The 72,089-nt window shown below is 38.4% G+C and overlaps 1 pseudogene; it reads right to left on the bottom strand.

Moving 5' to 3' along the window:
* Window positions 1-24,542: 24,542 nt before the first annotated feature.
* LOC149177711 (glutamine--fructose-6-phosphate aminotransferase [isomerizing] 1-like) lies at window positions 24,543-65,921 on the bottom strand (annotated as a pseudogene).
* Between the last annotated feature and the right edge of the window lie 6,168 nt (window positions 65,922-72,089).

The following is a 72,089-nucleotide window of genomic DNA, read 5'->3' as shown; positions in this document are numbered from 1 at the left end:
GTAGATATGAGTTTGTCTAGTTTTCATTTGTGTTTCTTGCCATAAAAAACACAAACTTCCTAGTTGTTTGCTGAAGTTTTGATTTGGAAAATCATTTTGCTTGTAAAATTTGTTTTGTTGGTTTATATTTCTGTATCCATAGAGTAAAACATTTAGATCATAATGGTTGTGTTGTGTTCTAAAAATTTTAGGAAGTACAAGTTACATTAATTCTATATTTACTTATGACTTCTATTACCACAAAATTTAGCAGGGCTTGGAGACAAAACCCTACAAGGTTAAAAGCTAAACCAAGTGTTAACAATGGGGTAATGACCCACTATCACCACACCCAAAACCCCCTTCTCTTTACAAACTTTCGTTGATGAGAGGAGTCCCAGTAGGAAAGAGACAACTTATGATGATAGGTATTCTAAGGTTAAAATATTAAATGATCTTTCTAGGAGGTCTTCCAGAAAGACATAATTTTGGTATAAGGCCTCACAAGAAAGCAATTCACTTTCCAAGAAGGTTCCTTGAAATGGAGTCACAAGACCTAAGATTTGATAAATTGCAGAGTATTGGAATTCCTGAGGTCAAGGCAAGGAAATAAGGTTCCTTAGGATTAAGTTCAACAAGGTCAAGTCTCATGAAACCTTCAAAGAAATCTTCAAGTTGAGAGAAGAAAACTAGGGTTTGCCCTGGCAAAATATTTTATGAATGAAATTGCAGTGGATACCCACCAAAATGAGAGATTTTGTAACCAAGACACTCTTCTTGATGTTTAAGCTCTCCAACCACCAAAAATCTACTTCCTATAATTTCGCACCAAGGCCTAGTTGACTAATCTAGCCTTAAAAGGACTAAATTTTAGGAGAGAAAAAATGGATGAAAATAGGATTTATCACCGGTGGCTTGGAATAGTGCCTTTTCCTTTGGGAGAATGGAGTCAAGGATGTTTAAAATAGTTAAACTTGTTCCTAGGGAGGCCCTAGAAAGCAAATTTTAAGCATTTACCTACTTTATGGAAAAATGGATTTTCATGGGAGAGCTTCAATTAGTTCACCACTAGGACCATTCATTACATATTATGTATGATTAATGCATGCCATATTCATCTAGGTAGCAACTCAAAATTTATCTACAACAAATTAGGACACAATTTAGCATGACGTAAAATCAATAATTCCATGCATTAAACATAGAAAATGATATTCAACAAATTAGGACACTTACAAGATAACACCCAAGAATTCCTTCCATCATTCCAAAGAATAGCTCGAAAGAATATCCAAGAGTAACTCGATATATCAAAATGCATCCAAGGATACTCCAATTCATCCACAAAAGAGAAGTGTGAGTTCCTCTAAGGGGCCGAAATTCCAATAATGGTCTTGAGAGATCAAATGAGGTCTCTCTAATATATATGAGGTCTAACATGTGTAATTTACCCTACAAACCCCTAAAGTTATAAAGTATTGTGCAACAAAGCCTCTAGGCCATAGGCCAACCTAGTAACCAATGTGAAATAAAGATAAATCTCCAACAAGAGGGTCAAAATGTCGATGTCATGCATGTGTAGGCCTCTAGAGGGTTGATGTTTAGGCCTTCTTGTGCCATGACAAGTGTATAGGGCCTTTAACATCCGATGAAATTTGGCCCCTTTTCCTCAATGCAAATCAACCTGTGGACCCCTAAATATGGTTTGGCACACAAAACTAGGTCTCATGGGTCTCCAAGCGGTGAAATCTTTTGTCTCTGCTCCAACGTTGGGGGAACTAAAGATGGTGCTAACCCTCTCATGTCTCAAGGTATGAGACAAACCTCACCTAGGCCCTACCTAGGCCCTGGATCAACTGCTTGACCCTTATGAAGTGTTAAGTTGGTTGGGGGCATGCTGGTCCAAGTGCATCATCCCATGGATAATATAGGGCAAATTGAAGAAGCTATGGATGCTAGAGGTGCCCATGGCTATGAATGATGCTCTAAAGTACTATGGAGGCCCATGTCTCTTAATGCATCACATGTGGGTGTCAATATGTCGCTTTGGAAGACCTAGATGCTAGTAACGCTGCCCAGACCTATAGGTGGAACCACCTTCCAATTACAGACAATATCCAGTTTTGCAACTTTTGTCATCAGGTACATTAATAATTAGTGCATCTAAGTTATCCAACTTGAAATAAATGGGCATAATGACACTTCATATGTGGCTTCTTTTTGAAAATTGGGGCCTTAGTCACATAATGGTGTTACCTCCCTAGGTAGGAGTGGCTAATAAACGACCCTATGAGGTGTTTCCAATCCCCAAAGGGAACTGACATGTCCTCAGTCCTCCCTTCAATAAATAAGTGCCATGTGAATAATGGTGGAACGAAAGGGGGAAAAGGACTCCATGGCCAAGTTCCATGGTCAAAGGGACCAGCTATGTTGTAATACCTCATCATGGGTGGGTGCATAGATTTGAGGAGGGAGCAGTCGTGGATGCATGATCTAATTCAACCCTTTTCTTTCCACACCTCTATATATTTCCTTTTAATTTTTCTTGATTTTTCCATGTATTGTTGCTCGTAGCTTGAGGAATGAGAGCTTGCTTTGTATGATGTATATCAGTTTTTGCCCCCTTTACGATGGGGTAGTTCATCATCCATCAAGTGTTGGGACATGCAAGGGTTGCTTGTCTTTTATGATATAGGGAAACATTGGCCAATGAATCGGGTGATGGCCATATGATAGAGGTAGAGCTCATGCTTGGATTTTGCCCACATGATAATTCATAAGTCCCAACCATATTTTGTATTTTAATTTTTCTTTGTTTTTCTTATGGCTATCAGATGCGTTTCATTTTCTTTTCGTTGCATCAACCTCCCCGGGTGCATTTCCAGGTGCTACCCAAGGTATGAGGATTTGTGGATACCAAATCCCAATAAACCAATGGATAGTTGACCTGAATAAGGGATGTGAAATAAGAGCTTGTAATGTACAGAGGGAGGTGATAAGTATGGAAAAGGGACATATGGGACACACTATCTCAACCATGGACTCCCAAGTAGTGTCCCTTCTCAACCGTGTACTCCCAAGTAGTGTCCCTTCTTGAAGTCATAGGCCATTAGGGTTGGTCTCACTAGACTATGATAGAGAATTAACCCCTAATTTAAGGTCAGGGAACAAGACTATGGCCAAGACCCTTCTTTCTTCCAATTCATCCCATAATCCATGTCAAGATGCCTAAATAATAGCAGGCATAAACACTCAATTTCATAATGAATAAAGTACCTTTTGATCAGAAGCCCACCTTCCAACATGTGCTCTTGACAAATGGGCAAGGAAGCATATGACTGATGCAAATGGTGGAGTTATGAATGGCATGTCAAATTGGCTACAAGGTGGCTCTCAGGGGTTGTTGGTTGCTGATTGGAAGAGATGAATAGGAGAAATATTTCTCCTAGGCATCACCCACTTTTTGGTGGGTAACACCTTCAACCCTAGAAATCACTCATAAAAATATTTTTATGTGGCTAAAACATGCTATTGTTTTAAACTTTTTTATTATTGTACTTTATTCTTTTGTAAGAAACTTTTACAATAGGATTTAGTAGATTTAAAATCATGACTTTTGAAATAGTTTCTCATTACATAATCATCTACTGAGCCATCTAAAATAGCTCTAAAAAGTATATTACTTAAATCCAGATTTAATTTTGAGTAACCACCATAATTCATAGCACACACATCATATAGATTGATGCTCATTTGAGTAGTAACATAGGTGACCGTAGATTTTGTTTGGCTTGCCCCTGGGATCCTACATTCCACCTTGTAAAACTCCTTTGTGTTGGACTTTTCCTTCATTAAAATGGGGAAAGTAGTTCCCTAGGTGAGAATGGTAACATTTCGGTATTCGACTTGTACTTGTACCTTTGTAAGGGTTGTGCATTTGGGTTTAAGATTGTGTGATAACAGTTCTTTTACAATGCCCATCTTACATTATGTTTCATACACTAGCTAGTATTATATCTCCATGCTACTTAGGCTTGTTGCTTCTTGTCCTATTTCTGTACTCACATATGATAGTTTAATTGATGTCTTAATATTGTAGTCTTCAAAGTTGTTTATCTCCTCTCACATCATTCACAACTTGACGAAAATATTTTCTTTTTCTTGTTTATTTTTCTTTTCCTCTATTTGTTATCTCATCGCTACAGATGCTTTAGTAGCTTCAACATATATCGATTAATAGGTGTGCAAGGTGTGTTGGTGTTACCACTTGTTACTTGTGTGGGATTTTCTTTAACATTGAGTCCCCCCTTACCCTTTCTAGCTCCATGCTAGCATTGCTACTTCTTTCCTTCGTTGGTGCTTCAACAAAGTAGTTGCTTCTTTTGCCTTTCTCTCTCACCGTTTTTGTTATGAAACCGGCTCACAAAAAGATAGAAAAGATAGATCAACGCCTTAGAAATAAGTTTGTTTGAGGGGGCAACCTCCTTTACATTACACAAATGAGCAATTCTTGGATGATACAAATGACAAGACTTCCTTTCTATATATAGGAGTCTAAGGGGTCATAATATAATCAGAGCCGACATAACAATACTAATGTAAGGGCACAATAATAACAACAGTGGGCTTCTATGGGGCACAATAATAACAATATGGGGACTACATGGGCACAACAATATAATAAGGGGGTTGTACTAATAACAATAAGGGGTTACACTAGTAGTATAGGGACTTAACATGCCCCTCTCTTTCAAAAAGTGTTGTCCTCAACGCTTGAGTAATCTTGATGCTTCTGTATAAAATTCTTGTCCTCCCATGTGGAATCTTCAGCGGGTAAGTTCTTCCACTTGATGAGATACTTTGAAATTGATCGATTTCGTAGCTGTCAGGTTCTTGTTTCAGTGACTGCTCCATGCTCCAATATGATTTTTCCTTCCTCGTCAAGTTCTGGCAATATTGTTTGAACTGGGATCTTTTGCAACTTTTGAATGAGTGGCCACACTTCTTCGTCCTTCTTCCATTCATCCCTTGCTTCGTTTATCCAATCTGGTTGAATAATAGAAATAGCACAAAACAATGCTTCCACACCCTCATCGTTTCTTGAGAGTGCATCTGCAACAACATTTTGCTTCCCTTTTTTGTAGATGATTTCAAAGTCATAACCCAACATATTTGCGACCCATTTTTCTGTTCTTCTAAAGATAATCTTTGTTCTAAAAAGTATCTAAGACTATCATGATCCAGCTTTACCTTAAAGCGTCTTCCCATTAGGTAAGGTCGCCATTTCTTAAGTGCATGTAGTATTGTCAACATTTCCTTTTCATAAATAGCTTGCTTGAGATGTAGCCATAAAAATACCCAATCGCCTACATAAAAATTTCTTTCATTGCGATGTTGATCTGCCCGTTGTTTCATTCGATTTTGCACCAAAGTGGCGTTATCCTTTAAAAGTTGGAGAACTTGTTGTTGATGTTCGATGTGATCTTTCACTGCTTGAATCCTTTTCTTCTTGATATGTCCTTCTATCTTAAGAGTTTGAGGAGTCGTAATTTCTTCCAATTGATTACAAGATATGGTTGGATTCATTTCTTGATGCTCGATGTGATCTTTCACTTCTTGAACATTTTTCTTCTTGATATGTCCTTTTATCTTGATAATTTGAGGAGTGGTAATTTCGGCCAATGCATTACAAGATATGGTCGGATTCATTTCTTCTTTCTCGATGTGATCTTTCACTTCTTCAACCTTTTTCTTCTTGATATGTCCTTCTATCTTGTGAGTTTGAGGAGTGGTAATTCTTGCCAATTCTTTACAAGATATGGTAGGATTCATTTCTTCTTTCTTTGGGGTTGGTTCCTGGTGTATATCCTCTTCTTTTGATGTTTCTCGATCCTTTTCTTCCTCCTCTTCAGAATTTATGTAAAATAATTTCTTCTCAGCACACTTATGACCTTTAGTGTATTTGCTATCACAATTGTAACAAAGCCTTTTTTCTCTTTTTTCTTCAAATTGTTGTCGTATAAACCTTGTAGGTTGTGGAAGGTTAGGAGAAAAGACACTTCCATAATTATAGTCGTGAGTGGTGGGATTCCTTGTTTTCATAATTTCGCTTTCAATTTTTCTTGCCAACCTGAATGCCTTTTCCAATGAATCAGGTTCCCAAAGACGAACCTAATGTTGAATGTTATCCTTTAAAGTCCCTATGAAGAAATCAATCCTTTGCTTCTCTGGAATATCATTTACCCTTATATTCAATTTTTGAGGACTATTGAACCATTTTGTTCGAGATTTATCAATTGGCTAAAGAAGGTGTTACTCTTTGTATCCTCATAATGTGCTATCATTTCTTTTGTGAAAATTGACCAAGTGACAAGTGCTTTACGAGAACAAAGCCCTTTATACCATAAAAATTGATTTGGTTCTAAATATAAAGATGCAATATGTACCTTTTGTAATAGTTGAACCTCATGTAGATCAAAATATTGCTCCATCTGTAGTATCCAATTTACTGGATCCTTGCCATTAAACTTCCTCATATCGTTTTTTCTTGATTTTAGGAGCTTGATCTTGAAACGATTGTAACTCGGTAATTTCAGATCTCCAAGTTCTGAAATTGCGTCTTGAAGTAGCCCTCTGAGTCCTCTTTCTAACCCCGCAAGTCTGATTAGAATTTGATTCTCTAAGAAAAAGTTATGCCCAATCTCCTAAGATGCCCTGATTATATAATGTTTCAGTAGATCGAACTTGTACGATGTGACACGTGTCACTGTTTCAACCTTTAGATTTGAAAAATATACACAGAAAACTATAGTTTGTCCTCTTTCTGTAACTTCTGACAAAATTTCAATTTGTTGCTCAGAGAAAAAGTTAGGACGATTCTCCCAAGGTCACCTGTTTAGAATGTAATTCAGAAGTCTGCAAAAACCCTAACTTCCTCAAATTATATCTCTAAAAATATAGTGAGAAAATATCTAAGATTCAGACCCGAGCTTTGCCAAGATTTCTGCTCAAATGGGTTTTAATTTCAGAGTTTAAACCTTTGTAGAAAAAATATTATAGCGAAAATTCCAAGATGCCCTGTTTGAGATGAAATTTTGGAGCTTGCAAAAACCCTAACTTCTTCAGATCATATCTCCGAAAATATAGCGAGACAAGATCTGAAATTCGGACCCGAGGTTCAGACCGATATCTTCTCAAATGTTTTTTTTTTAGATTTTGAAACTTCGTAGCAAAAACGTTATAGCGAAAATTCCACGATGACCTGTTTGGAGCAGCGAAACCCTAGAATCCAAAGCTCTGATACCAAATGTTATGAAGCCAACTCACAAAAAGATAGAAAAAATAGATCAATGCCTTAGAAATAAGCCTCTTCGAGGGGGCAACCTCTTTTATATTACACAAATGAACAATTCTTGGATGATACAAATGAAAAGACCTCCTTTCTATATGTAGGAGTCTAAGGGGTCAATATAATCAGAGCTGACATAACAATAATAATATAAGGGCACAATAATAACAATAGTGGGCTTCTATGGGGCACAATAATAACAATATGGGGATTGCATGGGCACAACAATATAATAAGGAGGTTGTACTAATAACAATAAGGAGTCTCACTAGTAGTATAGGGACCTAACAGTTTTTCACTTGTCCTTTCTATGAAGATAGTGTTGCCTTTGCCTCTACTTGAGCCAAGCCAAAAGTATTATCAGTGGAGGTATATAGCTTGCTTAGACAATGAGATTACCATGTTTGAACTTTTAGCATGCAATAGTAGTCTCCCACCTGTCATCACAGTGGAGGGAATTAGTATTTTCTATATATATATATATATATTCGTTTTGTCTCTTTTATTTTTAGTCACCTCACTAGTGATTGACTCAATTTAGGTAATTGTCTAGAGTAGGGCCCGACTTGAGATACATCTTCCTAGGTGGTTCTAGTCACCATGCTCCTTCCTCCTTGTCACTTCCTTGTAATGTTGAATTTGGTTGTTGCACCCTGTAGACTGCAGCTATGGGATTACTTAATCATTTATCCAACACATGCTTCCTCTAATCCTTTTCTCCTTCGCTTGGCTAGTACTATCCTACTATCATAGCCAGTTTTCTCTTTGTATATATCTATGTTTTTTTTCTTGTTTTCTTTCTTCCTTTCTTATTCTCTCAACATCTACATAGTCATTTGAATTTATTTTTTTTCACTAGTTTGTCACTAGCTCATCACAATCACACATTTGCATGTTTTGTTGTAGCATTGTCTCCTATAGCCTTTGCTTTTGACTCTCTAAATTCGCTTCTTCTCATGCTAGAGTTACCATGGTGATAGTATTTTTGGATCTTTCCTTCATTATTGCTTGACCAGGGTCTTGCACCCTTATACCTACATGTGGGCATAGCTAACTCTTAGCTTCGTAGCTATTTCATGAACACTACCACTTTAGATGCCCTTTATTTCTTTACATGGGCATTTCTACCTTTTGTTTTTGATGTTGCTCAAGTAGTGTCAATACCCATGTTACTTGGGAGCGGGAGCGAAAACGGGAGCGGGAGCGACCATTTTCAGAAGCTCCCGGTTTGGGAGCGAATCCGGGAGCGATTTTTTAAAAATATATATATATTTTATATTTTTTAATTTTTGATACATATATGTCAACAAAAACATGTAGAATGATGAATTAGACATAAAAAACATAAAAAAACATAGATTGATCATTGAACCATATCACATCAATCATCTAGAAATTATAATCGTCATCAACCATGTCCACAAGTTAGTAAAATACATATTACAACTGCAACATATTGAGTCTTATAAATCATGATTCATCAAATTCAATATTAAAGTTTCAACTTCAAGCTTTCAAAATTGAAAATTCAATAACATTTATCATCATTGATCACCAAAGTTGTACTTGTAAGCTAAGTTTAACCATTACAAGAAGTAATATCGAAGATATTTCTAAGTCCTAACTTCTAACTGTTAACATGATATGAAATGTTAAAAATTTATAAAATGAAACATGAATAATGAGATGAAATGAAACAACTTTAGTCTTTCACAAAGCATCATATTCATAATTCACAATCATTACCAATGAGTTATAATTGCCAAGGCCCAACTTCAAACTTCAAATTTTCATTGTCACAGTGATATAATGTTTACAAAAAATATCATTATGATATGAAAGAGTCAAGAGTCAAGAGTCAAGGACTCAAAACTCAACAGTTATGAAAACTAAAGTCTAATAGAAACTAAAAAAGACAAGTAAATTGTAAATCTACATGTGGCCCTTGCCACGAGAGTCTCCAGGAGTATAAGCAAGTCGTGGTGGTCTTCTAGGAGTCTCCCGCACAGACCGACGACCAGAACTAGAACCTCCACGCGAGGGTGTAGATGGAGGTGGCGACAGCAAAGGAACAAGACTCGGACCTCGAGCACTGCTACTAGATGGTGGAGGTGGAGGTGGAGGTGGCATGGCTGCTGCTTCATTTTCATCCCTTACAAGTTCCTCTTCTAGTTCTTCAATATGTACAATGCCATCCTCCAAATTGTCATCCTCTGGGTGATTGTCCCAAATTTTATATGTGGGATCCTCATTAGCCCGATCACAGTAATGACTCAACAACCTCAAGTTGTAGTGCACATAAACCAAGCTTTCTGCTCGGTTTTCATTGAGTCTGTTTCTTTTCACATTATGTATATAATTGTAGGTGCTCCAACACCTCTCTGCAAAAGAAGAATTTACAACCTGTGAAAGAACTTTTTTTGCCAATTTTGGCAAAAATCCGTGGCCGCCATATGTTTCCCACCATGTGAGAGATTCAAATTTATCTTTGTCGTCCATTGCATGGAAGTTACCATACAAACCAGTGCCACTGAAGTATCTGCCTATTTCAAGGCGCACAGCTGCACATTCCTCCCTGTCAGGTACCAACTTTTCTAATGCTTCCAAATATCCTTTAGTTACCTCTTGATCTAAATGGGGTTTGGTCCTAACCCCACCCCCTGCTGCAGGTTGGCCCAACCAAGATGTAGAGTAGTATTTTGGCGTAAGGATATACGCCAAGTAATGTAGTGGAAGGTTAAGCCTATTCCACTGTTCACACACACAATCATGAATCAGTTTGTACAAGTTGGGATCTCTATTATGAACAATGTCTTTTATTTCCCCCAACATGGTATCCATTTGCTCATACATCTCGCCAATCACTGGTTTGTCTGTATCTGCAAACCGAATCATGTGATAAATTGGCTTGGTGAAATCCAATACCTGCCTCACACTTGTCCAAAACTGACCATCAAGAGCGGCCTCCTCCACCATTTCAAAACCTGCCATGTCAGCTACATTTGTAGCCCTTTCCTTTAACACCTGCCAATGTGGACTTGATACCATGCTAGCTAATGCCTCTCTTACCTTCAAAAGGCGCCTGAAGGTGAGGTAATAGCTACCAAATCTAGTCCTCGCAATCTTCAGCAACTCCAATCTCGAGTGACTGCGGAAAAGGCCATGGGTATTGCTATGATTTGTAATAAATTTTATCATTTGTTTTCCTTTCTTGTACAAATTACCAATCCATTGGTATTGTTCATTTTTGTTTTTGACAATATCATGCAACAGAAGGTTCAATGTGTGAACCAAACATCCAGACCAAAATATGTTTGGGTATTTATCCTCAATAATTGCTCCCGCTGCCTTACAATTAGGAGCATTATCAGTGATGACTTGGATGACATTGTATGGGCCAATACGCTCAATTGTTTCAAGTAATGCTTCTGCAATGTTGATGGCGGTCTTGAACTTGTCTGAGTAATCATGTGCAGCTAGAAAGATGGGACCACTAACAGACACAGCAAGAACACTTATCAATGGCTTGCCTTTTACATTTGTCCATCCATCAGATACAATGGACACCCCATGGTCAGTCCAAGAACTTGTCATTTTATTCAAAGAATGTGATATTTTTGCTTTTTCATGATCAAGGCCAACGGTTCTGGCCTTGTCATACCCAGGGCTCTTGTATCCTTTAGGGGCATCATTTATGGCAGAAACCATTTCGTGCCAATAAGGTGAGCGTAGAACATTGAATGGTATCCCACATGCATAGAGAAACCTGTAAACTTTTGAATCCACATCATTCCTACACCCTTCATCAAGGAAATCTGATATGGTTCTACGCCTTAAAGATGATGACCCTGTGCCTCCATGTCCATATCCACTGCCTTGGGAGGATGCTGAAGGAGTTCTTTGTGATTGTGAGCTTGGTTCAAAGAAACCCCTTGATTTTTTTGTTCTATATTGGGCTTCCTCCTCTTCCCTTATGTATTTGGCTCTATCTGCTGTTGACACCGCTGTACAAGTTTTGATTCCTATTTGTTTCTCTCCATCCCATGCCCTTTTCCCGCAGAGGTGTCTTCTAGCACGGGTGTATGAACCTGTGTAATCAGTGTTGCAATGGGGGCAATGAAATTTAGTGGTTCCACCCCCTCTCCCTGTTTCAGCCCTGTGAACATATTTCCACAATGGAGTTTGGTCTTGTTTAGTTTTTTGAGGGTCATGTTCACCCTCCTCCAGCTCCTCCTCACTGGGGTTTTCACCCATTTGACTTTCTCCGGCTTCTTCATCCCCCTCTTCAGTTTGGGGCCCCCTCCGTTTCCTACTCTCCAGCACCATAATAACCATAAAAGGGACCAGGAAGAGGAAAATGCCAATAAATATAGCCAGGTCCATGGTGTTTGATGTTTGTAGGGTTTTGATTCTTGAATCTGCAAATTAATTTAATTTATTGGGATTAATTAATTTAATTTATTAATTTAATTTAAATACATGATCTTTAAACTCAAACAACTAAATTAAATTAACTAAATTAACTACCTAACCAGCTAAACTAACTAAATTACTAAGTTACTTACCTCTGCAGGCTTGCTCCAGCTCCAAACTCAAGCTCAATGAAGTTATAATGAATTTTTTTTGGCCCATTGGGCTTATAAAACTAAAAAAAAATTCTAAATTTTTTTTTATTTTCGGGTCCGGCGGATTTGTTTTCCGCCGAACCGCTCCCGGCCCGGCTCGAATCGCTCCCGGAGCGATTTTTAATGTCCGGGAGCGATCGCTCCCCGATCGCTCCCGGGCATTAAAAATCGCTCTGGGAGCGCCGGAGCGATTGCTCCCTGTGTCGCTCCCTAACAGACCAGGGAGTGCAAATTTTTTTAAGGGAGTGCGCTCCCGAAAATCGCTCCCGTCCGGGAGCGATTTTGGGAGCGCGCTCCCGAGCCGCTCCCGCCCGGAGCGCGATTCAGGAGCGGGTTAGAGGACGGGAGCGCGCTCCCGAGCCGCTCCCGCCCGGAGCGCGATTCGGGAGCGGGTTCGAGGGGGGGGCGGGGGGGCGGCGCTCCCCCGCAACACTGGTCAATACCACTCTTGTTTTATCCTCTTGATTTTGTACACCTCATGTCCTTGCTAGGGAGTTGGTGTCACCTTCTCCCCTCCGACAGGTAAAACTATAACATGACCATTGTAGGATCATAACCTATTTTGGTAGCGAGATTACCATTCTCACATCTTTTGTATTCTTCAACAAGCTCTAACATCAAGACATATTTTTCGTTGAGTTGAGTATAAACATAATATTTCCAACTATTCTTGGTTTATTTACATTTCACTTATGCGTGTATCTTAACACCATTCCTATCTATCTTGTTAAGCATGGATCCCCCTTTTTGTATTCGACATGTTTTGCCCAAGGATAGTTGAGGATGACTCTATGATTGTTCATGTGGTGTCACATTTAGTAAGGAAATTTCATGGTTCTTGTGGTAGTAAACATATGCCAAGTAATTTGTCACATTATTCGAGGCATATTTGGGAAACTTTTGCATGCATGGACATCCTCTTGACATGCCAGATTCTCAAATAATGTCAATACCTCCCTTATTTTACCTCTTGATTTTGTTCACCTCATGTCCTTGCTAAATAGTTGGTGTCACCTTCTCTGCTAGAGGTAAAATTATAACATGATCATTATAGGATTTTAACTTATTTTGATAATGATATTACTATGTTCACAACTTTCACATCCTTTAGTAAGCTCCAACATCAATACATCTCTTTTTTCCAATGAATTATAAGTATCGTAATTTTAACTATTCTTCCTTGGCTTTTTGCATTTCATTGATGATTCTGTCTTAACACTACTTTCATCTAGCTCGTTAGCTGTTTTGGAGGAGATTTCAACCTATTTGGCCCTTTTCACTTCACGCATGTGGACTTGCCTTATTTTGAGGCTAGAAATAGGTTTTCCTAATGCAAGTTATTTTTAGGAGGGCAGCATCACCATTTTTTGAGGCTTATACTAGACCTTCGGGAGGGACATTGAGCCTCTTGATCCTAAACAACTTCATCTTTTGGGGGATTGATCCTCTATCTTCAATGGCTTTGTGTACATTTGACATACCTCACATATTGTCTTAGTCTCCTTTACCTTGTGGATGACAAGTCACTTTCTTGTATTTTTTCTCTGCTAGATCTAGGAGGATAATGTTTTTAGATTGAGATAGAAGATAGATTCCTTCTCAATAAGAGGGGAAACACATCTCATTGTAATTTATTGCTAGATATTTTTGAAGAAAACTCGTGTACTTCATGGATATTTCTATGGATGGCTAGCTAGGGCACTCTCTTTGAACATGTCTTTTGGATGCTTGCAAATTGATGGATATGTTTGGATTAATGGTTTTGGATGAATCAACTTGATTAGATAGTGGTCCAAGTGAAAAACTTTCATATTTTATTTTGAATTCATGTAGCTCTACTTTCGCTTCTCTAGTATTTGGTTATGCTCACTCTTCCTTCTCTTCTTGATAGGTCCACCCTTCAAAGCTAGTGGAAGATTTCCATTGGAGGATCTTCTGCTTTAATCGTCTTGAACTTTGTATGTTACTAGGAGGATTTTCTCAAGTTTTTATTGTTGGAAATACTAGGGGGGGGTGAATTAGTATTTCTTTTTCCGACTATTGTTTTACCAGTTAAAACATTTATATTCAGAACACAAGATGAACAAGAAGAATAAATGCTTTTATTAATATAATCTTTGTAGTAAAATAGATACAATATATAGATGGTTGCAATCAGTTGCCAAGCACCAACTTGGACTTTGGTGAGGCTCCAACCTCCAGAGCTCCAACTCTATTTCGCCAAGGTACCAATCTTGGACTTAGGAGCACCAACTCCCAAGGACTTCAATCCTTCCATTTCCTGAGACACCAGTCCCAAGGACACCTATCCTTCCTACTTCTGAGGCACCAATCCCAAAGGACTCCTATCCTTCTTACTTTTAAGGCATCAGCCCCAAAGACTCCAATCCTTCTCACTTCTGAGGCACCAACCCCAAGGGTTCCAACCCAATCTTGTCAAGGCATGTTTGATAGTAATTTTCTACTCTCAGAACTCTTCTCTACTGAGTTTTGTTTGTTTATAGCTTCACTGTAGTCTCCATGCTACAACATTAATGACAACCAGTCTTCTTGTGAAGGAGTCTTTACAACTCTTCATACTGCCCACACAGAGTCTCCAATAGCCTTCATGACCTCTGATAATGTCTCCACACAGCTTTAGTTAGTCCACTGTTAGCTACACTAAACTCTACATAAGAACCAGCTTTATGTTCAAGCATATGTTCTTATTGTAACAGTGAAGGCTTCAACGTGATTGTTTCTCTGCTGGCTACTTATCCCCTTCGACTGTCTCCCGTCCTGTTGGTCCTCTGGTCCTTTTTTTGTTCTGCTGGACACTCTAGTTGCCTCTGTCTCCTCCAACGTATTTACACAATCTTCAACCACTTGTTCTCTATTTTTGTTGTTGTATACACTCCTGATACCTCTGACTATCGGTTTCCTCTTTTCACTGGCTCTTTGGCTTCCTCACCGCTCTCTTCAGCTCCCTCTGCGCTGGCTTACCCTTCGGCTTGTTGGCTTCTCGGTCACTGTTGCTTCCTTTGTCTCTGTTCAAGTTCATTGATACTCCAAGGACATGTAAATTCATAAGAGAGGACCAAATAACACATGGGGAGCACATATTCCAAGTTAAACTGTAACAATGCTCTTTTTTTTCAATCATCATGGATATACTCAGGACTTTACAGTGTAATGGACATGCCACGTCCCAATCGCAATCGCCATCGGCTTTAGTTCAGCCTCCTGAACTATCGGAACCGTTATCATATGCATTTTTTCCTTCACACCGCGCACAAGGCCAATATTCAAATACACAGAAAATATGAGAAAAACCACAAGTGAAGCGCTAAGGGCAGACTTCAAAAATATTATACCTGCATCTATACTATATCAGGTCCGCCTTGTAATAGCAATTGGCAGTCACCAATGGCCGATGGCCAATGGACGCGATATATATATTAACTATGTTACAATCGGACCATCGGGTCCGCGGCAAATATCGCAATCGGCACTTTCGAAAACGGCAAGGCTTTAAGCTCTTGCGATATGGCGAATGCGATATGTCATTAAACCAGAGCACAATGTTGCAGTGGGTCCGCGCATATATATATATATATATATGTTGCAATTTGCAAGTGTTTAACGTGGCGAGGCTTAAGGCCTATATACATAACAATATATATGAAACACTACCCGGACTTCACCTGTTTATATACCCAGACATATATGTCGTCAGGTCCGCATATATGTATCGCAATTGGGGGTTTGGGGTGATGGAAAATAGTTGAACTGCCGATTTCCATTGTCGCCAATATTTATGTATATGTCCGCTCTGATAGTGTATTCCGCGCACACATATATAAACTCTGCTTTCCACTCTGATAGTGTATTGCAAATATGTATGGTTTTTGACCGCCGATAGTGTTAAATGCATATATATATGGGTTTTGGCCTCCGATAGTGTTAAACGCATATATATATGGGTTTATGCCTCCGATAGTGCATTTGTATGCATTTACACTATATAGCTTCCAATAGCTCTCGATAGTGTATTCTGTGGCATACATGGCTCTCGATAGCTCATTTGCATGCATATAACCCTTTTGTGGCATACATTGCTCCTGATAGCTCTGTTTTGGTATATATATATGGCTCCTCTTGTAGCTCTGATAGCTCTGTTTTGGCATATATATATATATATATGGCTCCTCTTGTAGCTCCTCTTGGTTCTTCTTGGGCATGTATTAGTTATTACATGCAGTGCTCCTTCAATATGGCTCCTCTTGCTCCATTGTGGCTCCTCTAGCTTGGCAGTGTCTTTCAAAGACCTCCTCTTATACCTTCATACCTTGATGGTTTCTGCCTTTTTCTGATATGCCTCTCTTGCTCTGATATTCTGTAATATGCTTTGATATGCCTCCTTTGTTAACTCCTCTTGCTTATGACTTAGCTACCTTGATGGCCTTGCTCCTATCTCTTCATGGATCTGTTCTGCTTCCCCTTGGCTCCATATCATCATCTAGTATTTAGAATATTGCCATATTGACATCAATGGCAACCTAGGTCAACAATCTCCCCCTTTGTTATTGATGGCAATATTCTTCTTCTCTCCCCCTTTGACATCAATGGCAAAGGAGTGCTCTGGGACTCCCCCTATCAAACTGCTTCTGCTCTTCATGAACGGTAGATTTTCATGGGTCTGTGACTGCCCCTGTCATAGTGCTCTTCTTCTTTTTACTCAAGATAAAAGGATTGATGCTTTATCATCAATTAGCACATTATTCCCTCTTCATGTCTCAGAACTAGTTTATCATGGCTTCAACAATGCTTAAAGATGCTCTACTTCAATGCTTTCAATCAGATTGCAAATAGCCATACACCAAGTGTCCAAGTCCAAGCTTTTATGTTTCAATCCATATTGTTGTCTTCATAGGCAGAATTGGGAGACCTTCATAGTCTAAATTAAGAGAAACTGCCATTGAGATTGTCTTTCTTCAAATCTGAGTTCCTTTGTGTCTCTATGCTTCTCCTTAAGTCATTGCCATCCAGTATTCAACATCATTGCATTTGAATGAATGGTGAGGGGTTGTGTCTCATTGTTGCTATATTTTCTAAGTGGCCAGTATCAACGTAAGTTATTTTTGACTGCACAACATTCTTCTTTCTATGAGCCATCTTTTCCTTGTGTTCTTGTACATATCTCAGCAAGTTATTTCCTCTTAGCAAATTTAGATATCCAATCTGTGACTGTCTTTTAAATTCATTTTGTTGATTTGCATCTTCTTGCAATGCTTCAGTTTTGTTATATGCTGCCAGTTGTTCTTACTTCAAACTCCATTCCAGATGTTTCTGTTTGTTTGAAGATTGCCTCTATTAGTGTCCATAATTTATATGTTCTCACATTAAATCCCTGAGACAAGACATAAACTTCTGTGATAACAGCGCCATAGTTGTTTGCTCTATTTCTTTAGTATTAGATGACATTCTTTGTTGTTCCAAATACTACTTAGAGATTAAGTGGAAAGCATCTTTAACAACAGTCCAAAGAATGGTTACAGGATCATGTTCTTCAGTGGAGTACTCCTAAGGAATGATCTTCATCAAAGAATGATTGTTAATATAGCTCAACAAGGATTTCATAAGGATCCTTTCTCTAATAGCTTTTGCAATAATGATCAAGAATCACAGGCTCCCCCTAACTGTATGCATCATCTCTTTTGGCAGAGTCTTCCCATCTAGTGCTTAGATTGTCAAAATTCAGGCCAATGACATATGTTGTTGGCTGGAGAGCTCAAGGGAATTTCGGGTTGTATTTGCTTTCTTCTCCATACTTGTGTAACTTTCTTCTTTTGCATGGTTCTAGCTTGTGTAAGAACCCAAGTTAAGTTACAATGACGTGCCATATGACCAATGTTATGACACTTGAAGCATTCTACATTGTTCATGAATAAGAATTCATGATTTCTTCCTACAAAATTGTTTCTTGGAGATTGTTGGGGACTATAATATCTATCTCTATGAGATGGTTGGGGACCATAACATCTATCTTTATGATATGCTTTATAGTCTTTTGCCATGTGACCAAAGTTTGTACGAGAATAACAATAACCAAAAAATGAACTTTGGTACCTGGGAGATGGAGATTTCCTTGATGTGCTTCTGAAGCCTTTCTACCTTGAGATCCTTTGATGATAACCATTGCCTCTCGCATTTTTGACATCATCTACATTCCTTCTTGGAGTAGGATTTCTTTTTGGAGCAGGATTTCTTCCATTGTAGCGTTGATTTTTCTCCTTGCCTTTGTTGTAACTGGGAGCATCACCATTTCTTTCTGGCTTCCTCACATCCCTTTTGTTTAAAGCATTTTCATTCTTGTTTGAGGATTCACCTGCATCCCTGAGACCTGATTTATCAAATGGACATCTGTGATAGCTGAGCATGTCATCCCAGGCTTGAGAGCTCTTCAAGATTTTGTTCATCCCTTCAACCTTTGTTCTGAGGAAGACAACCTCTTCTTCCAATCTTTCACACTCATTATTCTTTTTAGCAAGTTGTTTCTCAGTTTCTTCCTTGATACGAGTAGCTTCATCTGCTTCTATTTTAAGTGAGAGGATATCTCACTTCATTTTGAAGATGTCTTCATTCTCTCCTAGATTGCTCTCCATTTCTTCCTTGATCCTTGTAGCTTTACATGTTTCAGCCTTGAGAAGCTTGATGTTAGATTTTAATTTGAAGATTTCTTCATCCTTTGCTTTTAGTTGACAGATCATGGTGTTTCTTTCCTTTCCTTCTTCATCAACTTGTCCTTCTATGACTTCCAATGCTTCCATTGTCTTCTCAGCTCCTTGTGCTTGTTTTCTAGCTTCTTGTAGTTGAGATTTGAGAGAGGAGACCTCTACCTTGTACTGACCAATCTCTTCTTCAAGTTTGTTCAAGCTCTTGTGCCTTTGTTCAAGTTGACTTGACAAGGTATCTTCCTGATTCTTTGCTTTATTCAATTGATTTTTCATGGATATGACTTCTTCATGATGCTTTCTTTTGCTTTGATGAAATTCCTTCTTAAGCTTGGCAAGCTCTTCATCCCTTTCTTGTACTTGAATCTTGATGAGGTCAACTTTCTTCCTTGTTTGATCTTGGTCACCAACTAGTGCTATCTTCTTAAGTTCCTCATTTTCCTTTTTCAAATTGTTAATCTCTTCCATGGCTGTCATAGGTTGAGCGAGGAGTTCTTCTACAAAATCTTTTTCATTCTCTTCATCTTCTAGCTCTGTTTTAGCCTTGATGTCATCATTCTCATGTTCAGCTTCTATGATGGGTTCTGGATTTCCTTCTAGATTTCCATCATCTTCTTGACTAATGGTCATGGTCAATGCTCCTTTTGAGTGAAGGTCATGAAGTTTGTCCCATATACCCTTTGCTGATGAATATTTCCTAGATTGTTCTTTACAGAATCAGGTAGTCCATTCAAGATTGCCTCTTCATTTCTTTTGCATTATACTCCTTGGATTCTTCATCCATCCTGCTATCAACAATCACTGATTTCCATTTTTCAATGCCTTGAGTCTGTAAGAAATTCCTCATTCTTGCTTCCCATTTATTAAAGTTCCCATTGAGCCTTGGAGCCTCCTCAAATTGATTGTCTTCTATTTTCGTAGTAGAGGGAGACATATCCTTAGGAGGATTGGAGACTTTCTTCGTTGACTTCACCATTTGTGTTTTAAAGATCAACCTTCAAGTTGTTAGGCTTTGAGTGAAGGTACTGGCTCTGATACCAATTGTTGGAAAGACTGAGAGGGGGGTGAATCAGTATTTCTTTTTCCGACTATTGTTTTACCAGCTAAAACATTTATATTCATAACACAAGATGAACAACAAGAATAAATGATTTTATTAATATAATCTTTACAGTAAAATAGATACAATATATAGATGGTTGCAATCAGTTGCCAAGTACCAATCTTGGACTTAGGAGCACCAACTCCCAAGGATTTCAATCCTTCCATTTCCTAAGACACCAGTCCCAAGGACACCTATCCTTCCTACTTTTGAGGCACCAATCCCAAAGGACTCCTATCCTTCTTACTTCTGAGGCATCAGCCCCAAGGACTCCAATCCTTCTCACTTCTGAGGCACCAACCCCAAGGGTTCCAACCCAATCTTGTCAAGGCATGTTTGATAGTAATTTTCTGCTCTCAGAACTCTTCTCTACTGAGTTCTGTCTGTTTATAGCTTCACTGTAGTCTCCATGCTACAGTATTAATGACAACCAGTGTTCTTATGAAGGAGTCTTTACAACTCTTCATACTGCCCACACAGAGTCTCCAATAGCCTTCATGACCTCTGATAATGTCTCCACACAACTTTATTTAGTCCACTATTAGCTGCACTAAACTTTGCATAAGAACTAACTTTCTCTTCAAGCCATTGTTTTACAACCAGGCCGAGTCAACTCGGAAACGGCCGGGTCATACCGAGCCATTAAAAAAATTTGCGACCAGGCCAGCAAACCGGCTCGGTTGACCGAGTCATAGTTGACTCGGTCAACCAGGCCGAGTCCGTATTGACCAGGCCGAGTCAATGAAAGACGGCTGGGCAGCGTAAATCATGAATTTTTTTCACTTTTTTTTGGATTTGTGGTAAAGTTAAAATCAGTTTATGGATTCCAAAGGGTTTAGGTAAATTGTTAAGTGCTTTTGGGGTCCATTTCCCCCTCCCAAACCCTATTTAAGACAGCCAAATGCTCTCATTCACTCACAGCAGTCTTATGCATTTGAGTGAGAGTCTTCTTTGAGAATTAGTGAGCAGTTCTTGAGCTTGTTTTGGAGCAGCAGTGAGGAGTCTTGGAGGAGCATTGTAGCTGGAGTGAGGAGCTTCTTGGGCAGCCATTTGGAGCAGCATTGAGGAGCTGATTTTTGGAGCAAGCTTGAGGAGGCAGTTTGTGCCTGGAGGCATTTTTTTCCACCCTTACAAATCTGTTTTTGCTTAGTAAATTTTAGGTGCATATCAAGAAAGCTTAGAGAGTGTTTTTTGTCAAATAAATGAACATTGAATCAATTTTTTTTTTTTTTTTTTCATTTTCAGATTGTTTTCCTAGTCAAAAAATGGCACCTAGAGCAAAAGATCCTGCTTGGGCATATGTTGAAATGGTTGATAGTCAGATGTGTTGCAAGTTTTGCCATAAGAAAATTAAGGCAGGTCCTGGGGAGATTCATAGGCTGAAACAACACTTGGCAGGGATTAAAGGCCAAATTACCGCATGTCCCTCTGATGAAATTGGGGAGATTAGAAAGAATTTGGTGGAAAGATTTGAAAAATTTAAAGAAGATAAGGCTAGGCAAAAAGAGATACAGGATGAAATTGGGAGGAAGAGGGAGATACAAAGAATGATGGCTACCAACCCCCACTATGATTTTGAGGGTTCTTCCTCTATCCCTCAAACTGAGGCATCCAACCCTTTCCGTTATGTTCCTCCCTCTTTTGGTTCTGTTCAAGATAAGGGAAAGGGTAGAATGAAGGGTGATGTGACTATCAAAAGTTATTTCACTCCCTCCTCTCCATCAGATGCACATGGTCCTGAAGTTAGTAAAGGTCAAATTCAGCCCACTTTAGATGACCATTGGAAGAAAGAATTGAGGGAGACTGCTTGTGACTACATAGCTAGATGGTGGTATGATGCTGATATCCCCTTTAATGCTGCTCGTTCACCATATTATGAGCCTATGTTTGATGCCATACATGCTGCTGGAAAAGGCTTCAAAGGCCCTACTATGCAAGAGCTAAGGGGGGTTCGTTTGCAGAAAGAAATTCAATCCTTTAATGAGTATTTGCAAGAGTTCAGAGACTCATGGGCAAGAACAGGGTGTACCATCATGTCAGATGGATGGACTGATAAAAGAAACCGTACCATCATAAACTTTCTTGTCTTCTGCCCACAGGGAACCATGTTTTTAAAATCAGTTGATGCATCTGATAAGGTAAAAGATGGCCACTTGTTGTTTCAGCTATTGGATGAGGTTATTGAGGATGTGGGGGTGGCTAATGTTGTTCAAATCATCACAGACAATGCCTCTAACTATGTTCTTGCTGGTAAACTGTTAGAGGAAAAACACAAGACCATCTTTTGGACCCCATGCGCTGCACATTGCATAGACCTCATGCTTGAGGATATTGGAAAATTAGATTGGGTCAGAAACACTGTAGATAATGCCAAAAGCATAACAAAATTTATCTACAATCATACACTGGTTTTGAGTCTCATGAGGAAACACACTGGAGGCAAGGATATTATTAGGCCTGCCATCACTAGATTTGCTACACATTTTTTGACATTGCAATCTATGCTTTCCCAACATAGAAACTTGCAAAAGATGTTTTCCAGTGATGAATGGAATCAAACCAATTGGTCTAACAAACCAGAAGGCAGAGAATTGAAAAGGAAAGTCCATGATGAAACTTTTTGGAGAAAGGCAGCAAAGATTGTGAAGCTTGCTGAGCCACTGGTTAAGGTGTTGCGGTTGGTGGATGGGGAAAGGTTGGCTATGGGCTTCATTTATGAGGCTATGGATCAAGCAAAGGAGCAAATAAAGACAGCATACAATGATAGAGTGGCAAAGTATGGGCCCATTTGGGCAATCATTGATGAAAGATGGAACAATCAACTCCATCGCCCTATACATGCAGCTGGGTATTTTTTGAACCCACGGTATCATTATAGAGCCAAGGAGTCAGGAGCTTTGAGGGGGGAGGTCAGAGATGGACTGGTTGATTGCATTGAACGCATGATCCCATCGGAGTCTGATCAGCTGCAGATACATCAACAGGTCACATCCTTCAGCAATGCAACAGGTACCTTTGGGAAGAACCTAGCAAAGATTGCAAGAGAAGCAGATGAGCCAGGTAAACAAAAATTTCAATTTTCAATTTCTTAATGGTTTTACAGTTTTACTTTTTTTATTAAAGACTAAAGTTTGTTAAATCATTTATAATTTGAAAGTTAGATATAATTTGTAATTTTGTTGAGCTTCAGCCTTCATCTAACTCATAATTCATTACACTCCTATGTTTTTTGCAGCACAATGGTGGGAGGCCTTTGGTGGCCAGTGCCCTCAATTGCAAAAGTTTGCAATTCGTATTTTGAGTCAAACTTGCAGTGCATCTGGGTGTGAGCGCAATTGGTCTGTCTTTGAGAGGATTCACACAAAGAAGAGAAACCGTTTGGAGCAAAAATGGTTGAATGATCTAGTTTTTGTCCAATACAACCTTCGGCTCAGACGGAACCAATTGCTGAACAAAAGACCTGATTCAGATCCCATTGTGTTGGAAGACATTGATCCAACATCAGATTGGGTAGTGGAGAGTCGTGCACCAGAGTTTGATCCTGATGAGGATCTTGATGAACTTGAACTGGAACATCCACTTCAGCCTGTTCAGTTGAATGCAGATCCCGATCCACCAGCCTCAGTCTCACAGCCAGCAAGGACTCCGAGGAGTAGGACTCCAGTTGTAGGTGCTTCCTCTGCTCAGCCACGACAGAAGCGCATCCGCATATCTACTCTATCTCAGCTTGCATCTGCTAGTGGTACTGGCACCACTTCTACAGTTGCAGTTTGAGACGATGATGATGAGGAGGAGGCATGGGGCCCCTTGTCTGACTCTGATGATGATGATGAGTCTGATCCAGAGATTGGTCGAGATGATCTTGGCTCCTCTGGCAGTAGCCAGTAGTACTAGTATTGGAGTCTGGTCAGCATCACAGTTTACTTTTGTTGTAGAGGCCATTTCTAGCCTCCTTGGTTATTTGTATTTTGTTTTGAGTCTTTCACTTTGATCATGTATGACAGTTGACTATGTATTGCCATTGGGTACCATTTTGATATAATGGATTGGTTCATGAGCCTACTTTGATCATATGTTGTCTTCCATCTATATTATAATGCTATGTGTTTGGAAACATGAATGAAAATCTTTAAAATTATGTTTAAAATATTTAAAATTATGTTTTTTTATAAAAAAAATAAATATTTAATGTATTTTTTACAACGACCGAGTCATTGAAATCGACTGGGCCGAGTCATTACCGAGTCGGAGTCGGAGTCGGAGTCGATCCTCGGCCGAGTCAGAGTCCGAGTCGGAGTCGTAAAACACTGCTTCAAGCATATGTTCTTATTGTTACAGTGAAGGCTTTAGCATGATTGTTTCTCTGTTGGCTACTTCTCCCCTTCGACTCTCTCCTGTCTTGTTGGTCCTTTGGCCCTTTTTCTGTTCTGCTGGACACTCTAGCTACCTCTGTCTCCTCCAGCTTATTTCCACAATCTTCAACCGCTTGTTCTCTATTTTTGTTGTTGTATACACTCCTGATACCTCCGACTATCCGTTTCCTCTTTTCGCTGGCTCTTTGGCTTCCTCACTGCTCACTTCAACTCCCTCTGCACTGGCTTACCCTTCAGCGTCCTAGCGTCTCGGTCATTGTAGCTTCCTCTGTCTCTGTTCAAGTTCACTGATATTCCAAGGGCACGTAAATTCATAAGAGAGGACCGAATAACACACGGGGAGCACATATTCCAAGTTAAACTGTAACAACGCTCCTTTTTTTTCAATCATCATGGACATACTCAGGACTTTATAGTGTAACGGACATTCCACGTCCCAATCGAAATCACCATTGGCTTTAGTTCAACCTCTTGAACTACCGGAACCATTATCATATGCATTTTTGCCTTCACACCGCCTGCAAGGCCAATATTCAAATACACAGAAAATATGAGAAAAACCACGAGCAAAGTGCTAAGGGCGGACTTCAAAAATATTATCCTGCATCTCTACTGTATCGGGTTTGCCTTGTAATCGCAATCGGTAGTCACCAATCGCCGATGGACGCAATATATATATATTAACTGTGTTACAATTGGACCATCGGGTCTGCTGCAAATATCGCAATCAGCACTTTCGAAAACGCCTAGGCTTTAAGCTCTTGTGATATGGTGGATGCAATATGTCATTAAACCAGAGCACAATGTTGCAGTGGGTCCACGTATATATATATATATATATATATATATATATATATATATATATATATATATATATGTTGCAATTTGCAAGTGTTTAACGTGGCAAGGCTTAAGGCCCGTATACATAACAATATATATGAAATACTACTCGGACTTCACCTGTTTATATACCCGGACATATATGTCGTCGGGTCCGCATATATGTATCGCAATCCGGGGTTTGGGGTGATGGCAAATAGCCAAACAGCCGATTTCCACTATCGCCAATATTTATGTATATGCCCGCTACAATAGTGTATTCCTTGCACACATATATAAACACTGCCTTTCCGCTCCAATAGTGTATTGCATATATGTATGGTTTTTGGCCGCCGATAGTGTTAAATGCATATATATATGGGTTTTGGCCTCCGATAGTGTTAAACGCATATATATATGGGTTTATGCCTCCGATAGTGCATTTGTATGCATTTACACTATATAGCTTCTGATAGCTCCCGATAGTGTATTCTGTGACATATATGGCTCCCAATAGCTCATTTGCATGCATATAACCCTTTTGTGGCATACATTGCTCCCAATAGCTCTGTTTTGCTCTGTTTGCTCCGTTTTCTCCTCTTCTTTGGCATATATATATGGCTCCTCCTGTAGTTCCGATAGCTCTGTTTTGGTATATATATATATATATATATATATATATATATATATATGGCTCCTCCTGTAGCTCCAATAGCTCTGTTTTGGCATATATATATATATATGGCTCCTCCTATAGCTCCTCTTGGTTGTTCTTGGGCATGTATTACATGCAGTGCTCCTTCGATACGGCTCCTCTTGCTCCAATGTGGCTCCTCTGGCTTGGTAGTGTCTTTCAAAGACCTCCTCTTATACCTTCATACCTTGATGGCTTCTGCCTTTTCTGATATGCCTCTCTTGCTCTGATATTCTGTAATATGTTTTGAGATGCCTCCTTTGTTAACTCCTCTTGCTTATGACTTAGCTACCTTGATGGCCTTGCTCCTGTCTCTTCATGGATCTGTTCTGCTTCCCCTTGGCTCCATATCATCATCTGGTATCTAGAATATTGCCATATTGACATCAATGACAACCTAGGTCTACAGTTTTTAGTCAACAACTCTAACAACAACCCTAGGTTCACTTACATTTTATGATTATCAAAAGGATCCTTAGTTGACCCCATATGCTGCCTCGAATTATAGTAGGCAACTATCTATTCTTGTCTAGTCAATCAGAAAATCAAAATTCAATTTTTGTATCTTTTCTTTAGGGTAAATATGAGTTTTCATAGGTTGCATTTGAATTTCCTGCCATAGAAACACCAGACTTACTGGTTGTTTACATGGGTTTTGATTTGGAAAATCATGGGTGATCTCGTACACCTAGAGCACTGATCCCAAACGAGTTGATTGGAATGTGCAAGTTACAGGCCTGCAAGCCCAGAGATTGCTAGAGTTCTCATGAACTCCCTGTTCAAGTTGTTGGATCATACGCTCTACAATAAGTTCATGTCCCCAAGTTGGAGCCAGATGTTACCCACCAAAATGGGTTACCTCATAGAAGAAAACTTTTCTTCTACATTTGATAGCCAGTCAGTCAACCATGCAACCAACAACCCCAGATAGTCACCACAAGCTGATGATATGCCAACCAACAACCCCAGATAGTCACCACTAGCTGATGATATGCCATATATCTCTGTCACTTGCATCAACCATTGACTTCCCACCCATCTGGCATGAGCACATGGACAAAGGTGGGTTTCCACTCAAAAGGTACTTTGGTCATTATTCAATCGGGTAAATCAGTGATATCAGGGCATATGAATGGCCTTCGAGTGGTGAGAATTTTCGAGTGTTTGGTAGGAGTGGAAATTAAGGTGAATTAGTGCCTTAATTCTTGAGAAAGGGTTTTGGGCACACCGGAATTTGATTCATATGATTTTAATTGCTAATGTAACTCATATTTCTTATGGGTATTGTTACAACGTACATATTAGGATAGTAAATGTGCATAGTTATTGTAATTATGCTATTACTGTTATAGCTATGATAACATCAGTTGTAGATTTATTAAATTTTTAAATATTATGTATTGTTACAACGTACATATTAGGATAGTAAATGTGCATAGTTATTGTAATTATGCTATTACTGTTATAGCTATGATAACATCAGTTGTAGATTTATTAAGTTTTAGTTTTTAAATATTAATGTGTTTTGTAAGTTTGATTAGTGCTAATTTTGCTGTAACATCATGTTATAATTTTCTTTTCATTGCATGCATACATACATACATGTGGGACTGTTTTCTAGGCTAGCAAGTGCCTATAACTCTGAGGGACCAGTTTAGCTATATTGGGTAGTCCTAGTAGTGTCACTTGGTCCAATCTTTCAGTCTAGGAGCATTTCCTTGACAGGAAAAGGCATCTAGACTTGACTGACAATCTGGGAAGTGTCTCCTAAATGTTTCACATTCTGGATCCCAAGGTTGACTGATAATCTTATTTTTCTTTCTTTTAATTTCATGCATACATACATATATTTGACCCACACCTATGGGACTGTTTTGTAGGCTAACAAGTGCCTACAAATTTGAGGGACCAGTCTAGCCATATTGGTTTGTCCATGTAATGTCACTTGATCTAATCTTACAGTCTAGGAGGAGTTCCTTCAACCTTGCCTGGAAAACATACTCAGACTCGACTGATTATCTGGGTGGTGTCTTGAGATTGTTCACATTTTGGAACACAAGGTTCCTTCATGTCCAATCGGGTCAATCATCACGCTTCCTTCATGTCCAATCGGGTCAATCATCACGCGTCTTCCGTCTCATTTTAACTCCCTTCTCTCTAACTCCCTTCTCTCATCTTTGACAGAGAATTAGGGGTAAGAAGGTGATAAGATGGATTTAAAATGGCACACTATGCATGTTTGAGTTGATCAACTCGAAAACCTAACAGTGAATTGGTTTTGGAAGTTTGGTTGACACAAATGAAACCTTACGTTGTTATTACTTCTCAAAATTGAACTTTTACCCATCACTTTACTTGACCACATCTCCTTTATCTCATCAGTATATTTTTAAATTTGAACTTAGTTGGCTTTTGAACTTAGTTTGCTAATATATTGGCCAAGTTTTTCCTCCGTTGGACATGTTTCAATCCATTTCATCAACATTCTTAGGAGCTACCTAATCCTTTCACTCAAATATTTTGTTTTTCAATTGTCACTGGTTTATTTCCCTTCCATCAAAGTTAGCAGTCAGATAGGAGTCCCCTTCCACCTTTAACTGTCAAATCTTCAAAGACCAACTTAGCTTCAAGTCTAGGATCAGTTAATAAACTTAACTTAATTGTCATAAATATCACTATCTCATACAAAAGATTAGGAAAACATTCCCTCTGTATGCAAGATAATAAACTCATGGGTTTACCATCCAAACCTAGTTTGGGTTTGGACTTCTTTGTATTGTGAGCTCCTGTAGTTTCTCCTGCAATGGGGAACTTGAGGCACTTATTAGAAATATGGATTTATCTATTGCCATGCAAAGCTGCCATTCCTCAAGGTTTTATGTAAAATGTGCTAAAGCTAGATGCTGATTTGCATGTCTATTGTGTTATGGTCTGGTGAAAAGTTGGAGCACTTCCCATGAGGATTACACAGGTTCAAATCTGGTGGGCATGTTTTCCATGGTAATGCTGTTGATCAAATTTCCCTGAGTTCTGATGTCATGTTAGTTCGACTGAATAGATACAACTCTGTCATGCTATCCATAAGATGAATGTAAGCCCACTTCCTTAACAGAGGGTGATCTACCAACCAAAAAAGAAAAAAGGGGTTGCTTTATATGATTGGAAATTTTTTTAGTTGCAAAATCTTTGATTTTTCGCCTTCACTGGTCCAGCTGTTGATTTCAGAGTGGCATATGTTTGTACGATTCACAGGTCAAAGCTGTGGAGTTGGCAGGTTGCGATTGGGTTCATGTTGATGTTCTGGATGGGCATTTTGTGCCAAATATTACCATTGGACCTCTGGTGGTTGCTGCATTATGACCCGTGACAGATTTGCCACTGGATGTACATTTGGTATAATTGACACTCTTTCTTATATGACTCTTTCTGTTTGAGTGTCTATTGTTCAGAGTGAGCATCTAGATGTGGTCTTTAGATATTTTAGTTTTCGTGTATTAGTTGTGAGATAAAAGATGGGTTGATTTGATAGTCAAATGTGATTACTGTTTTCTGATGTTTATGGATTATGAGTTTATGGTCTTGCAGTTAAATGTGTTAATTGATTTACTAATGTTTCAACTCATTCAATATAGATGATTGTTGAACCGGAACAACATGTACTAGATTTTATCAAGGCTGGTGCAGACATTGTTAGTGTCCACTGTGAGCAATCTTCCACTATCCATTTGTACCGAACAGTAAATCAGGTGGGATTATTCTCTAATATCTTTATTTGAGAGACAGTTTGGTGGAAGTTAATAGCTCAAGATTTATGATGTACTGGTAACTGAATACATTACTAGATACTAGCTAGAACAGCTACAGTAAAAGATGTTGAGATCTACCAAACTGACTTTCGCAGTCTGTTTATAGTTCAGTTATGATGCATTGGCCCTTCCCTTTCAAGACCTGGCATGTTAATATCATTACTCAAGAACAAAACTGCGATTAAATTGATATTGCTTAGTTCACAGGCATGTGTATATGGCACAGAGAATCACATAGATTAAGCCCTTTAATGGTTATTAGTAGTTATGCAAGTCTATGCAGCCCACTCAGACTTCATGAGGATAAATTTGTGAAGAACAATCCTGATTACCAACATTTTTGTTTTGCTATAAATATTTTTGGATAAAACCATGTAGATTTGAAATTTAGACATTTCTGGTGAATGCATCACCCATCATCGGGGATAAATGTGGAAAAATGTAACTAGGTCCGGTCTTCATAATTATCATTGTACTTGTATCAATATGTATTTCATGTAAAAACAAAAAGAAGAAAAATAAATTTATTATTATTATTATTATTTTCTATGTCAAAGCATGTTCTTCATGCTTCTAGGGTTTATTGAGTCAATAAGAAAATTTGTCATGAGACAAAGGCCCATTTGGACTATTTATAGGAAAATAATTTTTTTATTGAGTCAAAAGAGTCAATTTTGTCACCACAAGACCAAGTCGGCCCTTCAGATGGACAAGTCGGCCAACCCATGTTAAAAATAGCAACAAGAAATTCCAATTTAATTTGTCCTTGAATTAAATTGTCAATTAAATCGAAATTCTTTTCTCATAACAACTTGTAATAGTTAATTAAGTTAAATTGACTTAATTGACTTAGGAAATTCGAGTTGGAACTCTATCTAGAGTCATGTAGAGTGATCCCTAAATTTTAGGGGCCCAGGTTGAGTTCTTTTGAGTTGTAATTAGATAGCTTAGTCTAACTGAGTTATAGTCAGTTAAACTAGTTCTAACTGTTGGAGGAACTAGTAGAGATCTAGTAGTGGAGTAGTGCACTAGTGCATCACCAGTGCCACACCAGTTAACTGAAGATTCACTCATAAATAACTCATGCATGTCAGTTCAGAGGAAGACCTAGTTGAGATTAGAGTTCAAGGACAGTGTACTATCAGTTGTATAATTTTCCGAGTTGTACAGATGGTGCATGCAATCAGTTGAGGACCTATGTTTGGATTGCGCAATTATGGAGAGTGAATTTCCCAATTAAATATGGGCTAATTCCCTTAGGGATTGTGCAAAGAAGTAGGGGCTTAGCAGGTAGCGAAATTGGCTGTGTGTTGGCTTGAGCTGGTTTGTGAAGCAGAGAGATAGATTGTACCAGTGCAAGAATTGTTCGGGTTAAACAAGAATTTTATTTTCTTCTCAGATCTCCTGGTTAATGCAATATAGATAGTCGGGGTTTTTAGCAGTTGCTTTCCCCAAAGAAATATTGTGTTATGTGCGATTGATATTCTTCCTTTCTTGCTTATTGTTTTCATCGATCAATTTTGGTTTCCGTTGAAGAGTAGAGTAGATTTTTGTCTTGTGTTTTAGCATATCACATAAATTGTTGAATCTACAATAGAAATCTACATGGTATTAGAGTTGAAGGCAGTATAGAAGAGGATAATTCGAGGTTGTTGTGTAGTTGAAATCGAATTTGCAGGTCATACTTTAGAATCAACAATATGGCTTTCCACGGTTTGAGACTTGAGTATGCCTTGGAGGGTAGCTCGAATTACATAGCTTGGAAGGACAAGATGGAGGCAGTGCTGGAAGACAATGGCCTCAAGGAATTCATAGATCATGACATTCCTAAGCCTCCAACATCGGATGTTAAAGATTTGGTTGAATGGAGAAAGTGTGTGGCAAAAGCGAGAAGGATTATCTTGGAAGGAGTTTGAGACCACATTGTCTCGAGTCTCCATGGCAAGGATACTCCATACTTAATGTAGAATTCATTGATGGACCTGTTTCAAAATAGCATTGACCATAGGAAGTTGGCACTGAAGGACAAACTCAGAAAGATCAAGATGGAGAAGGGCGACTCAATTCTGAAGTATTTGACCGAGTTCACCCATTGTCGGGATGAGCTTGGAAGTGTCGAGATTACTATTGCCGAAAATAATATGGTGAGCTTAGCTCTTCTAAGACTTCCCAAGCGCTGGCACAGTTACCAAGACTCAGTTAATGGGAGGGAGAAGCTTCCAGATTGGGAAGGTTTGGTACAGGTAGAGATTCAAAGGAACACTAGAGACAGATCCTCATCAAAGAATGATGACGAGGAGAATTGTGCCTTAGCAAGTAAGGTAAAGAAAGGGAAGGGGAAGTCATCCTATTCCAAATCAAATTCTTGTCATGGCAGCAAGAAGGACATGTCGAAAGTCAAGTGCTTTCACTGTCACGAGCTGGGACATTTTGCCACAAAGTGTTTGCTCAAGAAGGTCGATAAGAAGCCCTCAGGAGGAGCAGTAGGTGAGGCTCTTTCCTCACAATTCGAACTGAACTTTACCCTCATCACATGTATGGTGTCATCGATGATGGGTAGTGTATGGTACCTGGACAGTGGAGCTTCTATCCACATGATTAATAACAAAGAGCTCTTTAGTAACTTGGAGGAGAAGGATCTCTGCATAACAAGATGGGTGATGACAGGAGGTATAGCGCTACCTAGCTCGGTACAATTACTTTAGAGAGGGAGTCGGGTTCTCCCCTCACTTTGTGAGATGTTATGTATGTTCCTGGTTTGAAGAAGAACTTGGTTTATGTTGCCATGTTGGAGGATAGAGGCTATGATGTGATATTTAGTAAGGGAAAGGCGTTCCCTCATCACATAGCCACGAGACAGGTGAAGAAGATAGGGGTTCGAGTAAAGAATATCTACAAGTTGGAGGTAGAAGATTGTGATGCCTTGAGCACGAAAGTAGAGAAGGTACAAAGCCGAGACATCGGTGAGTTGTGTTACAGGAGGTTCGGTCACTTGCATCATGGCGCTTCGAAAATCATGCAGCAAATTTCTATTGGTCTTCCCAAGGGTACACTAGAGTAGGTTGACACATGCAAAGGGTGTACATTGGGAAAGTACACCAAGGCTTCCTTTCATGACAAAGACAGTCGAGCACAGGCAATCCTCGATCGAGTCCACTCAAATGTGTGTGGACCGTTCTCGACAGCATCCATGGCCAAGCACATGTATTATGTTATATTTGTTGATGATTTTTCTCGTAGATGTTGCATCTTCTTCATGCAAAAGAAAGATTAGAGTTTTGCAAAGTTTTGTGAATTTAAAGCATTGGTCAAGAAAGATACTGGCAGAAAAGTTAAAGCTCTCAGGAGTGATAACGGTGGAGAGTATGTGTCGAATGAGTTTAAAAAATTTTGTGCATCAGAAGGCATTCGACAGGTGTTAACAACACCTCATACCCCACAGCAGAATGGGGTTGCTAAAAGGAAGAATAGAAGCATTGTAGGGGCAGCACGAGCGATGTTGCATGATCAAGGCCTACCACTACACTTGTGGGCCGAGGCATGCAACACAGTTGTTTATTTGCAAAACAGAAGCCCTCATCGAATTCTTGGGATGAGTACACCAGAAGAGGATTTTTCAGGAAATAAACCAAATGTGGGTCACTTCAGGATTTTTGGTTCATCAGTCTATTGCCATGTAACCAAAGATGCACGGAATAAGCTTGAGCCAACAACAGAGTTGGGGATATTTGTGGGGTACACTGATACACCTCACAACTATCGGGTGTACCTGCCGACCAACAAGATGATAGTGGTTCGCAGGGATGTAAAATTCGATGAAGAGAAGGTCATGAGATGTTCCCTTGAGAGGGAGCTTCAGCTACATGCGGTTGAGGAACTTTTAGCTCCTAAGGAGGAACCTCAGATTGATGTGGAGCATCCACATGCAGAGGATCAGGGAGTGGAGACACCCACTAATGCAGAGTCTTCTGAAGATGGGAGAAAGCGCACCAGAGAGGCTGACAGGTTATTGTATGATGCTAGAGAGAATGTGGGAGCACCCACATCACAACGCAAGTAGAGGTCACTAGAGAGGTACACTGGATACATGGCTCTTATGAGCAGATGTGTAGAGACTGAACCATTTTCTTTTGAGGAGGCAGTGCAACAACCAGTTTGGGTTGATTCCATGGTTGAGGAGTATGACTCCATTGTCAGGAACAGTGTTTGGGATGTGGTCCCAAGACCAACTGACAAATCAGTGGTGAGTTCCCGATGGCTTTACAAGGTAAAGCAAGCAGTGGATGGTAGTGTGGAGAAACACAAGGCCAGGTTTGTGGCCCAAGGTTTTTCTCAAGTGGATGGGATTGATTGCAATGATACCTTTGCTCCTGTTGCATGGTACTCATCAATCAGATCCATTTTGGAACTGTTAGCATAGATGGGATGGAAGATACATCAGATGGATGTAAAGACAACATTTGTTAATGGCAAGATTGAGGAAGAGGTGTATATTGAGCAGCCTGAAGGTTTTGAGACCTTCAACCAAGAGTCGCATGTGTGTTGACTCAAGCGAGCGTTGTATGGGCTAAAACAAGCACCTTGTCCTTGGTACATTAGGATCGACAGCTATTTCACTAGGTCAGGCTTCACCAAAAGTGAAGCAGATGCAAACTTTTACCATATTGTGGTTGAAGGTAAATTGTTGATTATTGTTTTATATGTTGACGATTTGATTTTGACGGTGATAATAAGTTGATCAAGTCTTGCAAAGAGGACCTTGCAAGAGAGTTCAAATTGAAGGACTTGGGGCTCATGCACTACTTTTTGGGCATGGAAGTATGGCAAGGTGATGAGGAACTTTTTGTCTCTTAGGGCAAGTATGCCAATGAGATATTCAAAAGGTTTCATATCGAGAGCAGCAAACCCATGGAGACTCCTCTAGCAGGGAATTGGAGGAAGGAGGACGCTACTTCCGGTTAAGTAGTGGAAGCTACTATTTACAGGCAGTTTGTGGGTTCACTCATGTATTTGGTGAATACACGACCGTACATGTGCTATGTGGTTTAACCAACTTATTCAAGCAATGGTTAAGCCGACCACGTTGTGTTGGAAGGCAACCAAACATGTTTGAGTTACCTCAGAGGCGCTACTCAGTATGGTTTATGGTACAAACTAACAAAGGGAGTGAACCTTCAAGGCTTCACCAATGCAGATTGGGTAGGGAGTCCATCTGACAGGAAGAGCACATCAGGAGGGATCTTCAATATTGGGTTAGTAGTTGTTTCTTGGTACAGCAAGAAACAGAGATCAGTTGCACTCAGTTCAGCAGAGGCAGAGTACATGGTTGTTAGTCAAGCAACTTGTGAGGCTATCTGGATGAGGAAGATTTTGGTTGGTTTGTTTGGTCAACAGATGGATCCAACTGTGATTTACTGTGACAATCAGAGTTGTATCAAACTCTTTGAAAATCTAGTTTTTCATGATCAGTCCAAGCATATTGATATCTGGTATCATCATCTTTGAGATTGTGTGCAGAGGAGAATTATGTTGTTGGAGTACATTCCCATAGAGGAGCAGGATGCAAATATTTTGACAAAGGCATTGTCAAGATGCAAATTCAAGTTTCACAGAGGCAGGATCGGGGTAGTAGATAATCCCTTTCTTGTTGAGAGAGAGTGTTAAAATTAGCAACAAGAAATTCCAATTTAATTGTTCCTTGAATTAAATTGTGAATTAAATCAAAATTCTTTTCTCATGGCAACTTGTAATAGTTAATTAAGTTAAATTGACTTAATTGACTTAGGAAATTCAAGTTGGAAGTCTATCTAGAGTCATGTAGAGTGATCCCTAAATTTTAGGGGCCCAGGTTGAGTTCTTTTGAGTTGTAATTAGATAACACAGTTTAACTAAGGTGTAGTCAGTTAAACTAGTTCTAACTGTTGGAGGAACTAGTAGTGGAGTAGTGCACCAGTGCATCACCAGTATCACACCACTTAACTGAAGATTCACTCATAAATAACTCGTGCATGTCAGTTCACAGGAAGACCCAATTGAGATTAGAGTTCAGGGACAGTGTACTATCAGTTGTATAATTTTTTGAGTTGTACAGATGGTGCATGCAATCAGTTGAGGAACCTATGTTTGGATTGTGAAATTATGGAGAGTGAATTTCCCAATTAAATATGGGCTAATTCCCTTAGGGATTGCACAAAGAAGTAGGGGCTTAGCAGGTAGCAAAATTGGCTTGGATTGTGAAATTATGGAGAGTGAATTTCCCAATTAAATATGGGCTAATTCCCTTAGGGATTGCACAAAGAAGTAGGGGCTTAGCAGGTAGCAAAATTGGCTAAGTGTTGGCTTGAGCTGGTTTGTGAAGCAGAGAGATAGATTGTACTAGTGCAGGAATTGTTCAAGTTGAACAAGCATTATATTTTCTTCTCAGATCTTCTAGTTAATGCAATATAGATAGTCGGGGTTTTTAGCAGGTTTTTTCCCCAGAGAAATAGTGTGTTATGTGTTATTGATATTCTTCATTTTATGCTTATTGTTTTCATCGATCAATTTTGGCTTCCGCTGAAGAGTAGAGTAGATTCTTGTCTTGTGTTTTAGCATATCACATAAGTTGTTGAATCTACAGTAAAAATCTACAGCCTATAAGTTGTGTCTCTTCATATGGTCAAACAACTATATAATGGCAATTGTGCTCCACATCTTGGCAACCAATTCGATTTCTGCGAAAGAAACAAGAAGAAAATCAGCGAAGTAAAAGTAGGAGAGCAAAGTCCAAGGAGAAAGAAAGTCTTGTTTTCTACCCTACTCTGTCCACATGTGCGAGTATTCTTTGTGGTTTTTTAGAGTTGTTATAGGACCAAATTTTTAGGGGATGACCAGATTTCAGAGATTTGATAAGCGTTGACTTTGATGACCTTTATTTGGTGGAAGAGAGTTGGAGGAGGGTTGAATTGGGTTCTTTGCGACTGTCTTAGTCTTGTTATTGGGTCTAAGATATCTCACTTTGATCTAATTCTATAAGAAGAGGATTTTCTTGGGTTTTCCCCCTTGTGTGGTTTTTAACCTAGCTTGGAGCTTATTCTCTTTGTCAATGCAATCAAAGAGAATAGTTGTTAAATTTAGGTTAACATGTTCTTGCTTAAGATCAATGTTGCACGAAGCGGAGACGAAGCGGGGACTTTTTTTGGAAGCGGGGACGCGGAAGCGTCATTTTCCAAAAATCTAGGAAGCGGAAGCGTTTGCGGAAGCATCTGCTATATATATACATATTTTTTTGCATTTATACTCAAAACAAACATCCCAAATACCAAATTAGTTGTAGAAGACATGAAAACATGCATATTTTTGCATAAATCAAGATAGATATAACATCCATTGTACATTAATGATTATTATTCGAGCATCAACCATCTAGAATCTAGATTCTTCTCCTCTTGACTAGCCTTTGCCTCTACCTCGATTGTCTAGGGATATTAGTCAACATTGCCCAATTTTGATCAAACTACCTAATTCAAGACTTAAAATATGGTAGAAAAAGCTTAACATGCTTGATCGATGATTTTGACTTGATTGAAAGGTAATTTTTTGCTAAGGGCGTGCCGCGTGACAAAGGAGTTCAACAATTAACACCACCAACACTAGGGTACATATAGGGCTTGGTGCTCTTGATTAAATGCTAATCGCATACCTTCATACTTGATATAATCTAATGAAATGCCACAATCCCATTGATCCTGAATTCCTGAAAACTGTTAAGTCTGCTGAATTTTGAATAGGCAATGAAATTCTATTTTCTCCATATGAAGTCCAATGAGGCTGGAACCACTCTCAAACATCCTGAGTCATTTCATGGTAATGTTAAAAATTTAAGTAAAAGTTTTCATTTTCATCCGTTTACTTTAAGAATTTAACATTACCATGAGGGAGCATCTGCTATATTTATATTTTTTTTGCCTTCATTCCTCACCCTAACCCAAGGTGGACACACCCCCAACAAGCAAACTCACCTAAAATTAAAAAAAAAAAAAACAATTTTCTAAACAGCGCGAAGCTTTTCCGGAATCGTATGGAAGCGTCGTACAAAGCGCGCTTCGGAGGCCTAGAAGCGGCTCTTCTGTACCACGCTTCCGAATTTCCAAGAAGCGGCAAAAATTTCGGAAGTGCGCTTCCGACGAAGCTTCCTAGGCGCTTCCGCACGGGAACCGGGCGGGGGGGGGTGGGGGGGGCGCTTCGTGCAGCATTGCTTAAGATAGTTACTTCAAATTCCACATAACCCCATTTTGTTAGTCCGTTTCACTTTTATTAGCATTGAATCATTATCACATTGATAGCAACTTAAGAAATAACATATACGATCGAATCAGAAAACAAGCCAAGAAAAGAGAACACAAGGATATGGCATAAGCTAGGGAAAAACCCTTTGATCAATTCTTCTTATTATTATAATCAAATTCTTCAGCAGAGCAAGAGAGAGAGTACAATAATTAAAAGGGTGAGATTGGCTTGTCAATTTGGAGATCCATTAACATTGCCTTATAATTCAGTTGCAATTCAAGAGCAGACAAGATATACCCTCTAAATCTGGTGACAAACTGTAGAAGAAACTTGTTCTTGATAGGCCTGCTTTGGTTTTCTTCCTTTCTGAACATTCCCACCATCCACATTTATGGAGATTCTAGGACCATCATTGATCATGTAAAGGGCAGCATTAAAATAGACCAACCAATGCTACTAGGATGGCTCAGCCAGATTGAGAACCTATGGGACTCTCTAAGGGACTCAACAATGCAACATATTGGACAGGAATATAATCAAAATGCAGACCATATGTCCAAGATGGGACTACAGGATGAGCTGGATGGGATGCACATTGAAATAGTGATGGGAGACAGCAAAGTGGAAGCTGGGATACTTCTGCTTCCGGGTTAACAACAACATTTCCAATGGGGATAAACACATACAAATTTTTGGTTTTTTGAGACACTCGAATGGTGAATATGGCAAATGTTTTCATTTTAGTTATTATTTTGTTTTTCGTACATAGCATATATGATATGTAGATATATGGAGGATAACCCGTTTTGGAACAAAATGAACATGGTACAGAATATATTTTGATCTATATCTGGGTATATACTGGCATTTTTCTTAGAATGCACATAAGAATAGCTACAGGCATATGGTTTGGAACTATGACAATATATGGAAGAAATGGGCGATAATGATATATATCATTATCGGTTATATGTACTGTTTTTACTGGAATATATAAAAACAGATGTTTTTTTCTTACTGAAAAAAAGATTAGAAACTTACTTTAACTTTTACGATTTGCCAAGTTGGCCTTACGTATTCTTAGTGGGAGCTAGCTAAGTAATTACATCACTTTGTGCTTTTCATAAACCCGTTTCAACCCAGAGAGCCAGAGTAGATTTTCAATTATGAAACCAATATGAAATATATTGTCCAGAAGGGAGCACATTGATGACATTTGAAGATTATCATTGAGATTCGTGGGAATCACAAAATAATACTGCAACATAATCTAATAGCAAAAATATTAAGTGTATATGGTGTACACAAATATCAAATACATCTTCATGGACTGGAATAGTTTGAACTTTGAAGTGGTATCGAACGTAACAGTCAACAGATAATGCAACATATTTGAACAGAAGGATGCACAATACAGCTGCACAACGAACATGATGTGCCAGAACTTTTTGTTTCATCTTGTTAATTTTACTGCAATTTTTTTTTACTCATTCTACATCCATCATGCCCATGACAAAGCTTGTAATAACCGTGCTCTTCACCCCACGAATTCTTGATGATCCAGTAAGGTCTGTACCCCAACCTCAGCAGTGTGAATCCTTTATGTCCATACCCCACCAAAAGCACTCCTTGGTAGTGCGAAACCTTTATATCCATACCCCACGAGCAACACTACATGATTTATAAATCTCTTGCAACAAGTTAGAGGACATGGGACACCTCCAATATATGTTTGCCCTGAAATATGCATTAAGTCCAACCGGAAAAGGTACCACTTTGAGGTGAGGATCTTTCATTGTTACCCTCTTAAGAAGGGAATGTGCAATTCAGAGTCATTTTATAAACTCGACTCTATTTTTAAATTTTTTATAGACTTTAATTAAAATTGATGGCATTCAATTTTGTTTCTCACTGAAAATGGGTCTGGTAGACATAATTAAGTGTCAAAGGACGAGAAAAAGGTAAACATAAACAGCCAAGTGACTCACCATCATGGTTTTCTAACATAATTTAACATAATTCAAAGGTGTAGACAGAAATATACATACCTCCCAAAGGTCCGTGGTTCACAAGGTTGGCTGCAAATTGCTTCTCTGCAATTTACTTCTCGTCAAGCGGAACGGTAGTGAAATTTATAACTTTAGTAGCTACCAAATCAGGCTTGAACTTGCAATCTCCTGGTAGAATTTTATAAAATCACTTGATCTGGTTCATTATTTTTATTAATTAACTTGCTATGGCTTCCACCAAGAATTTATCACTTGATCTAGTTCATTCTATTAACTTGCCTTGGCTTCCACCAAGGATTTTATAAAATCACTGGACTCAGTTCATATATATAGATTGAAAGTTGCATTCTCATGGAGTCCAGATCATTGTAGACCTATCCAAAATTATTTATTTACACGCTATTTACACCTCAATCTATATAGAATGAACAAACATAGCAAAACAAAGAAATACAACAAATCTATCAGTCCACGTAGAATAAAGAAAGGCAGAAAAACAAAGAAATACAACAAATCTATTTGTTTTAAGTTGAAATCATGAAACCATATTTTGTTATTAAATCATAAAGTTCAATTATTTGTCCAATTTTTGTGTTGATGGATATACATGTTAGAAATATTATACTCTAGGCAGGCTAGGTCGACCTATTTTGCTCCACTCTGCTCACCATTGCAATATAATGTCTTGCTTCTTTTAAAATGACATAAGGCCATTCAAGTCAATATTTGAGAGTACAGGAGCATGTCCACTTCAATTTTGATGAGAGTAAGATATAATGCATTCAAGTTTTTGTTGAAGTGAGTTTCTCCAACATGGGTTTTTGTTGGTGAACTTCTCCAACAACATTGCAATGCTTCCTTACGCTCCGTGAATTTAGTCCTAAGAACTTGATGATGAAAATTGACTTGACTGAAATAATAATTATTCAGTGGGGTGGTAAATATTCTAAAGAAAGCAGATACACTTATGCTAGAAAGCAGATGATCACGGTAAGAAATGCTTCCATGATTTGTCTTTGCATTTCATGTATTTCTAATTCTGAGTTGGCCACTCAAAATCTTCCTTATGAGACCTACAGAATGAAAATCCAGAATGTCTACTTTGGTGTCTTAGAAAGCAGACATTCAGTGGCTTCTTATCAACGTCATCAAAAGGATAAATTTTCTTGCTATATGCCCTAGCCTTTGGGTTGTTATTTGATTCATCTTTAGTGGAACTTAGCAAAGGTCCAGTCTGAATTGTGGCATTCCACAGACAAAAGCCTTTGAAGATACCATTCTTTAAAAGGCTAATATTGTCTAGATAGTTGTTTTTCTGTTTCATCATATTCCGACTGATTTTGATTACCAATAGTCCTTTCAAAAGGACCCCAATTTGACATATTATTTTCTTCAAGTAGATTCCATTCATGGTTTAAATAACGACCAACAGGAAATTTCTCTATTTGCAAATTGTTCATTGCATTTGATGCTGAGGTATAACTATTTGAAAGCGAGTTGTTTTTAGTGTGATTTTTTTGAAGTTTTTCCGGTGGGTTTTTCTAGTCTAATTTCTCTCAAATTTGGCAGGAATTTATTGAAATCACTAGCTTGATGGATAACCCTTGCACAATGGAAGTGCCTCAGGAGTTTTTGAGGATGTTGAATCCATATATACAGTCAAAAAACCAGTTTAAATAACACAAATCAAGATTTCACCTCAATTTTTTCCGTCGGATTCTGGCACCAAAAAGTCCAAAAAGTCGCACTAAAGACGAAAGTTGCTCAGCAGAAAAGAACTGATCCGAAGAGCTAATATTTGCAAATCAACAGGACATTTCTCTATTTGCAAACTATTCATTGCATCTGATACTAAGGTATAAGTTATAACTATCTAAAAGTTGCTTGACAAAAAACTAGTCTGAAGAGCTAATGTTTGCAGAAAATTAGGGGATCGGGAAAAGCTTGTTGAGAGGACTTCATGATCATCCCCATAGTTTTGTTGTTTTCATATGTAGTGCTAGCTTATTTGTCAGATGTTATTCTTGTCTTCCCTTCTGTTGCTTTGGGATCGGGAAAAGCTTGTTGAGAGGACTTCATGATCATCCCCATAGTTTTGTTGTTTTCATATGTAGTGCTAGCTTATTTGTCAGATGTTATTCTTGTCTTCCCTTCTGTTGCATTCAAAGCAGTATTCAAGCATCCAAAAGTGACAGAACAGGTTGATCTTGAGGATTCACTTCCAAAAGAAGTAGATGATGAATCCTTAGAAGAAAAGCTTTACAATCTAATTCCACGTGAAACTTTCTGACAATGATTGCATTATTCTGTTAGAAGCTCCACGTTGTTGAGAAGCTCGGAGATTTTCGCCACTTTCTTCGTATATACAGGACCGAGTCCACCCTGCCAAGCTTTCACATAGGTAAGAAGTATAGGATACATAAAATAATTAACAAAACTTTTTAATTTGACTGTGAAACATCTTATAAAACCGAAAATCCTAGAAACAAACCTGTCCAAGCATTATAGCATTCAATAAATACATAAGTGAGTGAAGCACAACATGCTTGAAAAAGACTGGCCTTCAAAAGAATTTGAAATAAAAATGATGTGAACCTTGTGATCACAATCTGTGAGCTACTACTAGTAGCTGAGGTTTAGAAGTTTTCCAACTCTTGGATGAACTAAATGAAGTAATGACATGTAACAAAACTTTCCTAACACACACAAATAAATTAAATCTTATAGTTCCACTTAGACTAGTTTGGCCTGTTATACATGTGTTTGTTTAAGGGCCTCGGGCCACTTTTGGTCTGTTAGGCATGTGTTTGACCTTTTGATAATGAACAAACCTACATAAATACAAGTGTCAGGTGCATAAATGCAAGTCTCAGGTTCGAACCCCCAGTGGATGCTTTTGAAGCCAGGGGCAAGTCCCAGGCGGTGATTTCTACAACAAAGTTTTGACCGCATCTATAAGTAGCATTTCCAAAACGATATGCATATTTTAGAGTAAGCCTGGGTATAAAGTAGCATGCGAAGCTGAGGTGCTAGGAAACCAGTTATGGTGGTTCAAACCAATCTCGAAATTTAAATGCCCGCTCAATTAATGGTTTTTTGGTTGATACTTAAAAGACAAGTCCCTCATGCTCACAGCTGAAAAAGATGTTCAAAAATTGCAAATTTGGGGGGATTCCAGGGTAGTTAACAATTAGATGAAGGGGGTCAACTCTTTAAAATTTTTATTGTTAAGACCTGTCTTTAGGGATATTAAATCTGTTGAGGTTCTTTCTGATGGAATCTCTTTTCAAGATGCCTACAGGGCAAAGAATGAGGTGGCTGATGAGCTCTCTCCGATCACGGTTCACCATCCCCTTTTTTGATTTTTCTCACGTGGAATCAATTCTTTTGTAACTCACTACAGTTTTATGCACACCTAAAGGGATCCTCTATTGACTATGTATCCTACAATTGTGTGCTCTCATATGAGCTCAAATACTTGTTGAACTGTTATAACACAGTCTTTGGATCTGTTACTTGGATATGTATGGACCTGTAGGTGATAGAATGAGGTCCGTAACCTGATCATATTTTGGATTGTATTTGTATATGTTTCATTGAAAGGGATAATCCCAGCAGGATTAAATGACTTTTCTTATTCTATGGATTCTGACGAAGGCTTTCACGGCACACTACTAAGCATACGAAAGATGTAATCGTGTTCTAATAAAATTATGATTTTTTCATAGAATTACTGCAATTCCGAAAACATTTTTTATATATGTAAAAATGTATGCTTTTTCAACCTCCCTCTGATAACCTTAGTCACCACTTCTGACAATTTTTCCCAAAGAAAATTTTCAAAATTCTTCAAATCTCGAGCACTGTCAAATAAAATGGCGAGTCAAAAATCGATTAGTAAAATATTTTTTTATTTCATAAAACAATCGTGAAGAGTCATGTTTTTTAACTTCAAAACTACATCTGTTATAAAGTTCATAAAATAATGGTTTAGAATCAGTTTTTTCAAATTAAAAATTGCGTAGATATATACAATTATGCAGTCTAAAATAATGGTTTAGAATCAGTTTTTTCAAATTAAAAATTGCGTAGATATATACAATTATGCAGTCTAAAATTGAATTTGACATGTTTTTATCAGCTTTGAAATTATAAAAAAAATATTGGTATTCGTTGATTTAACAAAATTCAATCAGTATTCTTTGCGGAAGATAAGGCAATTTTATCACTATTTTTTGCATTAGATAAATTTTTCCATATTTTAGTGTAATCAAATTTAGACACCAACATGAATCAAGCGACTTGATTATTGACAATTCTAGAGGCACTGGCTTGAAAAAAGGTACCATTCTTTTTGTATATGCTTGACTTGAATGCCTTGTACTTCACTGATACAGTTACAGTTTTAATGGGAAAATGGCAATGGAAGTGAATTACGTGTATCTACTACTTGTGCCATCATTCGTTTTCAAGGAAGCCTTGTAAACTTACTTGGCAAGTCAAAAAGTCCATCGAAAATTGCCTCTCTACATGATTGACTTGAAATTGAATCCTGTCCAACAGCCAGGGCCAACATAGCTATTACTGCTATCTGACTTGTATAAGCCTGCAATCATCATAAAATTACCCTGATATAATGAAAAACTTGATAATGGAATCAAAATGGAAAGAAGAATCAAGAGAAAATTTGAAGAAGAGAAAGGTATATTACCTTGGTACCAGCAACACCAATCTCACACCCAGCATTGATATGAATATCGCAGTGTGTTTTCCTTGCTATGGCACTACCCAGATTCCACAGTATTTGTAATTCCTACAGACAATGCTCCTTTTCTCAAAGCATATTCTAATGCCAACAGAGTATTGGTTGTTTCTCCTGACTGGCTGACAAATACTGCGGTATCTTCTCTATAAATTGGTCCTTGCTCTATCTGGTAAATCTCTTGCAAGCTCCATCGTCATGGGGACACTTTCATGTATAAAACAATGCACAAACCATTACTATGTAAAATCTTGAAATGGAATCTCATTTATAACTCCAAAGGTTTGAAAACATTCACTGCGGTTTGTCCAATACCATGCTTACATTTAAGCTTACCAGAAAGCTCCTCAACAATCGATCTAGATGCCAAGGTAGCATTATAGCTTGTACCAAAACCAATGAAAACATTCTCCTGCACCTCCTAATTGTCCGTAAATGATCCTTGATTCCACCTAAAAGAACTCCCTTTAACTTGTTGTCCCCTCTAATTAGCCTTCCTCTCATTGTTGTTGCTAATGACTTTGGTTATTCATGAATCTCTTTTTGCTCATATTTTCCCTTTTTTATTTGTTCAAAATCCATCCAAGATGGATAGATCACGTTCAATAGAATTAGGACGTGGTAAACAATTGCATGTTCGTGTTTTATTTGTTCAAAATCCATCCAAATACATTCAATAGAAGTAGGACGTGGTAAACAATTGCATGTTCGTGTGATTCATGTGTGGTAATTCATTGACACATTGCATCTTTTACAAATGCAAGCACATGTTTCCTATGTATTGGTGTCTCTGTCAATTTGATACTTGGATTAAAAAACTAATATGGAAGATACATCACTTTCATTGATGCAAAGAATATCAAGTTTCATCTTCTAGTAATCTGAGCTTGTGATCTTGAAAAGCAATGTCTCTAGCATTAGATGAGATTTTAAAGGTAAAAGAATCACAATATTGTACTCATAAAACACAGATGACATATCTTAATGTGAGCAACTTCCTTATCCTCAAGGACCAATACTTTTTTTATGTTTATTTAATGCATAGGCATTACTAGCAAAGAACAATTCTTTGGGATTTCCATTCTTTTTCAGTCTAATTTTTCCATCTTGAAAAGCAGCTCCAATTTTTCCATCCTCAAGAACTTCCTAAAGTATATGTATATAATAAGAAGGTGTTGATTACACTGATCAGTGAAAAGCAATGCTTATTTTCTATAGAATATTAAGCTTTGCATTAGAAGTATCGCTTATTTTCTATGTCGAACAAGTATAACTCCATGGCACAAAGCACTGACCTTAATGCCGAGCAACAATGGGTTGTCGCGCTTACATGCAAACAACTCATTAGGGTAGTGTGGACTCTTGAAAATAAGAGCATAGGCTCCTTCGATTTTCCTTGCAACCTCGATAACAACTTGGGTAAATGGAACATTCTCACTAGTTGAAATTCAAATACTCATAATCCCAAGTAAAGCACACAAAACTCATATAGAAAGGTGTTGTAAAAAAAGAGAAATGGTATGTTAGTAATACCAGTCATTAAGCAAAAATAATATATCAATAATCAGGGTAAATGGCATTGTTGGGCATCCTTTGCAAACAAAGGACATAACTATGTGTTAGTATGTAAAACAAACAAGGATTAATCTTTTACTTGGAATAAAAATATTACTATAATAAGATTTTATTGCAAGAAACACCATTCATAGAAAATAATATGAACACAAAATGGTTTGATAAGTTAACATATAAAAGGGAATTGAAAGGTGAAAATAAAATTTCAAACCAGTGAATTGGGAAGCTCAAACAAATAGACTTAGATCTTTCAACGAAATAGATGATAGTACAGTAAGGATTCAAACAGTGGGCTTATGAGGAACGGGCACTAGATGCCTCATGTCTCAATCCAGGCAAAATATCAAATAAATCCCATTAAAATTTAAGGGAAACCTCACACACAAAGCTATTTTATAGACACCTTCAGATCTTATAATCAAATTGCTCTGATCCAAACACTGTAGAACTTAAACAAAACCCTTCCAAGTCCTTTTTATGGACTCCATTTTCTAATTTACTGGAACATCCCAAGGACTCGTGCATATGCAGTAATACAAAGGGGATGTCGAAGTATGGCTTATACTTTCGACTTCAAATATCAAAAGAAAGCAGTGATAGGAAAATCCTAGCAAAAGAAAATCTTTGAAAGCCTAGGCTCACCAAATTTCTTCTCAAATGATGAAATCGCTAGATTTAAACCCTAACCAAACAAAATTGGCAACTTGAAATGCAACAACTAAGATCAAATTAAAATCTTACCTGAGAAGTAACATTTAGAAGATGACACCCAAAAAATTGAGTTGTCGATATCAAATATGATGGTAAACATCTGAGGTTGAGTTCCAATTACAATGTCTCCAAAGTATTGGGTGTCCAAGTAATTCTTCAAAGGATTATACTCACCCTTATTAGACCTCCCCACAAACCAAACTTCCAAACGAGTGCATCTACATAACAATTGTTATGCATCGAAGCTTTGATAGTACATAGGGTTTTAAGGTTCAGTGGCTTCTTCTTTAGCCCAATCCTTACAAGTCAATCATCAACACAAGAAACAAAAGAGAAAAAAATACACCAAAACTAAGAAACACATAAGTATACTCCTCTCCATCTTCAAAAATTTTTCCGTAGCAAATAGACAAACACCACCCTCAAATTAGTGACAAAACCCCATTCCACTAAACTTTAGGCCAAATTAAACCAATTTGGGTATAAATCTAGAAATATGAATAACCTAAGTTGTTTATAGAAAGCATCCTTCTAAAACTTATAGGAAAGCAAAATTCAATGAAATTGATCTCAAATTTTCATCAAATTAATTAAACGGGAGCTCTTTGGGAAGCTCAAATTAATGATGACTCTACGAAGATGGTGTCATTACTTGGATGTGATCACTAGCGAATTGCTCTTCTCTACGATAGCATTGATACTATTCTTATGGTCTCCTTTAAAGAAGAGCCTAACACAAGGCAAAAGGCCAGAGATCGGGACTTCTAACTTTAGTTACTTAACCCTAGTTACAGAAATTATCAATGCTTAAAATCAGTGAAAAAAAGATTAAACCAGTTACAAATATAATGATCTCACATACCTTGAAAGACAAAACCACTTATCGAAGAGTATTGAATTCTAGGATGATATCTATGCAGCTTCTTCACACCATTGGTGGTGGGAGCAAACTTATGAGCAGCCTCAAACACTAAAATCCTAAGTATTAAAACCCTAACAATTATTAACCGAAACCCTAAAGGTCAAGACCAAAACCAAAAACCCAATCAACCATTGCAGAAATAAGTAAATTTGAACTTGATTGGAGGCAACCACTGACCTTGGTGGCAAGTTGTTTACTTGGTATGACCCATTGAGCCAAACTAAACCTTTGAATAAGGATTTGAACTAACATCTTATGTAATAAAAAGGACATTACAGAGAAATTTATAAGAGAAGTCGACATATCTGTCAAAATTAAGGTCTCTGAGAGGCGAGCATGCAAGATCCAAAATCGACACAGAAATCAAGCTCGTGATCATGAATATCAACACGAGAACCAAAGAAGCAATCTTCCTATGGCCTTGCCATGATATGGCCTTGTCAAGCAATGTCCTTGCTTTGTGAACCTTGTATGTAACACACGTAAGGTGGAAGATGCATGTTTGCCACGAAATAGGGAGACCCATGCCACATAACTTCAAGAGTGGCATAATAAAGAGGCTAGAGACAAATCTCCATAATCATCTGATGACAAATAATAATTCAATCATCTAACATGAGGTCGACGATTCAAATTAGCGGCAGGAGGGGAGTTCTTCCCAAAGGTAACACCTTAAATATGCAATAAAAAGGACATTACAGAGAAATTTATGAGAGAAGTCGACATATCCATCAAAATTAAGGTCTCTGAGAGGTGAGCATGCAAGATCCAAATTTGACACAGAAATCAAGCTCATGATCATGAATATCAATACGAGAACTAAAGAAGCAGTCTTCCTATGGCCTTGTCAAGCAATGTCCTTGCTTTGTGAACCTTGTATGTAACACACGTAAGGTGGAAGATGCATGGTTGCCTCGAAATAGGGAGACTCATGCCACATAACATCAAGAGTGACATAATGAAGAGGGTCTAGAGACAAATCTCCATAATCCTCTGACTACAAATAATAATGCAATCATCTAACACAGGGTAGACAATGCAGAGTAGCAGTGGGAGGGGAGTTCTTCCCAAAGGTAACACCTTAAATATTCAATTATCCACAAATTTAAATTTTAATAACTTAATTATTTATCGTGGTCTCTTATAAATATTTAATTATTTTTTTTAAAATGAATTGTTTAAATTTAAATTTAAATTTAATTATCAATAATTATAAAAATTTAATCACATAAAGTATTTACAAATTATTTTTTTCACAGTAATGAAATATATGGAATGAAAGTATATTTCAAAAATAGTTATATCTTGATACTTTTCAATTTAAATTAAAAATATTATAAAATTAAATTAAAATAAAATGCATAACAAATATTTTGATTGCAAAAATGAATTATGGTTTTTTGGACATGTGTTATGATTGATAAACCATGATATTGACTTATAATAAAATTTTCCATGATAAGATAGGAGTGAGAATCCATGATTAAAAATCTTGTTACCTGTTTTGTTTTTAAATGGATATATGTTTAATTCATATATTAATTTGTTTTATAATTAATATTAATTGTAATGATATAAAATAGGGGAGGCAAGAGTGAGGGGTTATCTATTGCCCCGATGAAGACATAGTGATACAATATGCATGGGGTTTGGGGAATGCTACTAATAATCAAGTTGAATTTCTAGCTTTGCTGCAAAGGGTTAGAATTGGCTATCTCAAGAGGAATTTGATAGATAACGGTGTATGGAGACTCAATGATTGTTGTCCAACAAGTGTGTAAACTGAAAGAGAAGTCTAGTTAGGTCCAAATCCTCTATTCTGTAAAAAATAAGCTTACAAATAGCAAAATTTGAGATTTTTGAGTTCTTCCATGTCAAGCGGTGTTGGCATTGATGTCAACAAGGTCATGGTGCTACTTGTCATATGCTTATGTTAATCCGATGATGATGTGTGATGAGCGTTTGGTTGTTGCAGTGTTCAGCTGGTTGGTTTGTTGGTTGGCATTGATGTCAAATTGGTTGTGGCATGACTTAGTGGAGGTGATTTGAGGCTTAGTAGAGATGGTTGCAAGGCATGGTATGATGGATTGTCATATGTTGAATATGTTGTTGCTACAGGCAGTTGGATTGATGCTACAGGTGTTGCATATGCTTCTACATGTGTTGGAAGCATTGGAGATGTTGCTACATGTGTTGGAGGTGCCTCTATCGGTGTTGGAGGCAGTTGGATGACTTGATGTTATTTTTGCAAGTGTTGGAGATGTTATTATAGGTAGTAGAGATGTTGCTACAGGTGCTAGAGTTGTTTGGACAAGTTGTTATTGATGCTTGAGGAGTTGGAGATGTTGGTCTTGTTGATGTCTTGTTCTGAGATTTATGCATGTTTTCATGGTGTCAAAGTGCGTGTCGAGGTGTTTCATGATGTCCCTAGCTTACTCTTGGAGATCAGCTCCAAGTGGTGGCTTAAACAGATGTAAAACTTGAGTTTTAACTGATATATGTAGGGTTCCGTCACAGGAGTCTTGTATATCTAGGGATATACACAAGTTTCCTTCACAAGAGTCATGTATACATCTTGGAAGTGTTTTTCTCCGCGTTCCTCGCGCATCTTAGGTTAATTTGTGGTTTTTTCGACTTTTCTTTTTCAGAACTTTTCATGTAAAGGTCGAAAAAGGTCAGGGAGATTCTAGAAAGTGATTAACAATGAAAATATCTTTTATGAAGTGGAGTGAGTGACTTGATCAAGTCATTGAGCTGAAGCCAGATTGAATCAAGCATATGAACAAAGTTTGTGGAGCTCACTGGTTTTTAGTAATTATTGAGTTGAGCACCTCAGTTCATCCATATATTAGAGGAATCTCAATGATAGTATGGTTGATTCTCTTGATGTGTTGAGTGAGTGAGAGATTGGAGGATTATGTGCAAGTTGTGTGAGGGTTGTGTGATGCATATTTTCTAAAGCAATTTGCAAGTGTTGCAGCAGTTAGCTGAAGCATGTTTCAACCAACATTTTGAGTAGAGAATGAGGAGATGAAGTAGAGATTGATTGTATATCTTCTTGGTGTTTGGTAGTAGCTTGTTTATTCACTAGTTTGTTGGTTGTGTGCAACAGTTATTTGTGAGCATATTTATTATTGCAGAGGGGTTTTTGTTGAAGTATTCTAAAAATTATCTTATGCAGTGTTGATGAGATTGTGATGTAGATTTGGTTTTTGATTGTATGTTTTGATGATATGTTGTTGTAGTGCTCATGTTGAGCAGTTCTCGGTTCCAGTATGAAAATGTATGAAATGAGAGCCACATAGAGGAGAGGAGTTGGAGGACTCTGACGAAATCAATATAAGTGAGAAATTTTCTCAATCCAATGGTGGTTAGATGGTTCGGAAGAAACTGGGCAAGGCTCGTTGGTCGTGATGACTTCTAGTAGATAGAAGTCTGTAGAGTTGATTGTTAGTTCAAAAGTATCCGAGCGAGGATCGTTGATTGTGGTGGCCTTCAGTGAATGGTATTCCGTAGATCTACATGAGAAAGAATCTCCATTTGATAGTAGCCAGTGAAACCTATATGTAAAGAATTTGCTTGACATAATAGAATATTTGAACAACGCAACAACAACGGGTGGTTTTTTTCCTTGGAGAGGGTTTTCCACCATAAATATTTGTGTCCATTGTCTTGATTGCTTTCATGGTTTCATGTTTATATTTGATACTTTGATCTATGCATTTCTATTTTAGTTTATGCATGATTAAATAAAAATCATTTGGAGAAAAATGTAAAAGTTCTTTCACTATTTATTTACCTTCACCCCCCTCGCCCCCCTTTCTCAGTAGTGATCTAGTTTCCAACAATTGGTATTGGAGTGGGGCTTTTAAGTGCAGCTTGATCGCTAGAAAGTGGATCTTGGAGTTTTTGGCATATTTTTGCAATTTTTTTGAAATGGATCAACAAGGAATTCCAATGCTTCATGTAGGTAAATTTGCAACTTGGAAGATGAAATTGGAGTCATATTTTCTATCTCTTGATGAAAATATTTTGCTATCAATTGAATATGGAGTTAAAGATGAATTTAATGATTTGGCTAAAAAGATTATTTTGCATAGTATTTCAAAATTTGATAACATGTATGTGAGACACTATGAGACTGCAAAAGAGATGTTGGACAGGTTGCAAAGTTTTTATCTTGGAGGAAAATTGCATATTTCAAAGATGGAGAAAAATGCAAAGGATTCTACTCTTATTGCAGTGATAAATCAAGCCTCCTCACAAAAAGAAGATGAACGCACTAGTGATAGCAGTGATAGATCAAGCATCAATCTTGAGGAACAATTGTTAGAAATTAATTAACGAAGCAATGGAATACACAAAATATTGTGGAAACACAAATACAAAAACACATAAAACAAGATAGACACAGATATATGTGATTCACCCAATTTGAACTATGTCCATCGAGAAACAGTCAATCCTTACTTTTAAATTATCCAACAAAATGAAAAGATACAACTTGTAGAAGATCCACTGTAATTTCCTCTTTGTTTTCACACAACCTCCTCTCTCTCTCTCTCTCGCTCAGAATAATCATACACAATCGTAATACAATTCCCTCTTATAAATTGAGTGTTTCCTTCTAGGGAAAAGAAACCTAAATTAACATAACTTCTAGCATCATATCATTCGCCTAATGAATTACCCGGATTGACTACAAAAGTACAATAATTTACAGGGCAAATTTTCATCTATTTTTAGCTTCGGAGATGCTTCCCTTGAACCCCTACCAAGGGGATCATAAAAGTTGTCTTCACCACCCCCCCAGACCCCCATGATGATGATTAAATGGGCAGCGTTGGCACCCTATTAGAATCATGGATCCAACACAACTAAAACAAAAATCTTTGAACAATCAGGAAGATAATCATGCTCTACACCCCAACAATCTCCTACTTGGAGACTGATTATAGCAACTCCATCATTGCTTCGCTCATTGGGCAATGCTTCCACCTTGGCCTTGGATGTTTTTCATATTCATCATCATATTTGAAGACTAATTGAAATTAAGAAGAATCTTAGTTTTTCCCTAGTTACAACTTTTGTTAACATATCTACAGGATTTTGGCTAGTGTGTATCTTTTCCAACGTTAATTGTTCATCTTCCAACACTGGCCGTATGAAATTGTAATTGAGATGCATATGTTTAGTCTTGGAATGAAATGTTGAGTTCTTTGTAAAATGAATGGCACTCTAGTTGTCACTGTGTAAACTACCCATCTCCTGCTTCTTGCCCAACTCATCCATAAACCTTTGTAACCAAATCATTTCTTTATTAGCCTCTATAGCAACAACATACTTTGCTTCTGTTGTTGAAAGTGCAACAATGTTTTGAAACTTTGAAACCCAATTGATAATTGTTCCACCTGCAGTAAACACATACCCTATGGTGCTCCTATTGTTATCTCTATCACTTACCATATTTGCATCAACATATCCCTGTAGAGCAATGTTTGAACCACCAAAGCATAATTCTTGATTTGTGGTATCTCTCATATTCCTAAGAATCCACTTCACTTCCATCCAATGCTCTTTTCTTAGATTGTTCATATACATGCCTATAAATCCCATTGTATGTGTAATATCATGCATTGTGTAGACCATTTCATATATTGAGCTTCCAACTGCTAATGCATATGAAACTTTACACATATAATCCATCTCTTCCTGGGTCTTGGGACACATCTCCTTACTTAGTTTGAAATGGCTAGCCAAGATGTACTAACTGGTTTTGCATTTTTCATATTAAATCTTTCCAACACAATTTTTATGTACTCACTCTGAGCCAATGTTAGTTTTGCAATTTTTTTTGTCTCTAATTATTCTCATACAAAGGATTTGTTTTTCAGCACCTAAATCCTTCATTGCAAATGAATTTGCCAATTTTCTTTTGAGCATATTTATTTCTTGCATGTTAAACCCTGCAACAAGCATGTCATCTACATACAATAACAATATAATATAGTTGCTATCATTTTTCTTTCTAAAATAAACACAATGGTCAAAGTGACATCTAGTATAACCTTGCTCAGACATAAACCTGTCAAATTTTAGATATCACTGCCTTGGATCCTATTTTAAGTCATACAAGCTCTTCTTCAATTTGCACACTAATTTCTCCTTTCCTTTGACCTCGTACCCTTGTGGCTATTGCATATATATTTCTTCCTCCAAATCTCCATGGAGAAATGTTGTATTTACATATAACTGCTCATGATGCAAATCTTCTACTACCACTGAGCTTAAAATAGTTATGATTGAAGTCATTTTAACAACGGGAGAAGATATTTCATCAAATTCTATATCTTTCTTTTATGCAAACCCCTTCACCACAAGTCTAGACTTATACCTCTGTTTTCATCCATATTCTTTTTTCAACCTATAAACCCATTTATTTTGCAATGCTATTTTACCTGCAAGCAACTTGACTAAGTCCCAATTCTAGTTATGTATCAAGGAGTCCATCTCTTCTTCCATGGCTTGCTCCCACTTCTTCTTGGTTTCTATCTGCATTGCTTCTTCATTTATTTCTAGTTCGCTAGAATCAATCAACAATATATAATATAATGAAGGAGAGTATCGTTCAGGGGGTCTACTTATCTTGATAGATCTTCTAACACCGCGTTCAAGTGTTTGAGGTGCATGTTGTTGTTGTCCTTGTTGTTGTTGTTGTGGTTATTGATCATTATGATTTTTAGGCACCTTTATTTTTCTGTGATCTCATTAGGAACTACATATTCTTTGTTTTCCTTTTCCTGTTTCTTTTCCTACATTTGATCTCTATACAAGACATTTTCATTAAATATGACATCTTTACTCCTAATGATTTTGTGATTTTCATAATCATATAAGTGATAACAAAAATATTAACACCATATCTAATAAAGGTACATTTCTTTGATTTTTGCTTTAAGCTTTGTTCTATATTTTTATTAATGTGGACAAAGGCTTCACAACCGAAAGTCTTTAAAAATGATTAGTTTATATTTTTACCTATCCATGTCTCCTCTGGATACCACCATCCAAGGAACTTGAAAACCCTATGTTTATTAAATAAACAACATTATCTATAGCATCTGCCCAAAATTGTAAAGGTAATCCCGCATGCAATCTCATGCATCTTGCACGCTCCATGATTGTCATGTTCATCCTTTCTGACACCATTTTCCTGTGATCTTGGAACTGCCTTCTCTCTGCAAATTCCATGTTATGAACAGTAGTTATCAAACTCGTTGTTGCAGTATTCACCTCCATTGTCTGATCTGAGACACTTCCACTTCTTTCATGTCTCATTCTCAACCAAATATTTCCATTTCTTGAAAGTATAAAATACATTAGATTTATTCGGAATACAATAAATCTGGGTTTTTTCAGTTGCATCATCATTAAAAGTAACATAATAGCGAGAGCCACCAAGAGATGATATATGATATGGTCTCCATACATTTGTATTCACAAGCTCTAATTTTTCTCTCCTTTTCCTTCCCAACTCTAACAAATTTGACTCTCTTTTGTTTTCCATAAACACAATTCTCACAGAAATCCAAATCAACATGCTTCAAACATGGCAACAAATTTCTTAAGTAAAGAATCTGCATCCCTTTCTCACTCATGTGCCCGAGCCTGTGATGCCACAATGTTGTATCTTCTCTTGTGGAGGTTGAAGCATTAATAAAATTAGAAATACCATTGCATAAATACAATGTGCCAACATTTTCTTCTTTTATTATTACTAGGGCTCCTTTAGTGACATTCCATGCTTTGTCTGTGAATGTAGTTACATAACCTTCACCATCTAACTCTGTTGAAATTATATTTTTTTTTAGATTTGGAACATGCCTTACCCCCTTCAATAGCCATTGGTTTCCATTGTGTTGCTTTATAAAATCCTTACCCATTCCGACAATTTTACAGGGTTTATCATCACCCAAACGAACATGTCCAAAATCTCCTTGATCTACCACCCAGGCATCAATAATAGTCTCTATTGAAAGAATAAAAAAATATTGCAACACATCACTTGTCACATTTGTTTTATGATTGTTCTCTTGGTGTCCATCTCCTTCTTTTCCTTTCCGAGATTTGCAATCTTTCTTTAGGTGTCATTCTTCTCGCATTTCTAGCACACTATCCCTGATCTGGATTTGGATCTGTCTTTTCTTGATTTACTATGATTTCCTTGGCTCCTTCCTATTTCCATTTTTCTTCCCCTAGCCTCTGTAGTTAAAGCATTGCCTAATATCTCACATGATCTTTTCTGTCACATTTTCTCACTAAGGATAGCATCAACGTCATCATCAAACTTTAAAGTATTTGATCCAGAGACAGAGTTACTGATAGCCATAACTAAACCATTCCAACTTTCTAGCAATGAACACAGAAACAACAAAGCCTTAACTTCATTATCATAATTTACCCCTACATAACTTAACTGACTGGTAACCGTATTAAATTCATTTAAATGATCAGCAACAGATCCACCTTTTGACATCTTATTATTAAATAGACGCTTCATAAGAAATACCTTATTTGAAGGCAAGGGTTTTTAATATAGTTTTTCCAATGTCATATCTATACCTTTTGTTGTCGTTTCCTTTGAAATGGTGAATTCCACCGACGTTTCCAGACGCAATTGTATTGTTCCTACTGCCTTTCTATTGAGAATCTCACATTCTGTGTCCATCATACTTGTCGATTTATTTATTTTTCTGATCAGTGGTAGGCACAGATCTTTCTGATATAGATAATCTTTCATCTACATCTTCCACGGTTGGTAGTTTTGGTTGTTAAATTTCTCGACCCTAAACCTACCATCTTCCTCCATTGCTCCCACTCGAACCAAGAACCCTTCTCTCCTGCGAGTTTATTAACCAAATAAACATTCAGCTTTGATACCAATTGTTAGAAATTAATTAATGGAGCAATGAAATACACAAAATATTGCGGAAACACAAATATAAAAACGCATAAAACAAGAGACTCACAGATATATGCGATTGAGCTAAACAAATAGACAATAACCATTATGAAGCTTTGCAAGGTAATAATGGGTCTTGACACAAAAATAGGTTTTTCCAATGTTTCTTCAAGTCATGAGTTAGTCTTCACATGTAAACTTAAAATAAGCAACATAATAGCACATAACCCATACAAGTATAATGAAGAGCATAACAAAAAAAATGGTGACGAAGTTAACCCCTCCTAAGCTACATCTTCGGACCTGCCAACATAGCTAGATCGCTCCATATATTTAGTAGAAAAGGGAGTACATAAAAGTTTGTTGATGAAAACATGTGGATATTACCCCTACAAGGTAATGTTCTCTTGCAAAGAACTATCACATAAAGCAGCAATACAAGGCATCTCCTACAAAGATCCTATACTCCAACTGAAATGAGCTTACATGAGCATATGAGCACTTCAATTCCACATTGAAGAGCATAAACAAAACTTCCCTCAACATGACATAATGAGAAAAGTAAACCTGAGTTGAACCCTGCAAGTAACAGTTGTTGCAATAGACTTCTGAAGGTGAGAAAACCCCTACAAGGCCTTCTCCATGCTCAAACACCTTCCAGAACTACTTCAAAAACCTAATTGATCCATACACCCTTGGTATTCAACCTACAAAAAGGCTCCTTATATGTGCTCAAATCAGCAATTAGAGATCACCATTGGATCCAGAATATCCAAAAACCCCTAGGAACACTGTTATTGAGCTCCAGAACACTTAAAACTCCAAAATATATGGCCCTCCAAGCTCTCCATGAGTTTTACTATTAATTGTCCAACAAATCGGACCAACAGTCTAATTTTCCTACAAATCCACCCTGTTTTTCGCTAACGAGGCAACAAATCTGCGCTTTGACAGTGCAATTTGTTGGACAATTAAATTGTCTATGACTCTTATGGCGAAAAAATCTGGCCACTTGGGGCCATGTGGCCAAAGGCTGGGGCTAAATAGCCCCCCAACCATTAGGCCACGGTTCCAACAATGCATAGAACCCAGCGCTAACCCTCGATTTTCCGCACCCGTCACCTGGCACCTTTCCCGCTATTCCATGGTTTTGTAGCTCTTCATATGCCCTGGGGATGGGCCATACCCAAGCCCCCTTTGCATTATTGTCAGTGCCTCTATTGCCGGTCCTATGGGCGTGTAGTGACTGGGGGCCAGGGGCTTAGCCCTAACCCCAACCCCCAAACTTGAATTTCAGAAAGTTTAAATAGAAATTTGCCACTATGGTTAACAAGAACCACAAGTAGCGCGATGGTAGAGCATTGAATTATTTGTCATGAGGTCACCGATTCAAACCTGGTTGAGGCTAGCCCAGCCATAAAAAAAAATGTTCACTCCCGAGGTGCCATGTGGCAGCCCATGATTGGGCCACGTGGCACCCAATCATTGGTCCACCAAAACAAGCCATCAACCAATTAGATTTTGCCAACATACACCAATCAAATGAGGCCACTTGTTAGTCTGTTATTGTCTCAAGGGTGCACATTCAACCTGATGAGTCAACTCTACGGTCACCCAATCAACCGCCCAGTCAACGGACCTGCTAAAATTTTAGTTTTTGATTCAAACAGTGAGCACGCGATAACTTGAGCATACAGTGTTAGATTGAAGTGAAGCGAACGTCGTTGGATTTCATTAGGGGAATTTTGAGGTCTAAAATGGGTCTCCTAAGAAAAATGTACAACCAAAATAAACTTTATAAGAACCAATATGATTCAAAATGATGATGTCAACCATGGGGGTTGATTCACCATTTTTGGAGTAAAAAAGTAAAAAGATTAAAAAATAATAAAATAAAAAAACTATTTTTCCAACTCATATTATCAACTTATCTCCCTATGGGTTTACTCAAATTTCGAACGAAAACATTCGTTAAATGAAGAATTTGATTCCTCATCCAAGGAGTACTCATGTTGCATACTTTCTATGTACCATACTACACGAAAAATGAGAAATACATGAAAAACGTGATTGCAATCACGTTTTTCATATATTTCTCATTTTTCGTGTAGAAGGGTCCATCGAAAGTATAGAACATGGGTACTCCTTGGATGAGGAATCAAATTCTTCATCCAATGAGTGTTTTCGCTTGAAATTTGAGTAAACTCATAAGGAGATAAGTTGATAGTATGAGTTGGAAAAATAGTTTTTTTTTTCCTTTTTACCTCTGAAATTTGATGATGTAATCTAATCTTATTTTATTATTTCCACTATTATTTTATAATTTCCTAGGAGACCCATTTTAGACCTCAAAATTCCCCTAATGTAGAATGACGAGCACTTCGACTTGACGCTGGTTTCAAGGGTTTTTGGGCACTTTCATTTCTGAACTAAAATTTGATCACCTGATCATACCTCTCACTAGGAAATTTTGGACTCCAAAAGTTTACTTCCCTAGTAAATATAATTAGGCTGAAACTCAAAATCACCCAAAAACTCAATCCAAAATGTTTAATTTTCAATTGGTGCCCTTCAAAATCCAATCAAGGCACTTCACATATATTCTTTGTGAAGACCTATTGTCCAGTTAAGAATTGAGCCAATATTCTTATAATTGTTGCAGGAACAAAATATTGATGAGTGGAATCTGAACATTCTCTTTAATCTCATCTTTGCACGGCTCAAAACAACTTCATTTTGAAGTTAAATTGTTGAAAACAAACTTGACTCCACCTTGAACATCAGAAGCAACATAAATTTGTTTTTCCATCCTCAAATTGAGCTTGTACATTGTTAGGGTCCCACCCTAACCCCCTTATTTATGTAATGGGATCACGTCATAGTCAAGAGTCAATAAAGCCCATATTAATAATTGTAAGTGGTTAATCCGCAATTAATGACGGAACCACAGTTAGTTGCAAATGGGTCGTAGTATTAGATAGATGGTATTAATAAAACCCACAGTATTGGCCCGTGGTATTGCATGTATGAGTCATATATAAGGGATAGAGACTCCCTGTGAGGAGCATCGTGTCTTATTTTGTAGTCGAGCTCTGCTCTATTGGAGGTTGCCCCCTCGAAGAGGCAAGTGAACATTACTCTCTGAATAATAAAATCATTGTTATTTCGTGTTCTGGGTATCTTTTCTTCGCATATTCTGTATTTGGGTATCATTTTGCAGGTTAAGAGCATAACAAGTGGTATCAGAGCACTTTCCAGGGCCAATGGGATCTCCATTTCTTAGCAAAAAAAAAAAATTGGCTAGAGACGTGTTCCGGCGTCTTTAAACCACGGGATCTGTTGTTGAGCGCATAAACCTGCGGATTTGGGGAGGCATGCACGCAGGAAATACAAGAGGTGGTCACGTCTGTTGGACTCCCTTGTAACCCCTGTGGGTACCCCTTCGAGTAGTAGCGCATTAGACAGAACCGTGCACGGATTGTCTTCCACGTACCCTCTGGGTATATCGGAAGCCCCCTAGGCTCCCTTGAAACCTCGCCATAGATAAACCGTCAGTCGTCTTGCGGCTACAGTACACCGAGAACATCACTCGGGGAGATTAATCGCCCGTACGATAGGGTAGTCGGGTTGTACGGCTAAGGGTACAGTCGATCCTCCTTAGTTAGAGCCCTGAAACATGGGGCCGAGTACTACTGCCAGACCCTTATGTATATTGCGATCTGTAGCACCTGACACTCCTCAAGACCTTAGTTCCCTTTTCTATCGGGGGATCACACAACATCTCTTCCAGATTCGCCTGTGCAAAGGGGTGCAGCAGCAGCAGACATCAGTCCCGCAGTCTCGAGTTCGCAGATCAGCCATTCCGATCTATTAGATCCATCAGATCCGCAGAAGCAGTCTGTTCCACCATCAGATCCACCATTCAGATCTCTTAGATCCCCCAGATCGGAGTCGTTGTGAAGGGTTCCTATACCGGGGTATAATTTTCGCAGGACTTTTGGCCACATTGACATTTTGAGGATTTGGCCACTGCAGTATTGATAAGGAAGGAGTAAAACTCCGTTAGGAGTTTTCAGAAAAAAAAAAAAAAAAAAAAAAAAAAAAAAAAAAAAAAAAGTGTTGGATCTTTCGGGGTGCTTATTGGTGATCTAGCCCATCAGAATCAGGACGACGAGCTGAGCACGGTGGTACCATTCACTTCTTAGTGAAAATTTTTTAGGCGGTCCCAATTTTCAAAAAACCCGGTTGGTGTATGATAGAAACTGGAGCTCAAGCGATGGCCAATGAAAAGATGGACAAATTTGAAGAATCAATGCACAACCTCCACCTTCAGCTTACCGGACTATGTAACATGGTCGAGAAAATAGTCCCGAAGGGCAAGGAGCAAGCCCACAAGGAGTATAATGGCACTGAACACAATGAGGGTGAGTCTAGTCACTCTCCTCACGTCTAGCACACCCACCCACCACCCAGTCAGCGACCTCCCAAGTTGGATATGCATAAATTTGACGGCTCTCACCCGTCGGCATGGATAGCACAAATGGAGCAGTATTTCAAACTGAATCGCATCTTCGATGATGAGACTCAGCTTATGTTAGGGAGCATGTACTTGGACAATGAAAGGTGGCAATGGTGGGAATGGCATCAACGTTGCACTGGACCTTTTAAGACTTGGACCAAATTCACCAAAGCTCTTCAAGACCGCTTTGACCAGGAATCATCTTTTTTGGGTCGTCTTACTAAGCTCCGACAGACTGATACAGTGGATGAATATATTACAGCTTTTGAAGCCTTAGCCTTCCGCACTTGGGGTCTCTCAGATGTGTTCTACATGGAATGTTTTATCAGCGGTCTTAAAGAAGCTATCAAAGCCCAAGTCCTACTGCACCACCCTCCCACATGGACGGAGGCTTGCAAGGTCGCTCGTAACGTGGAACGTGCATTAGCAGCCCAATACAGTTGCCCAAATTTCGCCGCTAAAGGTCGCCCCCCACAGGCTCACAACACGACTCAAACACTTAAGGTCCAAAAGGTGTCACTTGCGGAAATGGCCGAAAGAAGAAAGCAAGGCCTATGTTACTACTGTGATGAAAAATACTCCCCAGGTCATAAATGCAAGGAGCCCAAATTTTTTCAAATTGATGCCACTGACTACAGCTCAACAGAGGAAGATCCACCACTGGAGGAACATGAGCCGCCAGAAGAAGACAACCAAAAGGACAATGTCTCTGATGAACCAGTTATTTCGTTGCATGCTTTGGCAGGGATTTCTTCCCCTCAAATTCTCAAAATCAGAGGTTTTATTAAACATCGCCCAGTAGTAGTCTTGATTGATAGTGGAAGTACACATAATTTCATCCATCAAAAAGTTGCAGAAGCAGTGCATTGTTTTGTACGAGTAGTTTCTAACTTCCAAGTTCAAATTGCGGATGGAGGCACAATGAAATGTGAAGGCCGCTGTGAAAATGTCAAACTTCAAATGGGGGATTATCAGTTGAAAACTCACATGTTTGCCATACACATGGGGGGTTGCGACATTGTCCTTGGCGCTGAATGGCTCCGCACTCTTGGGCCAATCACAATGGATTTCCAGGAGTTATATATGAGTTTTAAGCAGAAAAACTACACACATACCCTCCGTGGACTCCAGGCGGGAGCCCCCTCTATCATCAGCTCGCATAGGATGGAAAAATTGTTAAAAAAGGGCAATCATGAAGTTGTAGCTCAATTTAATGCCATCCAGGCAGTCGAAACCAAGCCTCTGCCAATTCATCCTGAGATGCAACAGATTTTAAATAACCATCTGCCGGTCTTTGACAAGCCTCATGAGCTTCCACCCTCGCGAGGGGAACATGATCATAGCATCACCTTGGTTCTAGGGGCCCAACCCCCAAATGTGCGCCCATACAGATATCCGTTCACCCAAAAGAATGAAATAGAAAAAATCATCAAGGAACTTTTGGAAGCAGGTGTCATTCGTCCCAGCATTAGTCCTTATTCATCCCCAGTGGTTATGGTGCTCAAGAAAGATGGGGAGTGGCGGATGTGTCCCGACTTCGGGGCCCTCAATAAGTTGACAGTCAAAGATAAATTTCCCATCCCGGTGGTTGATGATTTGCTGGATGAACTCAATGGGGCTCAATTCTTCACTAAGCTGGATCTTCGCTCAGGCTACCACCAAATTCGCATGAAGGAAGTCGACATCCCCAAGACTGCTTTCCGAACTCATGAAGGCCATTATGAATTCCTGGTCATGCCATTTGGTCTTCGTAATGCCCCCTCTACTTTTCAGAGCCTTATGAACCACATTCTCAAACCATATCTCAGGAAATTTGTCCTTGTCTTCTTCGATGACATCCTCATCTATAGTTGCACTTGGGCCGCACATCTTCAGCGTGTAGATCTACTCTTGCAACTGCTCCGCAAGCATAAATTATTTGTCAAGATGTCCAAGTGTTCGTTTGGCATGGCAGAAGTAGAGTATTTGGGCCACATTGTGGGGCGTGAATGTGTCAAGGTGGACCCCAAAAAGATCCAGGCAATGCAGGAATGGCCTCAACCTAAGACCTTGAAGAGCTTGAGAGGATTTTTGGGTCTCACAGGCTATTATCGTAAATTTGTCCGCAACTATGGTCGCATAGCGAAGCCCCTCACACAACTCCTAAAGAAAAATTCATTCTTCTGGAATGAGGAAGCACAACAGGCCTTTAAAGCTCTAAAAAATGCCATGTGTTCCACTCCAGTCTTAGCACTACCTGACTTCACCAAATCTTTTGTCATTGAATGTGATGTTTCGGGTACAGGTATTGGGGCGGTCTTAATGCGGGAAGGGCAATCGTTGGCCTTCACAAGCCAAAAACTCAGTGGGAGGAATCTGGGCCAATCTACATACGAGAAGAAAATGATGGCCATCTTACATGCATTCGAGACCTGGCGACCTTACTTATTGGGGCGACGTTTCCAAATCCGCACAGATCATCACAGTCTTAAATGCCTATCCTCCCCACAACAAAATAAATGGCTAGCCAAAATGTTGGGATATGATTATGAGATCATTTACAAGAAAGGGAAAGACAATAGTGTAGCAGATGCATTATCTCGCCAATTTGAGGAGGAAAGTACTATGTTAGCAATTTCCCTCCCCATTCTAGAATGGATTGAAGAGGCTCGCAGGGAATGGTTTTCACACCCCGGGCTCTCCCAACTCATTTCTCAATTGCAGGTAGATCCAAATTCCACCAAGGGCTACTCGTGGTAGGATGATATTCTTTGCTACAAGGACAGAGTCGTAATATCACCAACATCCACCCTCAAAAGTCGCATTTTGGCAGAATTGCACTCATCTCCCATTGCAAGACATTCGGGCTTTCAGAAGACGTATGCTCGCACTAGAAGATCATTTTTTTGGACAGGCATGAAAAAGGACATCCTTACTTTCATAGCAGAATGCGATGTCTGTCAACGCCACAAAGGGGAAACCGTCAACACACCAGGCACATTACAACCATTGCCCATTCCGGCATCAATTTGGACGGAGGTTTCTATGGATTTCATTACAGGTCTTCCAAAGTCAGGGAACAAGTCAGTCATCATGGTGGTTGTGGACCGACTGTCGAAGTATGCTCATTTCTGTGCCCTACCCCACCCATTTACACCAACTTTGGTTGCTCAATCTTTCATGGATCAGATCTTCAAATTGCATGGCATGCCCACTTCTATTGTGTCCAACCGTGACCCGATCTTCACCAGTAATTTTTGGTAGGAACTCTTCAGAATACAAGGCGCTCAACTAAAACTCAGTACTTCCTATCATCCGTAAACAGATGGTCAAACCGAAGCCTCAACAAATGTCTAGAAACCTACCTTAGGTGTTTCACTTCAGAAAAGCAACACCTTTGGGTACAGTGGCTACCTCTGGCTGAATGGTGGTATAACACCAACTATCATGCCACCACCAAAATGACTCCCTATGAAGCAGTATATGGTCAACTCCTGCCTTCACCTACTTCGTATCTCAAGGGATGCTCAAAAGTACAAGCAGTGGATCAACTCCTACAACACCGCGCAACCATGCTCGCCCATCTTCGAGAGAATCTTCATCAAGCTCAGAACCGCGTGAAGCAACAGGTAGACCAGCATCGCTCAGAGCGCCAATTTCAAGAAGGGGATCAGGTCTTTTTACGGCTCCAACCATATAAGCAAACATCACTCAAAGACAAGGGGTGTCAGAAACTCTCTCCCAAATTCTACGGACCATATCAAGTACTTCAGCGCATTGGAGAAGTGGCCTACAAGTTGGCCTTGCCACCTACTGCAAAAATCCATCCAGTTTTCCATGTCTCATGCCTCAAGAAAGTGATTGGGAACAATTGCAGAATTCAGACCAGTGTACCTGAATTGGATGAAGAAGGGTCCATCTGGCTTCAACCCGAACAGGTCCTAGACACACGAGACAAGCAACTGCGCGGCCACATGATTAAGGAAGTCCTTGTCAAATGGAAAGACACCTCTCCGGAAGATGCAACTTGGGAACCAGCCACTATTCTTCAGCAGTTTCCGCAGCTTCAGCCTTGAGGACAAGGCTAGTCTTAAGGGGGAGGGCATGTTAGGGTCCCACCTAACCCCCTTATTTATGTAATGGGATCACGTCATAGTCAAGAGTCAATAAAGCCCATATTAATAATTGTAAGTGGTTAATCCGCAATTAATGACGGAACCACAGTTAGTTGCAAATGGGTTGTAGTATTAGATAGATGGTATTAATAAAACCCACGGTATTGGCCCGTGGTATTGCATGTATGAGTCATATATAAAGGATAGAGACTCCCTGCGAGGAGCATCGTGTCTTATTTTGTAGTTGAGCTCTGCTCTATTGGAGGTTTCCCCCTCAAAGAGGCAAGTGAACATTACTCTCTAAATAATAAAATCATTGCTATTCTGTGTTCTGGGTATCTTTTCTTCGCATATTCTGTATTTTGGTATCATTTTGCAGATTAAGAGCATAACATACATAAAAAGTGCATTTTTGCAAAATTTCAATGATATCATTGTCTTTGCCTACCAAAGCATAGTCATCTTGTACAATCTTAAAAACAAAGATTCTATTCACAAGAAGTTTCATGTTGAATACTTACATCGGTGAGTACATGACAAACTTGAATGACAAACGTGTACATTCCAAAAGTCCTTGAACATGTGGACTTATAAACAATTCAATACATACATCATTGAAAAACACATACTTGTTGCCCATAGTGACAATTATTGTTCACTTTACAAAAGTACCCAAACAAGGAAACAACAAGAAGTAATTACAAATTTACAAAACAACTTTACAAATAATCTACCCAATCTATGCCTTGAAGGTTGCTTAGGATTTTTTTGAGTCATCTTTGCCACCTCTTGTTTCCCTTGCATTATGTTGCACAATCCCTTTCCTTTCTTTGAACGAAGCTTTGGATGTAATTTCCAACATCGTTCATTTCCACTCCCATGTATCTTGTAATGGGTACAAAATAACTTTCCCTTTCTTGCCAACAAGAAGTCCTCTCATGCGAAGGAGAATCATTATACTAGATTCCTAGAATCTGATTCATTTTTTTAACCATTATCATGTGTTGCTCACAGAAAACCACACAATGGTCAAATGCGTCACAAAAAGTACAGGGGTACATATTCCACAAGTAGTCAAAATTATCATGCATTGGAAAACACCCATGAGATTTATACTTGTCTCTTGGGTTGCAACTTTGACGGAGTGGAGTGGACAATGACATGCAAGGTCCTTTCAAGCATTCATCTCGCTTGGGCGAAAAATGAATATTATCACCATCATCTTGGTGTGACATCTCATCCTCAGATGATTGATGTGGCTCAAACCGTTTAGAGCATTCTCCAAACACCCTTTGACCATATCTCAATCCCTAATACTTTGGTCTCTCATCAACCATGATTGGATTGGGAATCCCTTGGCCATTGATGTCAAGGCCTCCTCCTTCATAACCCATTTTAAAAAGCATCTTCATACCAATGCCTTTGGTATGTTGCTCAAATGTTGCAAAAGAGGTGTTATGCACATAAACAGAAGGAATTGTACTTGAAATGCTTATTACCTCCTTAAAGTTGTCATTCATCTTTTCAACTTCTGATGATGATGACAATATTGCAGATGACTCTAGCCACCCACTCTTATCAACTGACAAATGGTGAGAATCTTGAAGATGCTTGCAAAATTCACCTACATCATCTTCCTCATATGGTCCATAACCACTATTTGAACCATGACCACATATTGGTTTCATTCTAGAGGTTTCTCTTATTGTCATAGGAGTGGAACTTTCATAAACTTGTTCTTTTAGCGCGTGCTGCAACTGTAGTCGCATATGCATCTTCTCCTCTTTAGTTATCTCTAGCATTTTTCTCAATTCAATGTTCTCCATACGAAGAGCCAAATTCTGCTCTTCTAGCTCTTTGAGACTCTTTTTACCCATTCTTGCAACTTGGTAAGACTAGGCTCTGATACCAATTTGATCTGAAAATGGAGGAGGTGTATTTTTCCTCTTCTCCAAAATCAAACAAGCAAATAAACAAGGACCGTTATGACGCTTTGCAAGGTAATAATGGGGCTTGACACAAAAACGAGTTTTTCCAATGTCTCTTCAAGTCATGAGTTAGTCTTCACATGTAAACTTAAAATAAGCAACATAATAGCACATAACCCATACATGTATCATGAAGAGTATAACAAAAAAATTGGTGACGAAGTTCACCCCTCTTGGGCTATATCTCTGGTTCTGCCAACATAGTTAGACTGCTCCATATATTCAGTATAAAAGGGAGTACATACAAGTTTGATGATGAAAACATGTGGCTATTACCCCTAGAAGGTAATGTTCTCCTACAAAGAACTCTCACATATAGTATTAAAACAAGGCATCTCCTACAAAGATTCTATACTCCAACTAAAATGAGCTTACATGAGCATATGAATGTTAGCCCCCTAATTTGCTCTCTTTTTGCCATTTTCCCTTTTCTAAATCATAACCATTTACTGTTGTTTTACCTCTTTTATACACCTTCATCTTGCACCAGTTCAGGCAGAGTGACATATTTCGTATAAACTTTATTTTTCATATTTTTAATTTAACTTAGCGTTAATTAATCATTTATTACATGATTTCTTACTTTCAATCACTTTTTGTAACTTATCGATATCTCCAATGTTTATTTGGTAGTTAGAGTACTTATTGTGATCGTTGATCCTAGTGCAGGATTGGATCTTGCACCGTTGCCAGCACAACAAATCCTTGCAGCAAATGTGAACCTCCTTGATCACCGCCTCGTTTTGAGCAGCTTCAACCATGACAGCAAGATCGATGCAAAGGCAACCGAGATTGAATCGCCTCGTTTTGATCAGCTTCAACCATGACAACAAGATCGATCCAAAGGCAGCTGAGATCGAATCTGTGAAGGACAAAAGCTGGAGATTGGCTACGACCAGTTTTGCTAACTATCTAATTTTGAAGGCCGAAAAGCTAAATTTTGCATTTGGTTATGTAATCAGTTGAATGATCTATTTTGGCCTTTGGCCAAAGATCTATATAATGTAGAATGTAAATAGGACTAGAGGGGAAGTTTTTGATAGAACAGAGACATAGTCAGAGAGGCAGTAACAGGGTGATGTATTTTGTTATCGCCCGAATCTGGGTTGGACGATGTATTAATGTATGTACTTGCCTCAGTGAATTAATAAAAGGGAGCTCCGCCTCATGTTTTACAAATTGTGTTTCTGTATTTGAGTTGATGAATTGATTAAGGTATTGAGCAGCGTTTTTATTTAAAGGGGAAACGCGCTGGTTGGATAGGGCCCAACCAACCCAACACGTTTACCCCATTTCCCGTTTTCCTGTAATTTGTGTTTACATTGTCAAGTGTGATTTAATTTTAAGCACATGCATTCCTGTCTGAGTGAAAGCGGATCCGTTGTGTGAAGTAGATAAATTCCCTTTCTTGCACTTGATTTCAGATTGCTTTTCCTCTGCCTGGTCCAAGCAGGAGAAATAACTCTACACCAGTACACGTTGGTGTGATATCTACTTTTCTGCAATTTTGTTTGATTGGTTTTCCCCACTTGGTCCAAGCAGGAGAAATAACCCTGCACCAGTGCACGTTGGTGTGATATCTCCTTTTCTACAATTCTGTTTGATTGGTTTTCCCCGCCTGGTCTAAGCAGGAGAAATGAACCTGCACTAGTGCACGTTGGTGTGATGCAGCAAGCCTTCTTAGTCTACTTCCCGCAATCTTCTTTCTTTCATTAAATGCTTATGACAGGATAAATGTATATTGATTATTTCTTTATTCCTGCACTCTGTTAAGATCATAAACATTCACTTTTTATGTGTGCAATTTGATTTAACAGTGTAATAGCACTTGCAATAATTAAGCACTCATTTTAAGAATTAAATGCTAAATGCAGGAAGCTCTGATCTGGTGCAAGAGATAATTTCTTGCCACGGGATTTGAGTGCTTTGAACCTGGAAAAGTTCAAGCCCTTGCAGGAAGTAAAAAACCTTTAGTAAAGACATTATTTATACCTTCTACATAAATCTCTATTCATGCACTAGTGCAAGCAGACTGCAATAGTACAGGACAAATTAGTGCAAGAATGAAATCTCTAAAGGAGTAGGTTTAAGGGCCCATCTGATGAGACTGCTAAGTGTCTCTGCTAAAGAAAAACACACATTCAGTAGTTAGACAATAATTAGCTAGAGTGATTTCCCTTTATCTTTAATTCCTTCTTGCAAATGCATTCTTCCTTGTTCCAGTCTTAGATTATTTTGATGGTTCAAGTTGCCTTTTCTTCTTTTTAATTTGATTCTGCAATCTTTCCTTTAAAGAAAGTAGGGATTTATATTAGGAAGATTCATACCATCTCTAGTATTTCCTGTGTTTTGTCTCTAAGTTTACAGATCCCCCAGGTTGACAAATTAAGTGTTGAGGAGTTTGCTTAAGTGTAATTCCTGCACCCAAAATTTTGGCGCCACTGCTGGGGAGGCAATTTGATTTGGTAAGAATTTTCTGATTATACAATAGAGGTAATTTTTCTTTTATTTTTGCAGTATTGTTTGGAAAAGTTTCTTTGAAAGAATTTTACTAGTGTTAATTGATTTCTGACAACGTTTTTTATTAGAAGTTGTTTGTTATTTTTCTTTCTTTTTTGAAATGAATGCCTAGAAAAGGTAAGGGTTCGAAGCCCACTATGGGTCAAAAGAATTCTGAAAACAATTCTCATATTGGGTCTCCTTCTGTAAGCAGGAAGCCCAATCCAATTCAAACCCATCACGCAGGAACAATCCACCTGGATTCTGGTGACAACGGCTCAGGTGTGGTTCAGCGTGTTTAGAGCGGTTCAAGTAAAATGGAAACAATGGTGGACCATGAAGATCATGTGGAAGGCACTGGTGAAAACCAAGTGGAGAACAATCCACTTTTGTGTTTCCAATTGTGGACCCTGATACTATGGTGCAAAAGAAGAATATTCCACCATCAGATCTCCCTCATTTCCATGGTAAAGTTCATGAAGATCCTGAATCTTTTCTATTCGAGTTTAATATTCTGTGTAGAAGTTATGATTATTCAACTGACGCTAAGAAGTTAAGATTATTTCTTGTTACTCTCAAGGACTCAGCTCTACGCTGATTTATGGGGTTAGGAGGAAACACTATAACCTCTTGAGATCAGATGAAGAGAGCTTTTTTGTCTAAAGATCAAGAATTTTGCATAACTCGGGACATGCAAGATGAGATTTTTACAATCATATAGGATGATGATGAAACTCTTGAAGATTACCTAGAAAGATTTATGTATATTTTACAAAGGTCGAAACTTAAGTTTGATCCCAGTACTATTAGAACCATGTTCTTAAGAGGACTTACTGATAATGCTAGAAATAATTTAATATGTTAGGACAAGGTGATATTTCTCAGCAAACTTTTGAACAAATTTGTGAATTATGCAAGAAATTTTCAAGAAATCAGTATAGATCCGGTAGAGGAACTCGAAATAGAAATAGAAAAACTGAATCTACTGATGCTATGATTATTGGACTAGAAAATAAAATGGAAAACATGAAAATTGATATAATGAATATTGTTACCAAACAGTTGGACTCTTTAAAATTTCAGGAAAAACTCATGAAGGAACAAGAGTCATTATGTATTTTTTGTCCTAAATGTAGAGACAAGCATCCTCCTAAAGAGTGTCCTCTTAATTTGAAACAAACTAATAAGTGTGCTATTTGTGTAGAAGACCATGTCACAGAAAAATGTCCTTCTATACCAGGACTTAAAACTGTATTTACAGGCGGACAACCTGAAGCTGAATACTTGTATGCTATGGGAGCAAGAAGGAATTGGCCTTAGGTAGGTGCAGGTATGGCTCCTGAATTTTCTCCACACTATTTGGGTTTTAATTCACATGCATATTCTTATCCTAACACTAATCAGCAGTTGCAGTATAGGAATCAATATCAGCATGGGCAACCTTCTCAACCATGGCAACAAGGTTGGAGAGGGCCAACTCATTCTTCATATTCCTACTAGCCACCTATGCAGTCATATCCATCTACGCATACACCTTATTCAATACATCAACTTCCGAGTCTGTCTACTCCATCGTTGCTTTTACCTCCATCTTTTCGACCTCCTCAGTTGCCTGCTCAACCTATGCCCAATCCTAACTAATAAGCAGTGCAAATGATCTATGTAACAAACCCACCTTTACCATTCGAGTACCAGTCTATTCCAGTTGGGGTTCATGATATTAAATTAAGATAGGGAAGGACTGTAACATCAAAAAGTCAGAAGCAACCTATAGTGATTGATGAAGAGAAAGGAGAAGAGGAAACTCTTAACCATTCTCTGAAAGTTGTCACTAAGTAGCCCTTACCCTCTGAATCCTTGCCATCTTCTTCCAACCAGCCTCCCTTCCCAAAGAGGCTAGTAATGGAAAGAAGTGAGCCTATTTCTGAGACTAGCTTGGCATTAGAGCTTCAGAATCTTTTCATTAAGATACCTTTGCTTCAAGCCATCAAAGAGATCCCCATTTGTACCAAGATTATTAAGGAACTCTGTCTCAAGAAACCTGGGAGGAAGAGATTGGAACCCCAAACCATTCAATTTGTTGGTAGGGCAGCAGAGTTGATGATGGGATGTGTGTCTATGGAAAAATATACTGATCCCGGAAACCCTGTTGTCTCAGTTCATATTGGTAATGTCCTTGTCTCTAATGTTCTTATAGACCTGGGGGCAGCCATTAATGTCATGACTAAGCAAACCATGGATCAACTTTGGTTATCTCATCTTCGCCCTACTCCCACTGTGCTTGAATTAGCAGATAGATCTAAAATTAAGCCAGAAGGAGT

Source organism: Pinus tabuliformis, chromosome 4_1, assembly GCF_031772625.1.
Source record: "Pinus tabuliformis cultivar Carrire ecotype Pingquan chromosome 4_1, CPIR1, whole genome shotgun sequence".
In the NCBI taxonomy this organism is placed as follows: Eukaryota; Viridiplantae; Streptophyta; class Pinopsida; order Pinales; family Pinaceae; genus Pinus; species Pinus tabuliformis.
The sequence above is the reverse complement of the archived record's forward strand: the minus strand, read 5'-3'. Positions and strand labels throughout refer to the sequence as shown.